Source organism: Dermochelys coriacea, chromosome 3 (assembly GCF_009764565.3).
Source record: "Dermochelys coriacea isolate rDerCor1 chromosome 3, rDerCor1.pri.v4, whole genome shotgun sequence".
NCBI lineage: Eukaryota > Metazoa > Chordata > Testudines > Dermochelyidae > Dermochelys > Dermochelys coriacea.
In genome coordinates, this window is record NC_050070.1 from 197,060,593 (window position 1) to 197,132,681 (window position 72,089).

The window sequence follows — 72,089 nt, forward strand, 5'->3', positions numbered from 1 at the left end:
CTCTATAGCTGCAATAGCCTCCCTCCTCCATTACTCCCAATGATCTCACTCCTCACCTTCAAATCCCTGCTACAAAGTTTTTTTTACATCATTTCACCAGTAACTCACCCTTGTTCTTGATTCATCTCATGTCCCTTTAACTTAGCCTTCCAACACACTGCATGTCAACAACTGCATCACCACTTCACTTTTATACTAGACTGCATGCTTTATGTTTCTGAAATACCCAGCACACCAACATTGCTATTACGATTAAACAAAATAAGGAGCCTGAACAATTTAAATTCACTAACCTTAAAGTTCTTTTATCATCTCCTCTGTCTCCGATCTTTTGTTGTCAGTACCATGTTGCCCCTGGCCCCATGTCCTGGGTCCCCCTCCCCCCCCCCAATATACCATTCTTCTGTTCTACTTAATTTGCATTGTTTTCCCCCGATCCCTGTTATATTCTGGCCTCTAATACATCTTTTCCCTATTTCTTCCCTACCACCAAGTGCCCAGTCTCTTCCTCTCCCCATCCCTCCCTAATCACTTTGGGGACCTTGTGGAAAGAGGGAGGTATGGAAGGAATTTGGAAGACCCAGTCTTTTCACTGCTCTTCCTTTCCTGAGCCCCCCAAGCTGTTCCATCTATAAGTTCCTATCTTTCTTCCCTTCCCACCACTCTGAGGCTGAAATCAGGTGATAACTTAAATCCATTAAATGTTGCACTCCATTCCAGAAAGCAAAATTCCTAGAAATACGAAGGGAAACTTTTCACAGGGGAAAAAAATCCTATCCTTATGGGATATTCTCTCAGAACAAAAGAGGAAGCATGCAATCTCCTTAATGGAGATAGGCACCTTCCCCATTTTCTCTCTAGGTGCTGGCACCTTCCGTGTCTAGAAAACAAACTAGCTAACACCACATACATATGCGCACCCGCATCCTCACCCACAAACATGCTCCATTCTCTACACACACGCCACTCTATGGATAGATCTACACCGCAACGAAAGACTTGTGCAGCTGGCCCCCTTCAGCTCACTGACGCTCATGTGCCTTAGGCTGCAGGGGTATAAAATTGCAGTGTAGACATTCGGGCACATGCTGGAGCCCAGGCACTGAGACCATGCAAGGTGGTGGGTCGCAGAGCCCAGGCTCCGAATGTCTACACTTCCATTTTATAACCCTGTAGTCTGAGCCTGAGTTAGCTGACGCAGGCCAGCCCAGGTTCTTTTATTGCAGTGCAAACATACCCTGTGTCTCTGCACCCCTCTCATTTGCACTTCTGTCCCTCCTCAAGGTTCCCACTCTTCAGTTTCTGCCCCCAGTACTCAAGGTTCCTTAACTGTCCACCCTCCTTCTGCCCAGTTCTCCCCCTCATCTATATTTCCCCAGATCTTTGCCAGTCTCTCCAGTTCTCTCCTCCCCTCTGGCCTACACCAGTTCTCTGCTCACCTCACATTTTGTAACCACCAGTTTTGTCAACCCTTGCCTCGTCCAATTTGGAATTAACCTCCCCCAGGCCTCTGCCCAACCTCAGTTTTCTTTCAGTTCCTTATGGGGATGGCACAAAATCCCCAAGGGCTAGTGGGGCCCATGTGTGCTACTAGCTTGTCCAGAGCAGGAAGGAGAAATGGGGATCCCTGGGAACTCTTTTGGAAGGGAGGCAGGATTTGCAACAAGCAGAGGCAATGCAGCTGTAGCCATACTTTAAGGCATGCTAGGACTCTTGGCCCAGCCAGAGTTCTGCCTATTGACGGAGAGTCTCAAATGTATGTGGGGGCAGAGGTGGGGATGAAAGGCAACACCACTTCCCTCAGGGAGGGGAAGAAGGAGAGTGCTAACGTGTGAAGAAGCCCAGCCAAAGTATTGTGGCTATGACTTTTTTTTTTTTTTTGGGTAATCTTTAAACAAATATAAAATGCTGGGCACAATTGCCACGCTTTAAGTTAATCCGAAGCATCTTTTCAATATCACTTTTTCATTCTGCTCAAAAGCATGGAGGTTAGTATGAACGGGTTTGGTTTCTAAACGCCATGATATTTTTCCTAAGGACATAAAAAAATTATTCCCGCTCCTTACTATTTAGTGTGGTCTTAACTTAGCTGCATTACAATGCCTAGGAAGTTAATACATAATTACCATTCAACATCTGTTTTTCTTCAGTCTCTATTGCATTCTCGGATTAAAACAGGATTATGCTGAATGAACTCCTAACTGATCATAGACTTAAAAAAATTCTTTAATATAGCTTGTTACTGATTATGCAGTGAAGTGTTTGATAATTTTACAGCTTTGTATTATATACAGACTATACAAGAGGCACATGAGAACTACTTAAATCACAATTTTATTTTTCAAATTCAAAAACAACTAACTGTATTTAACGTTACATCAACAGATTTAAAATATCATGCTCTATTTAAATATTTGACTGACAACAACGTATACAAATAAAATGTTACACAAATATATTTAAGAAAATGTTTTGGTCTTCAATCTGAACAATAAATAGACAGGCACTCCTATATATACACACAAAGAAGGGGTCATTACTTAGAACAAATTCTCATATAAACAACATGTGGAAATATGGCAAGATTAGATTTCTGGAGTTTGGGAAACATGTTGTATGACATCATGCAATTTCCAAATCTCACTTTCAAAACTTGAAACGTTTAAGATGTACACTGTTCTAAGTTTATCATCAGTTTATAGAGGAGATCCAAACCAAGCTTTCCTGAGTGATGTGCAATTTCAGACTTCAGTTATTCCTTATCAAATCAAGCTATCTGATGATTGTTTTTAACACCAATACAGAAAACAAGGACTGGCCAGAGCAGCCTTTTATGTAAATAAAATGAGTGACAGAAGAACTTTGATTTGTAAAGCTTAACTGAAATTCAAGACAAAAATCTGCCTATTAGCAAAGTCCAACATAAAACCTATCCTCTCCCTTACATGTCCAGCTCTTAAATTTTATCCTATTTGAAATTATATTGTGATTTTATAAGATATAAAGTATCATTACATAAAAGGTAGAGATTTAGTATCCTTTCAGATACAGGCAGACACATTTTGCACAGGAGATCACATTTAAATGAAAGAATACTGTTCAGGAGTAGCATATAATAGAGGAAGAGTTACAAAATCAAAACACCTTTCAATAATTAGTGTAATTTTTAAAGTTATTTTATTTATTTATTTTTTACTTTGTGTAAAAATTACTTTCCCAATTTCTGAATTTTTAAGTTACAAATGCTATTTCACACAGACAAGTTTTCTCAGGAAAAAAAGTCAGTGTTTACAGCTTCTACCATCACAATTAAAATAAGATGCACTAGCAATGAAAAGTGGGCAATCCATGCTTTCAACATTATAGTGATAGCTAACCATGAATCAATGAAGAATTTTTAGTGATAACTTCTGAAGTCTATTTTAAAATTTGTAGATGAAATATTGAAACATAATAACCGCTAAGACAGTGGAAAGATTAGGACTAAGTCTTCATGCCATACTCTCAAAAATTTGTTATTCTGGTATTATTTTTACTTTTAGAAGTACTGAACAAATGTTTCTAGCTAATGATTTTTAAGAGAAGTAACTTTAAAAACCATTAAGTGAAAACAAAGAGGAGTTTTAATGATTCAGTAAAGAAATTAGACCCAATCTTGGAAAATAAATTGAAGACACTTACGCATGTTACTTTAAACATTTAACAATTTAAGTGTGGATCCTGCAAGTGTGTCCAAATCTTAATCATTTCTTGAGGTTTTCTGCTATGTACTAACATTAAGTTTGTGTAGGAACATATGTTATTCCTGTGTTTCTCTTCAATATCAAATGTTTTGAAGCCTTTGTGTTTTTCCGGAGCAAGCCCAAGTTTCTGAAGGCACATTCCAGTATAAACGTCATCAATAGGATAGAGGAGGACCTGGTCAGATGCATTATTCAGTCTTAATGCCAGATCACCAGAGTACAGAAACCCACCACCTCCTGCATATGGAGGATAAGAACCTTCAAAAACACTTTCTGGAATGTAGTACTTTAATTTTTTTTCTCGATGAGGTCCAGCATCTTTGATCACATCACCTATAAATAAGTCTTTGGCTTTGTCCTTTGATAAATTTTTCAAGTAATCCAGGATCTGGTGGGTATTCACAAAAACATCATCATCCCCCTTAAAAATAAACTGGGCCTCTGGACACGTGCTGCTGACCCATTTAAGAAACAGCACCTCTTTCAGAGTCAAGTTGAAGAAAGTGTCTCTGTAGTTCCAAAGAAGAATATCTTGGTGGTTTTGACTCTCAAATTTCAACATGTCTGAAAGGTCAGGAAAGTTATCTTCTGGAGGAGTCTGTCCCAACAAAAAGACCCTTACAACTGTTACATCCCCTGATGGTATTTCTTTACCCCAAGATTCCCTAATTGCTTGCCTTCTATCAAAATGTGGTATAAGTGACTTGATAGCCAGTAGCAGGAAAGGTTTATGTTTGCACTTTTTTGGTTGATCCACTAATAATGAATAATTTCTACATCTTAAATAAAGCAGGAAGTCTTTAAATCTGTCTGGCAACGTTGCAAAGTCATTAACCTCTGATGTTACTGATGGATCAGGGTCACAGGAATTCAGAACACTAGTATTAGAAATTAAGGTTTCTTCCACAGTCATATTAGAAAGCAAGGTCAAAATGGGGTTGTACAAGAATTCCAGCTTCTGTTGCTGTTTGTTCCAATAGGCCTTGTGAGGAGTGTATTTCCTCCAGAATTTGCTGCTGGGTATTATTACCTGTCCTTTTGTATTCTTCTCTTGACCACCACTTTTGGAGACTTCCACAATCACATAAATAAAAAAGTTTACCATCATCAGAATTCCCAGCAGCCTTAGTCTTCTGCGTCCAACACTCATTTCTCATATCTGAAAAGCAAAATGACAGATTTTATTCAATCTTTTTCAAACAGGTTTCTAATTTCATAGGAATACAAGAGGTTTTTTGACCACTTCTAAACTTCAAAGTGTACAAAAGTCAGCAAGCCAAGAGTTGACATTTACACACTGAAAATGAAAAATGAATTGGTCACCCTCTAATATACAAGCTCTCTCTTGCAGCTATAGGGGTTTTGGTTCCATTAGAAAGGAAAAGTTTGTCAATCAAGAGAACAAGCAACGATGGAAAGTTTTGCTTGAATTTCTAAAGCAGAATAAAGCATTTGACCATACATCTAAATTATTAGCAAGTGATCTCTTTCCAAAAGTTTTACATGAGATAAAATGTTTGACTACATAATAATCAAGGCTTGAAAGCTCATTTGCCCTCAGCAGTTAGTAAGCTTTTCCTTGGTAATAAAGTGAGCCTAAGGCTGGGTTGGGTTGAGAGAATAAGGTTGGGTGGAGTTGGGGTTGTGACATCCTTTCAAATGTGAACCGCTGCAGAACTCAGTTTTTGAGTCTATAGTTTGTCACTGCCCCAGCTTTCCCAAGCAGAAGCCAAGTGAAATTGACAAGCTTGGCAGTTTCAAAGCTGCTATTCAGCTCTATGTAGGCAGCAGTGAACCTTGTTTATAATTCTGAATTTCATTCTCCTGCTGGGGAAGAAAATGAGTTGTACCAGAAGGTAACACTAAAGTAATCTGTAGGAGAGGACTACCAAAAAGAATAAGGGGGGGGGAGGGGCAGGGGTATAGGAAGCCACTTTCTTAGAGTGGCAACCAGAAGGGTAGGGAAAGTACTAAGACCCTCCTCAATACCCTTGCAGGGAGGATTTACTAGTCTTCCCCAGCACTCACACACTCTCCCAGGAAGCTCTTGAGAAGAAGAGAAATTGATCCCTCTTCCTTCTAGCAGCTAGACAACAGGGGGAATGAAAGCTTTGAGTTTATCAGACATGAGAGGCTGAGATGAAAGATGAGAAGAATCCATAAGGCTGGCTGGAAGTCCTGTGCCTTCCCTATGGTGTAAGCTGAGCTTCTCATCAGGGTGTTGTCCCCAAACTCACTAGTACTCCCTCCTTTCCCTCAAACATATCTTTTATACTAGCCTCTGATAAATTGTAAGAGCCCTGTGGATTCTATAAGTGAACCCAAACTAACTTCGAGTTTTTTCTATAGTCCTATCAAAAAAAATTAAACAAAAAAATGAACAATTTACATTATAAACCTTGCAGCAACAGCTTGTCAACTCTCAAGGACTTGTGTAATATACACAAAAACACACACACAAACATACACGCGCACACACATACACACACAACCAACAATACCCACATTATGCAAACTACATGAAAATTCTAAAGATACCAATATAAGAGGGACATTACCCAAAACATAAGACCATATCATACTATACATCACAAATTTTTTGAAAACTAGTGCTTTTCATTTTCTAAAGAGTTAACAAGGACACCCAAGCTAACAGCAGCCAATGTAACGGGAGAGAGACCTGCCACGGCTCTTCCTATCCTCCTCCCCAAAGGGACCACCAGAGTCAGACAAAAGAAGCCATAGAACAGACCTTATCAAGGTTGTCAAGAGGATTTTTTTCTCTTTCTTAAAGACACAGTACCTACTAAATAGTTTTCTTTCCTCCTCTGGCAGGAGTCTTAAAACTATAGTCTAGCATCACATAATATTGTTTCCAAGCATATACTTTCATCTATCATATGATATCTAATTTTCTCCTTCCATTACTATCTTCTTCTTGCTGTGCCTGTTAGTACATCAAATTAAACAAGTAACACAAAATACCAGTTAATAGATTACATCAAGGATTCTTAAACTCCATTGCACCACAACCCCCCTTCTCACAACAAAAATTACTACATGAACCCAGGAAGGGGAACCGAAGCCTGAGCCTGCCTGAACCCCACTACCCCAGGCAGGGGGGGACAAAGCCCCACCAGCCTGGGTGAAAAAGCCAAAGCTGAAGCCCAAGGGCTTCACCCCCGGGAGTGGGGGTGGGAAGCTGTAACCTGAGCCCAGTCCAAGCATGAAACCAAAGCCCCAGGTAGTGGGACTTGTACTTTAGCTTTGGCCTTGGGAAGCAGGATGCGGGCTTCAGCCCTTGGCCCCAGCCAGTCTAATGCCAGCCTAGGAGGCTCCATTAAAATGAGGTCGTGACCCACTTTGGAGTCCCGACCCAAGGTTTGAGAACCACTGGATTACATTGATGCATACAAAATCCAAGAGAGATTAGATATAAACAAAAAACAAAAAAAAACTGTGCTTGACACCACTGAGGACAAATAATTTATCCTCCAATATGGCCTGGGGAGTTGTAGCACAAGTTACCACTAATATAACAACTGTTTGGGACTCAAAGATTGACAATATGGAAACCAAAAGAGAGACATTAGAAATAAATGAGCACTAAAAGGAAGTGCAAGAATGTGTTTCAGAGATGAAAGGGTAACTACATTTTGGATAACTAAATCAGACATAGCTGAAAAACTGGAAGACTAAGAACCAAATTAGATGGAAAAAATCTAAAAGTGGGTGGTAAGCAACTTATATTCTCCTTTGAACAGTGCATTCTTGCTGCACATAAAATGTAAGTGAAAAATAATAGGATTAAATAGGACAAGCACAGAAAGTCAAACCACTCTTGGAAACAAAGGGAAAACTCAGAGCATTTACCAGTCAACAACCAAACCTGCCCACCGTAATAATTTTCAGGGCTTGGCCTGCACAACTTTAATTCGACCCCTTGTGTGCATACATTACGATACACAGTCTTGAATTATATCACTGAATACTACTTTAACGTGGCTTGCATAGTCACTGAAGACCGCTGGGAGAGATAGAAAAGGCATAGTTCCCAGCGCTTGTGCACTGTTTACACTGGCGCTTTACAGTGCACTGTTTACACTGGTGCTTTTTTCACACCCCTGAGCAAGAAAGTTGCAGTGCTGTAAATTGCCAGTATAGACAAGTCCTGTGAGCGGTCAGCACTTCTGAAAATCAGAATCTATGGTCTCAAGCTGGACATCCAGAAAGTGAGGCACACACAACTGGCGACCACATGTAAAAAGTCTGGTTTAAGTGACTTGCCCTGTGCCACACTAGAACTCTATGGCAGAGGCAGGGATAGAATCCAAAACTTCCAGGGTGACATTTCACTCCCTTAACTATGAGACCATCCTTTCACTTCCTGCAATCTTTTCCCTCATTCATTACATACTTTTCAACTTCTTAAAAAAATAAGACAGGGATCCTAAAGCCAGCCTCAGTCACTACCAGAGGTGGATGAAAATTTTCTGATGGAAGTTTTCCACTGGAAACACTGACTAGACAGAACCTAAATGTTCCATAAGAATGTGCCAATTCTGTTGAAAGTTTCAATATGAACCAGGCAGCTCCCCACCCTCCCAGCAGTCCACCCAGCAGACATTCAAGGCTTCCCAGACTGCCCACCTGGTAAGCTCCCCAGTGAGCGGGATGCCAGGCTACTCAGCTTTCCAAGCTGTCTGGCTTCCTATGTTCCCCAGGAAGCAAGGCAACCACGTCCCCAGGTGGCTGGCTCCCCAGATTGCCTGGCTCTTCAGCCAGCTTGCCAGGGAGCTGGGTGGTTAGCTGGTCGAGACATTATTTTAAAAATTCTGTTTTTTCTGAAACAGAATTTTTCAAAAAAGTTTCTGTTCTGTAGAAAATTTCTCATTTCTGACATTTCATTCTAAATCAGACTCAAAACAATTTAATAAATGTGAAGTTTTTCATGGGATGGAAATTCCAGTTCCTGCACAGCTCTATTCATTACACAACTGTGATTCATTTCTAGAGCAGGTCCTTCCTGTGCACTGATTGAGGTAAGGGTCCTGTTGAAAAAAAATAGTACGCCATCATGTTATTAAAGACTTTAACATAATATCTATGAACAAGAGGGGTGAATTAATGTTACACAGGTAACCTTAATTCCCTAACTTTTAAGTGCTTGCATGTTTTCCGTCACAATCAATGTTCTTTTTATGTAATTTTTTGGTATTTAATTTCCTACAATTTTAATAAAGTAAATTGTTTAAACAGATTCCATCACGTAGCATCACATAACCTCACACACACCCATTGTTCATCAGCAGAGTTGGAACCTCTAGAACTGCTGCCACAGACCTAGGCCACTTGAGCTAAGAGAGTAACTGATAGCAAGAATAGATTGGAATCATCTATATAGACCAGCACTAGAGGGAGATGGCACACTGTCAGTGGGTTTCACAGATATTTGCTGACAGCAGATAAATGGTGAAACTCAGGCTCAGAAAGGAAGTGTGCTTTATTAAGTACATGTGAACTACTATTTTTTTTCCCCAGAAGTCTTATTTTGGTCAAAAATGATGGATTTTCACAGGAACAGCAAAAGGTACATCCTTGACTCAATGTCCCTGTTCCAAAGCAGAGTTGGAGCTTCTCAAAAAAAAGGGGCACCAGAATTTTAGCATTGCAAAACACCACATAGAATCATAGAATATCAGGGTTGGAAGGGACCTCAGGAGGTCATCTAGTCCAACCCCCTGCTCAAAGCAGGGCCAATCCCCAATTTTTGCCCAGATCCCTAAATGGCCCCCTTGAGGATTGAACTTACAACCCTCGGTTTAACAGGCCAATGCTCACATATTCCCTTAGCCTCGTACTTGGAAATGGCCAAAATGTTTTGGCTGACAGGTTTTCCAAAAACAGTCAACCTGAGGTAGACACCAAGCATGGATAATTTCAGCCCAATTGGTTAAAGTCTGGCAACATGATAAGCAACTGAAAAAGGGTCTTATAATGGGAAATAGAAAAGGAGTACTTGTGGCACCTTAGACACTAACAAATTTATTTGAGCATAAGCTTTCGTGAGCTACAGCTCACTTCATCGGATGCATTTGGTGCATCTGATGAAGTGAACTGTAGCTCACGAAAGCTTATGCTCAAATAAATTTGTTAGTCTCTAAGGTGCCACAAGTACTCCCTTTCTTTTTGTGAACACAGACTAACACGGCTGCTACTCTGAAACCTGTCATAATGGGAAATGTTGGTCAATCTTAACAGTCAGTATTGCTGGCCCCATCTATATTCACATCAGCAAATTTCATAAGAACTGCCAGACTGGGTCAGATCAATGGTCCCTCTAGCCCAGTACCCTATCTCTGACTGTGGCTAGTACAACAGTATGAGAGAGATCGTACAGGACAGGGCAATTTTGGAGTGATCCACCCGTGTCTTCCACTCCTGGCTTTTAGCAGTCAGAGGCTATGGGATGCACCAAGCCTGGGATTGCATCCCTGACCATCTTGGCTAATAGCCATTGTTGGGTCTATCCTCCATTAACTTACCTAGTTCTTTTTTAAACCCGGCTATTCTTTTGGCCACCACAACATCCCATGGCAGTGAGTTCCACAGATAAAAATTAACCAAGTTTGTTGTATCCAAAGAGACAGAATACACACAAGCCTGTTGGTTCAGCTGGTGGTGCACACCTTACTTTAATATAACACCACGCATCGTGTGAAAAAGAACTTCCTATTGTTTGTATTAAAACTGCTGCCTATTAATTTCAAGTGACCCCTGTTTTTTTGTATTGTTGGAAAGTGTAACTTCCTTATTCACCTTTCCCACACCATTCATGATTTTATAGACCTCTCTCTTTCTCGATCACACACAGCCCTAATTTTTTTGGTCTCCCTTTGTATGCAAGCTGTTCCATATCTTTGATAATCTCTGTGTCCCTCTCTGAATCTATTACAGTTCCATTACATCTTTTTTTGAGATGGGGTGAAGAGAAATAGACAATATTAAAAACGTGGGTACACTATGGATTAATATAGGGGCATTATATCTTCTGTCTTATTTTTTATCCCTTTCTTAATAGTTTCTAACATTTTGTTAAGCCTTTTTGGCTGCTACTATGCATTGAGCTGAAGTTTTCAGATAACTATCAGTGGTGACTCCCGAGATCTTTTTCTTGAGTGGTAACAGATAATTTAGAACCCATCATTATATATGAATAGTTGAGATTATGTTTTCCAAACTGCATTAACTTTGTACTTATCAACATTGAATTTCATCTGCCATTTTGCTATCCAGTCACCCCGTTTTGTGAGGTCCCCCTGTAAATCTTTGCAGCCAGCTTTGAACTTAACTATCTTGAATAATTCTGTATCATGTGCAAACTTGGCCACTTCACTATTCATTCCTTTTCCACATGATTAAATGAATATACTAAACAGCACAGATTCCAGTACAGGTCCTTGGGGGACCCCATTGCTTACCTCTCTTCAGTGTGATAACTGACTATTTATTCCTACACCGTATTTCCTTTGATTTCAATGTACCTTAAACTACTGTTATACTGCTGTTGCTGAAGAGAATGTTCTAAGGACACCAGGCACCATCAGCAATCACTACTGACAAAACAGATTCAGTTATAGTTCATTGTGGGATAAGTATAAGCCATTTTTAAAAGCAGAGTTCCATGCAACAATGCAAGTTGTGTGAAATATTTTGCTGAGTAATGAAGATCTAATAAAGGAAATTAGAATTTTTTTAAATTAAAATTTTATGAATATACGGCTTTTTTTGTTGTTTCTAACTATATAATTTACATATAGTATGATGACTAAGTTAATGGCTTGCAAGACAAATACATCACCAATTTTTGTTAAACTACAGCAATTAACTCTTGAATATATTATATTTCTTCAAAAAAGTGGTTTTAATAAGCAGAAGGAAGAGAGCCATTTGAACACTTGTATTATTCACTGTACAGTATAACTATATACCGAGTCACTCAAACTAAAAAGGCAAGAAGTTTAAAATGGAAGAAGAAAATGTTCTTTTAAAGGGTAAGCCAGTAGAACTCATCGCTGAAGGATTATAATTTTGACAAGTAGCTCAGTAAGTTTCATAAAAAAGATAGCAACTGCAGTTGCACTAGATAGACTTTACAATTTTAAAACTTCATGCTTGAGGACACAAGATGATGTAAGGTTGCCAGCCAACCAGGGGAACTGAATTTACAACTCCAAAACCAGTAACAGTCTGCCACATATGTTTTTCCATGGTGTAAACAGACACAGTTGTGTCTTAAGACCACTCTTGTTTTCCATCTGGTCTCTTGGTGTTGCACTGACTGACCAAAATGCTAGTGGTGTGAATTTTGAGTTCAGGTAGCTTGCCAGCAGCAACAGCTCCAGCAGCATAAAATGTACTAGAAGAGTGATTTTTGCCACTTACACTTTAGTAGTAGCAATCTGAGCAGGTCACGTGGACATACTTTACTGAAGAGGTTTTAACTAGAGTCAGTGAGGAGGAGGAGGAGTTAGTATCATGGAAAACCTTTGCCATTCAGACTAGATGACCATAATAGTCTCTTCTGTCCTTAGAATCTATGTATTATAAGAACTGAAGAAGAAGTAAGGCCAGAGGAAGCCAGTGTGCTTCTGATTCAGTCTTTGGCTACACTGGATACTTTTACATCAGTGTAGCTACACCAATATAGTTGCATCAGCATAGACACATCTACCACTGTTTCAAATTAAGGAAAAATGCACCAGTCCTGTTGCACTGGTATAAAAAGATACCTACACTAAGGATCTACACCAGTGTACCTTTGCCAGTGAAAAGCGTAGCTAGTACCTCAGAAGAAATAAGCATGATCCCTGCTGCCAGCCACAACAAAGAAAGAGAAAAACCAGTAGATTCTACACCTTCAGCAGCAGTCAAGGACTGGTATAGACAAATTTCCATCGTTTTAGCTAAAGTTTAAACTGTTTTGAAAACACACCTTTAGTTAAACAGTGCAAGTCCATGGGTTGATAAGGCCTGTGTCTGTGCCTGGACTCTGGAGTTCCTGTATGACCCAACAGGAACTGTGGCTGAATCATCAATTTCATGCTTCTTTTTTTGGATAATAAGGGAAGTACTACATGCAGAAACAGATACAATCTGCTGGTGAGGGTGCTCAGTAGGGATGAGGCAGGCAGGCAAAAAAGGAGTGGGGGTGGGCGGAAGAGGAGAATACAGAAGAGAAATGGTTAGCATAGTAGTGTAGTGGCAGTACATTTGAGTTTGGTACTGAACTATATTCCTCTCTCTTTGGGCTGGGAGCACTGTGAAGGCGGTGAGTTGAGATAGAGGAACACTGGCTGCACTAACACCTTTCTGTGAGACTAAATGAAAAGCATCTAAACCTAAGCTGATGGGAGGGTAGCTATAACCCATGACCCCAATTCAGAGGCAAAGCTCTGAAAACCTCAAAATAGAAAGAGGAGGAAAATGAGACAATTGTCAGAAACCGGGCCACAGCGTTCCTGATTACCTAAATGCCTGTCTCTATATTTTAAAAAAAAGAACAGGAGTACTTGTGACACTCTAGAGACTAACGAATTTATTAGACCATAAGCTTTTGTGGGCTACAGCCCACATCACAGGATGCATAGAATGGAACATATAGTAAGAAGAGATTATATATATATATATACACACATACACACACACACATATACATACACACACACACACACATACATACAGAGAAGGTGGAAGTTGCCATACAAACTGCAAGAGGTAATTAATTAAGATGAGCTATTATCAGCAAGAGAAAATAAACTTTTGTAGTGATAATCAAGATGACCCATTTAGACAGTTAACAAGAAGGTGTGAGGATACTTAACATAGGGAAACAGATTCAATATGAAATCTAAATTTTAAGAAACTACAGAAACCACAGTACTCTAGGAAGGAATTAAGGTTTTCAGCAAAGTTTTGTTCAAGGTCAGGACGTACTTCAGCAATATTTCAAAATGGTGATAAGCAAACTTGTAGACAAGGGAGGTATAAAAAAAAAAGAAATAGTTTGGAAGAAGAGTTAAGATCTGAATTAGGGAGAGCGACTGTGGAATCTGCAATGAGACAAAAAGGACTTAATTTTTTATAGATTTTTAAGGCCAGAATGGACCATTGCAATCAATAGTTTAATCTCCTGACTAACTTACGCCATAACATTTCACCAAGTAATTACTTCAGCAGTCCAATATGTTGTGGTTTAACCTATAGGACCGCTTGATTTGAAGTGATATAGAATCCTCCTCATTCTTCAGTAAGTTGTTCAATACCTTGAATCATTAAGTTCAGTACACCTTGATTCTGAGGTATATGGTTAACATTTCAGCTGTGTTTACCCCTTAATACACTCCCCTTTTGTGGTAAATTAAACACTTGACTACTCTAGCAAGTCTATCACAATGACTGGTTACCTTGCTAGTAATTTGGTGACTATCCAAACTCTGCAGCCCCTCTACCCTGTGGAAAAAAGCTCAGTGCTCTATGAAACATTCTACATTACACCACTTACCTAGCCAAAAGTTCTCACCTTTGAAATATTTAGTAGGAAGCAGTGATCTAGCCAGGATCTTAGTTTTAAAAAAAGCAAGCCAAAAATCATAAAAAGAGTTTGTGCAATACAAAGTAGTGTCATCCAAAACAGAAGTCAGAAATTAGAAGTCACAGAGGGAACACAATGTAAAAAGGAAATGCCATGGACAGAATTTTAAGGGGGTTGGGGAAGCAAAATTACTTTTTCATCTGTAATTTCCATTTCTCCTAGTAGATTCACCTCTCTGGACGGACAACCTAACTCATAGGTACTCTTGTACAACCTAGCAAAATTAAAGCAGAGTTCCTCTTTTTTCTTGAAAATGGAAGTTCTTCCTGTTGGCAACTAATCTTACCCTCCCCAGACACATATTTACAATGTAAAGGACACACGTAAGTTGAATCCCTTCCCACACAGAATCTGCTCCCAGTATTTCTAACCCTTCTTGTCCTTTATCTTTAGAAATCAGATGAGCAAGACTAAAACCAGTACTGAAGATGAAAAGTGTCCCTTCAATTTTTACTATGCTATTATGTTTTTTGGGTTATTTAGTACCTCATAGCATGGTGCTAGAAAATATATTAAGGATTGTATATTCGTATATTCTTAGCACCTAAACTTTATTACTCAGCCTGACCAGTGCCCATGGAAAACTTAGGGCAAATGGTGAGATGTCTGAGGACTCATTCTTTACTTATCTGGGATGTACATGGTTGAGCAGGAAAAGAGTAATTTATTTTTATATTATTCACTTCCCAATACTCAAGCAAGGTATTCAGTACAAAATGAGTTTAATAAGTCCTATTTCTATTGCATATTCTTTTGAAAGTATTTTACAGTTTTAACCTAGTACAAATATTGATAGACAAAATTTGTTTTTATTCCTCTGGATGTAGTTTATAGGTATTTATGTCCAAGCCACTGACAGAAGAGAGGTTTCAGAGTAGCAGCTGTGTTAGTCTGTATTCGCAAAAAGAAAAAAGGAGTACTTGTGGCACCTTAGAGACAAACAAATTTATCTGAGCATAAGCTTTCGTGAGCTACAGCTCACTTCATCGGATGCTCACGAAAGCTTATGCTCAAATAAATTTGTTTGTCTCTAAGGTGCCACAAGTCCTTCTTTTCTTTTTGACAGAAGAAAATTAGATGAGAAATGTGACTTAAATTGTTTTACATTTAGTTGTAGTGATTGAGCTCAATTAAGCTAAATCAATGTAAGTGTCCATGCAAGGACCTACTGTGATTTAACTAAAATGGATTTAAAAACTGACTTATATTAAATCAGTTCAACTTCTCTATGTGGACAAGACCTTTGTTTTACTAATTTCTCATAGACTAATACACTTCTTTTAGTATTCTCACGTGTTCATTTCTTTCTCACCACACTCATTTTAGCCTTCTCAGATTTGGTTTGGGGCACTCCAATTCTCCTCCAAAGACAGGAAGACATCTGCAGAAACAGCTGTTTTCTCCCACACAAAATAGCTTATGCATTTATCCCTCCGCTGATGAGAATGAAACACTACTCCTTTTGGAACACAATGCTCTTCCATAAATCGGCGAGAAGGGTCACCAAAGGACAATGTAAGGAGTATCTTACTCTGGTACCAGCACTTTTCTGTACGGTTAGTATTTAAATTCTCAGTCCATCCTGTACTAAAATCTTAAAGGGAAATCCTGACCGAGATTATAAAATTGATTTTATCATAACTCATCTTTCCTGACATTTTATAGGCAAAACTCCCCTGGGTACTTCATCTGGAGTGTCACCATGATGTGGCCTGTTTGGAGAATAATATATGGAGAGATGGCAATTCCAGAAGACCCTCTTAAGAAGTAAAAGAGAGGGGAAACCCAGAGATGCACAGAATCCAAAAGAATGATGGGGTCAAAGATCCAGAGTAAAATTAACGAACCAGATGTTTAAAGAAGAAACCATTACTTGGATTTTAGTTATACCTACCAACTTCATCAAGGAAGGGATAACAATGGAGATTTTGCCCCATTCCCCTCCAAAAAATAATTAAGCTAAACGTCCATATTTAAGTTATTCCATTACCTGATTACACTCAGCATACCTTCTGTAACATTAACAGAAGAAGGGTTTTATTGCCCAGCTCTAGTATCACTGACCTTGAAGTCTGCTGGCAGTTGCTAGAAAAAACAACAAAAAGAATCCAGTTTGACCTGAACCAAAAATAAAGATTTTTTGGTAATCAAAATCAACAAAAGTTAAATTTTGGATCAAACTAAACATTTTGTTTCTGGGCATTTTTAACCTTTCTTCATAAAAACAAAGGAGATGCCGGGCTAGATTCACAAAACTGGAAGAGAAGGTGCCTCCCTCATACCAAATAGCCCAGTCATTAGGGCACTCACCTGGGATATGGGAAGCCCAGGTTAAATTCCCTTCTCTGGAGGAGGGACTGAATGCAGGTCTCCCCCTCAAAGATGAGCGTCTTAACCATCAAACTATATAGGCTATTCTGGGGTAGGCCTCTCTCTCAAGCTCTCCCATTAAACCCATTCCACTTTGTGTAAAATACCTACATAGTCTCTGCACCAGAGAGTGAGAGAACGTTGAAATACAACGTACAGTGGAAGATTTATATTAACACCTAAATAACATTAATTCCTAATTATCACTTTGGATAAAAGAATACTTTGAGATTCAACACATTCCCTCAAATAAAGCATCAGAAATTAATATAAGCATCCCTGAGCCATCCCAGAAGTTCTCCAGCAAAGGTATGGAGAAAGATACTTGACATCTGTGAGATTTCCAAAGTAAACAAACAGAAATAAAAACTTTTCTTTAAACAAAAACATGGAGGATTTGATTTAAATCACTAGTCAGGAATGCATCCGATGAAGTGAGCTGTAGCTCACAAAAGCTTATGCTCAAATAAATCTGTTAGTCTCTAAGGTGCCACAAGTACTCCTTTTCTATTTAATCATGGATCTCTACATAAAAGTGCATTCTTGTTGGTTGTTATAACCTTAATATATACCCTTCACAACTCAGAGATAGATGTAGGTTTCCTTTTTAGAAGGTATCCAGTATACATTTTTAAGTGATTTATTCTGAAAATTTTTCAGATTCATTTTGGTTATTTCATTTACCAAAGGTAATTGAAGCAGATATTTTTGAAGTCATTGGGAGGTGAACTACCTCGAATTAAACAGGTTAATCATTAATATTTGGAGGATTTTCTTGCCAGGCTGTATTAGGAGAAGATCATCACCAGACAGACATTTAAATTGTTTTATTTAACTAAAACAACAATGTTATGTAATCCGGATTTTTTTCTTCAACAGCAAACATATAATATTTTAAACAAAACAAGCGTACGATTTAGTTACATATTCAAGTTTTTTTAAAATCAGGTTTGCTTTTGTTAAAATTGTTTTTAACTAACATTGTTAAATGAAATATTTAAAAAAAAACAAAAAATTAAATCAACTATGTCAGCCAGGTCAACATGAGAAACTTAAAATATTGGCGTCTGCAGCTAACTCAGTCGTCTTCACCTTCATTTTCTTGTTTGTTCATAATCTGGAAAAGAAAAACAAATTTTCTGGCTTTTTCAGGTCCCAAACGATTTCTCAATTTGGAATGAATTAGTCCAAAGGAAGAAAATATTCTTTCTACACCAGCAGAAGAAGCTACTGCTGTTAAAAGAGAGATCATCATTTCAACAGTCTCTGAATCCAAGCACTTAAGTGACTTCCACCAGTTCACTGGTGTGACTTTTTTAAAACATCAGCAGCACACATATACTTCTTGAATGGTTCTTATTCCCAAACTGGGTCTCTTTTACAACCTGCTGTCATTGTAGGTTTTCCCTTCTAGTGAGAGAATGGTATGGCTACACTCAGAAAGACCTCAAGACTTCTGGAATATGCTGCTCAAACAGTTTCACTTTTGTTTCTATTGCCTGTCCCTCCCTTCTCACATTTATCTCCAGACTTCTTCTCCTTGTCCAGATCTATCCCACCCCCAACAACTTTCTTTTCATTGGGCTTTCTGAAACCTTGCACTTTTAGAGAGAGGTAAGGGATTGACTCTGTGTACACAAATTTGCAGAGGGACAATAGGGTTGAGGTCTTATTTCTCACTTCTGTATATTATTTATTTATTTGTTTAAAAACATTTTTGCTGTTAACAAGCATGTTATCTCTGGCAACGCAAATCCACAGTTTGAGAACTGCAAAACTAAGCATCTCTGATGGTATCTTCTAGACTGAGCACTGAGTCCCATTGGGTAGATAGAAAGATTAACCTAAATAATCTATACAGAAGCCCCTGGTACCCCATGAAATTGGGTCCCTAATCCATGAACTATTGGAAATCATTTACAAAGCTTTACATGAATATATTGTCTCATACTACAGAATTAGAATTTATAATCCCTATTCCATGATGAGATCTTTGAGATATAATGTATCTTAATTAAAACTATCTTTAGATAGGTTTTTTCCTCAAAAAGCATTTTATCAAAAAAATCCGATTTATGATTTTTTTAAAAAAATTATTGATTTTTATCCACCCTGAACAAAAACTAAATCACTTTCAGACATTCATGCACTACAACAAAAAGGGAAAATCTCAATTTTTAAAAAATGCTTTGCAGGTCACACAGCCAAGAATGCACCAATCTCCTGAGTCTCAGGCCAGTGCCTTAACCATTAGACTAGCCTTCATCTCCAATTCCACCCCCCTATAATCAAATATTTCTCAAATTCCCATCTTCCTGCAGCACTAAAAAAGTAACTTAGCAATGCTTACCAATTCAACTAAGGGAGTCTTATCTTCTCTTGTGTGGAGGATTGGAGTAGATCCACAAGCTTATTGGTTTGTTCCTGGACTTCTTCCATGGATATTATGAGAGCTTTCACCACCCTCTTAAGAAGCTTCTAGAAGCCATTGAAATCACCCAAAGAGCACCTGAAGAGATGACTGCCTCATCTGAGACAGATAAGGACGTGGCCTGTGGAGATGGGAGTTCAGCCCTGGGTGCTGTCTTCTCAGGTTCTTCCTCTTGGTGTTGAAGAGGAGAGGTCTTGAACAGAGGTTGTGGTGGCACAGGGTCAGCTCTGGATACTGTAGCTGAAGTAGACAGTCTCTTGTATTGCTCAGTTCTGCTCTGGAAGTTATCACAGACCCCAATGGCCACGCTGGAACTGGTTGATATGGTCCCAGTGCCTAGAGTGTAAAAAATCAATGCCCTTGTTCTGATGATAGAATGTCCCAATACCTAGCTCTACAGGAAGGTCTCAGTTCCAAAAATGATGATGTTGTGGCCACTTTTGAGGAGAGCATGTTTGAGGCTCTATCATCATCAGAGACTTTCAATGAAGCATAGTCCGGTTCCACTGAAGGAGCCAGGTCCTTCAAAGTAGAGGATAGGGCTATTGACATCAATAGTGCCAAGGAAGTTTGATGTCTTGGTGCTGACACAGCTGCCAATGTCGGTAAGAGAGGCGATTCTGACTCCAGAAGAATTAAGAGGTCCTTCAGTGCTATAAACCTCTGGGATGCACAAGTGTCTCAGTTCTGATTACTCCCTCAGCACCAGTTCAAGCTTCCATGCAGAGGCTGATGGTACAGCACACAGTGCAGAAGGCAGTACCAGAGCAGGTCGTGGAAGTGCTTTTGTTGATGCTACCGTATGAGCTGCTATAGGTGCTGAGTTCCTTGCTGATGATGGAGGCTTTGGCAGCCTCAGCCCTGCCGGAGGTGCTTCAGTGCCCAGATGAAGCTGAGCTTCAATGGTAACTGCTCAGAGTCATGAAGTCTCAGACTGAATGGTGTCAAGGGCAGGCCCTGCTCAAGCTCTTAGTAGGAAATATGCTTCCCTGGCTTACCACTTCCTTAGACTTTACTGACATATTGGTGAGTCTCAGTTCCCAGGCTCTTGGGTTCTGAGGGGCCACACAAGGGCGGGGAAGAGGGAGGAGTGAGAAGTGTGTTTCAAAGATCCCAGGTCAGATGCCGGCCTCAAAGATCTATTCATTAAGATCTGCAGGCAGGATTCCCTATCCTCTCTCATACGTGAGTTAAAGAACTTGCAAACTGAACATCTTCCAGTGACACACAATTCTCTGAGGCCGCCAAGACACGTGTCCATCAGTCAGGGGCACAGTTCTGTGATATACACAGCAATACTTGAAATTAGGGGACCTGGAAGAAGCCTCTCTGGATCTAAAAAATTTAAAATAGAAATAAGAATGCTTAAAAACACCCCAAAACACTAAAATAAAAACTTGCCAATGGGCAAACTAACTACTAAAAACTAGAGTAACTACACAGGTAGAATAGCTGTTGGCAGTCACATGGACAGCGAGCATTCAAGTCTCAAAGCCAAGAGGAGAGGAACCGAATAATGGCTAGTGCACTCCGCCATTTTATGCCCTCAACGTGAAGCATGAAGATTCTCAAAGTGCATGTCCAGATGTCCAAAGCACTCCAAACTTGAGAGCATGAGTCACCTGAACACTAGTAATGGAATGTACATACGGACAAGCACTCGAAGGAGAATATTTTCTTAATTTCAATTTATTCAACTAGATCAGTTCAGTGACTAGCTCATTCAAAGTCGAGAAATGACTGGCTGTTTAGAAAACAGGAAAAGCTTGTTTTCCTTTTCCAATCTATGAATAAAAAAAGTAGGTGTGAGTGGATGACCTCTACTAAAATCTTGAAGGACATGGTGACCAGAAAGAATCAGTTTAATTCACAGGTAGTACTTTCTTTCTATAGTAAGTCGTATAAAACATGTTTTGTTTTTTTAATTAACTAATAAAAACCACTTTACAATGCTGTATTTGTGATTTAACGGTATTCAAATTTCTACCCACATGGAGCGTGATACAAATCAAAGTTGCACCAGCTTAAACTGTTTAGATCAACTTGGTTAAAACAGTGCAAAAAAATGGTGGGGACACTCTTACTTTAGTTAAAACCAGGCTTATTTTGGTTTAAAATAAATCAATTTTGTTGTCAGAAATAAAGAGGTTGGCACTGGTTTAAAAAACAATTTAAGTTGTTGCAACTTTGTGTAGGCATAGCCTCAGTCTCCTACACATTCAGTCTAATACCATGTATACTCTGCATTCACTTTAAAATATTTAAAGAAAAAAATTATGAAATATTTAAGGAAGTCATGAAGTCTACAAACTATCAGACTATGAATAGTTATGATTAGTTGGAAATGTATAAAGCTCACTATTTACAGCCTTTTAAAAGGTGCATTTTCAGACACATGGTGAAGTATGCCATTAACCATAAAAAAAAAAAAATGCATTACGCACACAGATTTCTTGCAACAACCTTAACTTTGGCCATCAGTCAAGAAGAAATTCCGCTGCCAGACTGAAGTAGAAACATATTACTTGTCTAAAAAAGATACACTACCAAGTTCTTTAGTTCCAAGCTCTAACCTACTTTAATCAGATATTAAAACAATGTTAAAGGCAGCCCACATCTAAATAATTCTCTCCTCACCCATCCCACAACTAAAGCTATCACTTTATTAGTGACATTTTAAAAGAAACTTTGTTTTGATCATGCACTTCCCTTTGATGGTCTGCAGTTGCAGTTAAACACTATTCTCAAAGTAGTGCTGATACTGAATTCTGGTGCATAAGTAGATAAAAACAGCAATATTAGTGTCAACTCCAACTTCAAAACAAAGAAAAACCCTATTTACCAAATAAAACTCAGTGAGGGGGGAAATGGTCAAGCTCTTAATGGTATTATATAAAACAGCTGGAGGAAAGTAGGAAAGAATGCAGACTTTAAAAATGCACTTTAGAATAATTTCCAATATAAAAGCTAACAAAGAAATTAATCCATGTTCAAACAAAACCTACTTCATTGCCAGTTATATATTTTTAAATATAGAGCAAGCAAATTTTCTACTCCTCAGCATGCTGTTTATATACTTTACATCCAAAATTGGAAACACATAGAATGCAGCCTGTACTGCATTACATTAGATTCATAAGCAAAATGTAAAAAATAATCCCTTTTTCCCCTGCTTTCAATTTAAAATAAAATTATAATCTGTTTGATTAGTTTACAAGTATTTAATTTAATCAAGATCTAAAAGAACCAATTGTTTTTCCTCAGTTTCTATATTCTTGGAAATAATCTAAGGCACAAGTCTACTAAGGCATTCTAAGCAGGTGTTTGTAAAATTTAAAATAAAACTATTGTATCATATCACAGTACTTTCCCTCCTCCACAATCCACCACTCTCAATATCAAGGCCACCATCTTCATGGCAAAGATCAGGACAAGAATCTGCTTGGAGCCATTCAAAGCCAATCTAAGCTACAATTACAATCAAGTGTGAGGTCCCCATTTCCACGTAATTCTGATATGCACTGTAAACAGGACTTTATCTTTGTTACATAGCCAGGCTAAAAGCCTTGGATGTTTCCAACAGAATTAAGATCCATTCTTCACTACAAATTGGAACCATGTTGTAAGCAGGTCAGGGGATAACTGTGTTGTAACTGGATCCTCTGAACACTGTAATTGCAGTGTAGAAAGGCGCTTAACTGGCTGAAGGCATCATTGAGCAATCCAGAATATTTTCAGATTCCTTTGAGATTACTTCTACTCCTGAGCACGCCTTGCTGACCTGAGGAGCAAGATGCTGGGGATCAAGTATTTCACATGTACGTCCCATACAAATGTTCAGAGCAATACCACCAAGACAATGCTTGAAAAATTAACTTGATACATGCAAGCCAGAAGTTGCCATGAAATCTGGGGAGGCCCCCCCCCACCAACATGGTTTAGGGCAGGGGTGGCCAACCTGTGGCTCCAGAGCCACATGTGGCTCTGCAGAAGTTAATATGTGGCTTCTTGTATAGGCACCAACTCTGGGACTGGAGCTACAGGAGCCAACTTTCCAATGTGCCGCGGGAGGAGGGGGGTGTGTGTGTGTTCACTGCTCAACCCCTGACTCTGCCACAGGCCCTGCCCCTGCTCCATCCCTTCCCGCCCCCTCCCCTGAGCCTGCCGTGCCCTCACTCCTCCCCCACAGAGCCTCCCGCATGCCACAAAACAGCTGATTGGGAGGTGCGGGAGAGGAGAGGGAGGCGCTGATCAGCGGGGCTGGGAGGCTCTGGGAGCAGAGGGGGGTGCTGCTGACGTATTACTGTCGCTCTTTGGTAATGTATATTGGTAAATTCTGGCTTCTTCTCAGGCTCAGGTTGGCCACCCTGGTTTAGGGGCAACACCATGATAAGAAATCCAGGCTCTCTGCCCTCCTCCACCCATAATGCTGTTGGAAAGGAAGGGTGCTAGGATTCCTATCTGGGTGCTACCCCGATCTAAAGCATCCTGGTATCAGCCTTTTACCAGTAGGTTTCTGATCTCTATTAAGTGTCCATCCACTGACTACTGAAAGGAAGAAGGAGCTTTCCACCTCCCATACTTCTACCCCTAATTTTGGAAAAGTTAGTTAACTGCTACTATCCTTCCCCTCAACATCCATTTCTTTGGATCCTCACTTGTGAATAACTCCAGCTGCTTATCTTCTCCTGTCCTCTGGCCCTCCCAGCAGCAGCAAAGTGAAGTTAACATGAATACCAGATTTCTGCTGAGTACAGGATTCTGAATAGCAATAGTAAATCTGTAGAGTTTTGTCAGTTTCACTTTGCTGCTTAGGAAATTTATGAGCAGCAGCAGATACGCTAAAGCTATCTGCAGATTTAGAAAGGCAACGATGCATCAATTCATATTCATAAGATTATCCTTACAACCATAAAGGGTTAGATATGTTTTCCTTCATTGTTTAAATTTTGCAGAAACTGATGGTTAGCCTCTCTGGAGGTGGTGTGCAACTCAGAGAAAGTTTTCTTCCTGACATTAGTATTTCAAAACCACGGGCTGGCTATGTCAAAGCCTTCAGCTGCAGAAAAAGTGAATATGCCATATTAAAGAATCTCAATTTAAAAATCAGAAATATATATTAGCAAAAATCAGTGACCGATAACTGAGAACATACCAAGTGTATTCAAGGTTTGGTCTAATACATGTGTTTTTCATAGTAAGTAACTTATGACATATCTTCTTATTCCTCAAATAGATTGCTTAAATGTCTACTTTGAAAGGTTTTGAGTATTCTTATTTATAAATACAGTATATGCTGCAGCTAGAATTATAGACTTTTTGACTATGATAGTGGGGGGAAGAAGTTAGAGAATAATTAATGTAAGACTAAGGCCTGATCTACACACAGATCTTGTACCAGTATAATTATATGTATGTTAGGAGTGGACATAGTTTTCAAATATAAAAGATCCTTATAGAAACATCATTTATTCTCAGTCACATAAAGGAATAAGCTGTATTGGTATCAATCACTTTTATGCTAATATAAAACTTTCTACACTGAGAGGGGTTGTACTAATTTAACAATACCTGTACAATTAAGTGGTATAACTTGTGTGGTCTGACAAAGCCCAAGGATAAGTTATTTTGCTAAAATGAAGGAATCACCAATAAAAGTCATGGGTTTTGCTATTTTGAGCAAGTTTTCAGTTAAGCTTGAGTGAAACACCAACAATTCACCATACGAAACCTTAACAGATAAAACATTTTTTTTCTGAACAGCAATTCAACAAGTTCTGACTATTAAAGTTACAAAAAGACTAAACAAAATATATACATATTTTTCAAAACAAATATTTTTGCTGACCAATCTGATGAAATGATTTCATCAATTTTCCCTTTGCGTTAAATAAACCAAACACCACACCAATCACACTCTGGGATCTTTTCTCTCTCTTAATTGCTTCTCATGAGGATTCTATTCAATCGTTCTTTTGCACAATTCACCACAATACATTTTAGTGATCCAGTCCTTTCACTGCATTATACATGTCCTGGAAAATTGTGAAGGTTTATGTGCCTCTTTTAAGCCCAAGGTCCCTGATTCACCAACTGATATCAGTGGAAAAGCTCCCATGACTTGATAGATGCAGGATCAGGCCCAAAATCCCTATAGAATATTTCTATGGGTAGAGGAACCAAAATTTGCTACCTCACATCAGTTTAGATGTGTATACTCCAATTTGCAGTCAATGACTTGAAATTTTTGTGTTAAAATGAGAAAAAATAGTTCTTAATATGTTCTCAAATGTCACTATTCTCCACTCCAGTTTACTGCCACTACTTTTCTCGTACGCAAATAGAAATTGCATCATGCAATCACTGAGCGACAGCAGAAAGAGATAAAATATAACACATATCCCCCATAAGGTGACAATATGACATAAATGTATATTGACAGGCAGACTAAGTTATAGTGGATTTTAATTGTATTCTTTCCCAGAAAAATACACACTGTTTACTAATTTTGTAGTCAACATTCATTTAAATGTAGAGCTAGAAAATATTTTACTTTGTACAAAATATCCAATAGTTATCCAATGATTCCTTGTGTACAAAGCACAAGGACCCTAACATTTTGTTAAATTAATTAGAAAAGTTTTATGCAAGGGTTCTTTCAAAGAGGTATTAAAGATTGAAACAAAAATTAAAACTGAGTCTGTTTGTATTTTTTTTTTAAAAAAAAAGATCTTACGGATTTTTCAAAGGTATTTTGCTTTTTTTCCTTTCCAAAGTCAGTAGTCCAGCACTTAAGTAACTGAACAAAACACATATACATGAGAGAAAAACAAAAAAAGTCAGCTTTACATTTTTAGGATATAAGTAACAGCCAGCCAAAAATATAAACATAAAAATGCAGATACTGACTGCATATTTTAAAAGGCTCAAACTACCAGACAACAGTTAAATTTGTTTCTTATGTTGTTTCCACTATGAAAAAAAATATTCTGATGGGATTAAATGAAAACTGTTATACCACCATTCTGCACAGTTGATTAAAGAAAGAAAGAAAGCCAGCAATCATTCTTGTTAGGTCCATCCTCAAGAAAAATTCAATTTTCAAGCAGATTTTTGACAGTACGTCTTTTGTTTCTCTCAAGTTACATAAAGAAAAAATAACCCCTGGCCTTAAATATTTTGACTAAAAAGGATAAAGGAATAGCAGTCAATGGTAGCAAAAGCTTAGCATAAACACAAGACAGGGTTGAAATATGCAAAATACAGGTCTAGAATATCAAGTTCAGTCACCACGGATTGCCTTTTACAATGTTATTAACAGTCATGTGCCATCAAAACATGGAATGCGGCAGTCTTTGGGATATGAGTCACAAAGCTGAAGTAAAAGCTCCTCCTGTTGTCAAAAGCAGCAAAGATTTCTCAATACACTCTGGACAAACACAGATATCAAAAATTAAATCTAGCTACAGAGAAAACAGGGTGACAGTTCAAAATTGAATCCTGAAGAATAATACAAATTTAAGAAGGATTTTAGATTTTAAGAAAAAAAGTAGTAGAAAATCTTAAATGAAATTGAGACTAAAAAAAGTGGAGTTATAGTGTGCAGCTATACTTTAGGGGATAATGCTCTCTTATTTTTTTAATCTGTAATCCAAACCTAACCTGAGAAACTACACAGCATGACGGCAGAGAACTCCGTAGTCTGCATAAAAAAAACCACTTACATAATTTTTACTCAAAAGACACCACAACATTGCTATGGTATTGAGAACACTGGCCTTACAGGCTTCTTCCCCTAAGATCTCACACCATTTTAGCTACATAAGTGGAAGTCCTAGGGTAGGTTGCCTATTTTCTCCACTGTGTCATCTAACCCTGTTCAGAACTAGACTCAGTGGTAAAGTCAGTGACAAATAGTCTAAACTAGTCCTACCACAAGTAGAACTGCACCAGCAGGTTGTAAATTATAGGTGATTTTAAGAATAATCTCCATGAAAACAAGCTCTGTAGTCAGATCCTCTAAGTTAAATCCCTCCTAAACGCACTTCTTCCAAGCCTCTGATAAACAGACAAAAAACCTTAAGACTCCAATCCCAAAAATTCTTATGATCAATGGGGCCTACTCAACATGGGAAAATTAAGTAGGTGTATAAGTATTTGTGGGATTAGAACATAAAAATATGTTCGCTTAGTGCTTGTCTTATCCTTATCCCTTTAGTTGTAACCTTCCCATAACAAAGACTATCATTATATTTGAGTCCTATCCAACACCGAGAATACCATCAGTCCTTAAAAAAAAGCCAAACGGATATACAGTGAGTTTGCCACCAATAGTGGAGAGAACACATTTCAGGTACTATTACTTCTCTTGTAAGTAAAAAATGATCAAATCTTTTTGTGACAGCAAGTCCCTTTACTTTCTCAAAGGCAAGTAAGGACACAAGAGAAACTAACTGGACAGAGTACTTGACTAGGTGCCATTCACTTGACCCAACCTATTCCCTGCTCTACCACTGATCTGCTGTGAACCTTCAGCAAGTCACTTCACCTCTCTATACCTCAGATTCCCCTTTCTGAAATGGGGATAACAGTATTTACACTCCTTTGTAGAGAGCTTTGAGATCTATGGATGAAAGGCACTATACAAAAGTATTAACTAAATTCAATGCTTCATAAACCCACTCATCTCCATTTTGAAATTTTATCACAGGAGATAAAAACAGGCAGGTAGTAATAACATAACACATTTAAAGAGAATCAAGTACAAAAGCAGGATTTGCCTTACCTACCAAAAGCCTCCCAGTAGCCATAGTCTCAAGCTTATTCACAATTAAACAATGTTAAAACATAGGAGAATTAAGGAGGAAGCATCCATATTACCAATGATATCTGGATTAAAGGGACACTACCATTTTTAAGGTTTCAGAGTAGCAGCCGTGTTAGTCTGTATTTGCAAAAAGAAAAGGAGGACTTGTGGCACCTCAGAGACTAACAAATTTATTTGAGCATAAGCTTTCGTGAGCTACAGCATCGGATGAAGTGAGCTGTAGCTCACGAAAGCTTATGCTCAAATAAATTTGTTAGTTAGTCTCTGAGGTGCCACAAGTCCTCCTTTTCTTTTTGCCATTTTTAAAAAAAGTCAGACTTCATCTAATTTAAACAATTACTACAAGCATCACTTCTAGTTTACTAGACCTTAAGGAGTTCAAAAGAAATTTCTGCATTTTTTTTTTACTTATTATTTACTGTGTACATTTGACAGCATTTTGGGCCTGATCCAGAACAATGTGAATCCTTTCACTGACATCAAAGGGCTTTGGATCAAATCACAATCAGTTTAATTGTTTTCCCTCTACATAGTCAGTTTCCCATTTGTTTGTTGGGGGTCTCTCTCAACCGAGAAGGAAAAAAAAATCTGAAAACAGGAAAACTTGATTGTGAAACCACAAGAATTATCAGGGAGAGAAGGGAAAATGTAGTTCCTGAAACTACTTTTAGGTTAGCTTTTAAAAAATGACTGGAATGCAAGTTGACAGTGTCCCTTAAAAAAAAATTTTTATATATATATATTTTACACACACACACACACACACACACACACTTTGTGAAAAACTGATCTAGGAGTTTTTCTCAGAGGAGTTTTAAATTCATTCCTTCACTGCAATATTAGAATTGCTAGAGAGCATTATAATACCTGCAGCCTTTTTAAAATGCAGATTTTTAGTTTTCCTGAATGTAATCACTTTCAGTTTGTCAAAATCAGGTAGTGACTTTAACATTAAGTTTAAAAGCAGTGTATGAACTCCAGTCCTCAATCCATATCACTCAGCCAAACATCAGAGTTAATTATTAAGCTCTAGCAGTGTGGAATATTTTCTGGAGGTCAAGCTAGAGGGTTTCGTGAGTAACTTTCATCATACATTTTTCCTGGATGACTAAGGAATTGTGTGCCACACTGCCACATGCAGAGCAACTAACCTGATGTCTCCTGACAGAGTACAGTATGTCTCAAGAAGGACAAAGTAGTGGGATTTCATTAAGGAACATATACATTTGGGACCAATTCCGCCAAAAGTAGCATTTTTCTCTTCCTTTCAATATACACAGAAGCATACTTTATATCCCTAAAGCCTTCAACTCACCAGAGATCTGTTTTAAGGACCTAGTTTGGGTAACAAAAATAGAGGAGAGCGAACATCCTGCAACTGGTGACTTCTATGGCAGCGAGAAACTCCCCAACGCCACAACCGGCGAAATCCAGCGTGGGAGGGGGTCCCCCCCCCGCCGCAGCCCAGTTTGTATCCGGCCGCGTAGGTCCTTGCACGGCCCCATCCTGGTGCCTGCGCTTTCCCCAGAAGCGCTCGGTCTGCCCGAGAATCCCCCCGCCCCAACATGCAAAGCACGAAAACTTAGATTGGCTGGTGCAGATGTCACCCCTGTCGGCAGATTTCAGGTAACTTTCCACAGCGAGAGGGTTACAGCATCCGCCCTAGGCGAGGCTATGGTTTCACTTCCACTCTCCCCCCCCCCCCCCCCGGCCCGCCAGCCCCAGACCCCACCTTGCCAGCTGCGTGTCAGCCCCTCCCCCCTCCCCGCTCGTTTGGGCCTGAACCTGTCCGTGGGCAGCTCGGGGGCGGCGAACCGTTGCGGACCCAGGGGCCCGTCCACCCCCGTTTCCCTTGCTCCTGGACGCGCCGGAGTCGGGACCTGCGGTGGAAGCAGCCTCGTACGCACCTTGCCAGACAACAGCTGGGCTCCACGTCGGCTGTCCCTGCGGCGCGGCCCGGCCCCAGCATGCTTCTCACTACGGCCTCAGCAGCCGGGCTCCATCCTGCCGCCGCGCTCAGCCTCTGCGGCAGGGCGGGGGCTCTGGCGGGCCAGCGATGCTCCCCCGCGCCGCGTGCGGGCCGGATCTCCCCGCCGCGGGAGCGGAGCGGTCTCTTCAGGGGAGCGGGGGGCGCTGGTCCCAGTCGCGGCGAGGAGAAGGGACGGAGGGCTGGGCGGAGGCGCCTCCGCCCCTCGCAGGAGACTCCCGGCTGGCTGGGCTACCTCGACCCGGCGGCGGCCGCTTCTCCTCACCGGCCGGGTCGAGCTGCCCGAGAGCGGATCTCAAAGAGCGCGGGGGGTCGGCGGCGCCAGCCTCGCCGACGACGGCAGCAGCCGCCGCCGCCGCCGGGCCATGCTGGCGGGAAAAGTGCCCACTTGTTGGCCTCGCGCTCCGCTGACAGTCGGCCCGCGTGCCCCCTCCTCGCGCTGCGCTGCCCGGCGCGCGGCCCCTTCCTCCAGCCTGCCACTGAGACAGGCGGCGCGAGAGCGAACGACTGGGGAGGTCGGGCTCCGGACCCGGCACTCTGGCCGCGCGCTGGGTGAGAGGGGAGAAAGGCGCCGGCGCCGCGGCTCTCTAAGCCCCGCCTTCCAAGCCTGCCTTCCTAGCCAATGAAAAGATTCCATCAATGGGGAGGGGGGTTGCGGAGGCTCCTGAAGTCGGGGGGGGGGAGGGAGAGGAGGAGGGGCGGAATGAAGGGAACTTCGGGCAGGGGGAGGAAAGTTCGCTCCGTGCCCGGCATCCGCGATCGTCTTTGTGTTTGACGTATTTTACGGACAAAGAAAAAGCCGGGTGGTAGGGTGCGCAGAGAAGCCGAAGGGAGGAGGGAGGCCTGGACTTCGCCCGTGCCCTGCCTGGGTTGTTCATTCACGCCACAGCCAGGGGCCCTGTTTCCTTCTGCTCCCTACGGCTGCGGGCACACGGCTACGTGTCCTGCTCCTGGGGCCTGAGCAAAGGGGCTGGGGTGTTGGGGCAAAGCCCTGCATCACTGGGGAACCTGCCCGCGCCTCAGCACGCGGGCGTGCATCTCCCCCCCGTGGAGCCTCGGCCGCCTATGCGCTCCCCCAGCTCCTCCGGTACCTGTCTCCCTACAGCATCGCTGTAGGACCCAGGGTTGTGACTCTTGCAATTTGATTGCAAGGCTTGTGCTCGTCGTTGCTTTTCTTAAAGCCTCGGCTGCTGGGATGAAGCGACTCTCACCTCTTCCCCCCCCCCCCGCCGCCGCCCCCAAGTTGCTAGCCCTCGCCCTCGCCGAGAAAAGCTTGAACACACCCCCCGCGTGCCCCTTAAAGGCTGGGGAACCAGCTGAAAATAACCCAACATGCGTTATTTACCAATAATCTCCGGGGGTTTAACTGAGTCTCCTGGTTTTGGGGGGTCTGACTCCTGATTTTTGATCACCTGGGCTTGGCAATACAGAGGAGCCGCCCAATGGCTGATGTCACAGCACGATGGCATTGCCCCACGCAGGACCTTCTGGCTCTGACCCTGTGCCACAGCCCCATAATACCTCCACGTGTGGGGCCCAGCATCATAGCAGTACCCTGCCCATCCTCACACTCCTGTCATCAGGCTGGAATTGGAAAAGGCACAGAAAAGGGTAAGAAAAATGATTCGGGGGTATGGAACAACTTCCAAATTGGGAGAGATTAGTAAAACTGGGATTTGTCATCTTGGAAAGGAGACCCCTAAAGGGGGATAGGATATAATAGAGGTCTATAAAATCATGACTGGTGTGTAGAAAGTAAATAAGGAAGTATTATTTACTCCACAGCACAGGCATTTCATAGATTCATAGATACTAAGGTCAGAAGGTTTCAGAGTAGCAGCCGTGTTAGTCTGTATTCGCAAAAAGAAAAGGAGGACTTGTGGCACCTTAGAGACTAACAAATTTATTAGAGCATAAGCTTTCGTGAGATACAGCTCACTTCATCGGATGCATTTGGTGGAAAATACAGAGGGGAGATTTATACACACACACACACACACACACACACACACAGAGAACATGAAACAATGGGTTTATCATACACACTGTAAGAAGAGCGATCACTTAAGATAAGCCATCACCAGCAGCGGGGGGGGGGGGGGGGGGGGGGGGGGGAGGAGGAAAACCTTTCATGGTGACAAGCAAGGTAGGCTAATTCCAGCAGTTAACAAGAATATCTGAGGAACAGTGGGGGCTGGGGTGGGGTGGGGGGGAGAAATAACATGGGGAAATAGTTTTACTTTGTGTAATGACTCAAAGTGAGCTGTAGCTCACGAAAGCTTATGCTCTAATAAATTTGTTAGTCTCTAAGGTGCCACAAGTCCTCCTTTTCTTTAAGGTCAGAAGGGACCCTTCTGATCATCTAGTCCGACCTCCTGCACAGCGCAGGCCACAGAATCTCACCCACCCACTCCTATGAAAAACCTCACCTATGTCTGAGCTATTGAAGTCCTTAAATCATGGTTTAAAGATTTCATGGAGCAGAGAAGCCTCCCTCAAGTCAACCATGCCCCATGCTACAGCGGAAGGCGAAAAACCTCCAGGGCCTCTCCAATCTGCCCTGGAGGAAAATTCCTTCCCGACCCCAAATATGGCAATCAGCTAAACCCTGAGCATATGGGCAAGATTCACCAGCCAGATACTACAGAAAATTCTTTCCTGGGGGTGGGGGGGCTGTATCTGCCCAGCGTCCCTGACTCTGCAATACACCCCATGGGATCCCCCACACCACACGAGCCCCTCCTCAGACCAGACTCAGGGCCCTGACTGTACTTACCTGTTGAACTTCTCAGACCTGCCTCCAGAATCTCATGGCCTTCCCTGTGGTAGCTACAGGAATACAATAGTGGGAGCAGGAAAGACAGAGAGATGGATACTGTTCAGGCAGACAGAAGTGAAGATAATTCTTGATCTCTTGCCATCCCTCATTTCTCAGAATCCCATGAAGTAGGTGAAAATTTATTAGTTTTTTGGACATAAAATAAAGTTCTTTAAGAACATAAGAATCTCCATACTGGGTCAGACCAAAGATCCATCCAGCCCAGTATCCTATCTACCGACAGTGGACAATACCAGGTGCCCCAGAGGGAGTGAACCGAACAGGTAATGATCAGCGATCTCTCTCCTGCCATCCATCTCCACCATCTGACAAACAGAGGATAGGGCCACCATTCTTTACCCATCCTAATAGCTATTAATGGACTTTCATATCCATTTCTTCTGTTATGCAGCCAACAGCCACCCTATGGACAGATAACTGATACGGAGTGATCTGAATTGCTTGGTAAACTGGGCACAAGCAAATAATATGGTTTAATATAGCTAAATGTAAATATATACTGTATTCTGGGAGGCTGTGACTGAAAAAGATGTAGCAGTCCTGGTGGAAAATCAGCTGAACATGAGTTCCCAGTTAACGCTTTGACCAAAAGGGTTAATGCGATCACTGGAGGCATAAACAGGGAAAGGTCAAGAAGGGGTAAAGAGGGGTAAATTTTACCATTGTATTTGGTATTGGTGCAACTTCTGCTGGAATACTGCATCCAGTTCTGGTGTCCACAATTCAGGAAGGATATTGATAAATGGAGAGGGTTCAGAAAAGAGCCATTAGAATGACAAAAGGATTAGAAAATATGCCTTATAGTGATAGACTCCAGGAGCTCAATCTATTTAGTCTAACAGAGAGAATGTTAAGGGGTGACTTGATCACAGTCTATAAGTATCTACATGGAGAACATATATTTGATAATGGGTTCTTCAGTCTAGAAGACAAAGGTATACATGATCCAATGGCTGGAAGTTGAAGCTACACAAATTCAGACTAGAAATAAGGCATATATTTTTATCAGTGAGGGCAATTAACAACTGAAAAAATTTACCAAGGGATGTGGTAGATTCTCCATCTTTGGCAATTTTTAAATCAAGATTTTTTATTTTTTTTTTAAAAGATCAGCTCACTCTAGTTCAAAAGGAATTATTTTGAGGAAACTCTATGGCCTGTGTTTTGTAGAGAAGGTATAAAAATTTCAGCCTGAACAGTTAAAGTTTTAAACAACTGAAAAAAAGGGTTTCATAATGGGAAACATCAGGCACCCTTAATAATAGATGGCACTGCCAGCACTGCCTATAAATAACACATACACAGACAACTTTTTTGTTGTTAATATTCATGACAGACTGTGTCTTGTTTACTTACATTCTTGTTGCTTTTCTTATAATTAATATTGTAAATAATTGTCAGAAACTTAGTCTCATGGATCAGTCGGTAACTGGTTAAAAGATAGGGGGGAAAAAAGTAGGAATAAATGGTCAGTTTTGAGAATGGAGAGAGGTAAATAGTGGTGTCCCCAAGGGTCTGTACTGGGACCAGTTCTGTTCAACATATTCATAAATGACCTGGAAAAGGGGGTAAACAGTGAGGTGGCAAAATTTGCAGATGATACAAAACTACTCAAGATAGTTAAGTTCAAAGCAAACTGAAGAGATACAAAGGGATTTCACAAACCTGGAGACATCTGGGCACCAAAATGGCAGATGAACTTCAATGTTGACAAATGCACACTGGAAAAATAATCCCAACTATACATATAAAATGATCAGGTCTAAATTGGCTGCTACCACTCAAGAAAGAGATCTTGGAGTCATTGTGGATAGTTCTCTGAAAACATCCACTCAATGTGCAGCAGCAGTCAAAAAAGCTAACAGTGTTGGGAATCATTAGGAAAAGGATATGTACCGTATTGCCTCTATATAAATTCATGGTATGCCCAAATCTTCAATACTGCGTGCAGATGTGGTTGCCCCATCTCAAAAAAGATATATTTGAATTGGGAAAGATACAGAAAAGGGTAACAAAAATGATTCGGGGGTATGGAACAGCTTCCAAATTAGGAGAGATTAGTAAAACTGGGATTTTTCATCTTGGAAAGGAGACCCCTAAGGGGGGATATGATATAATAGAGGTCTATAAAATCATGACTGGTGTATAGAAAGTAAATAAGGGAGTATTATTTACTCCTGCTCATAGCACAAGAACTAGGGGTCACCCAATGAAATTAATGGGTCATAGGTTTAAAACAAACAAAAGGAAGTATCTCTTCAGACTAGCTGTGGAACTCCTTGCCAGAGGATGTTGTGAAGGCCAAGACTATAACAAGGTTCAAAAAAGAACTAGATAAGTTCATGGAGGATAGGTCCATCAATGGCTACTAGCCAGGATGGGCAGGGATGATGTCCTGAGCCTCTGTTTGCCAGAAGCTGGGAATCACTTTTTAATTACCTATTCTGTTCATTCCCTCTGAAGCACCTGGCATTGGCCATTGTCAGAAGACAGGATACTGGGCTAGATGGACCTTTGGTCTGACCCAGAGTGACCATTCTTATGTTTTTATGTTGTCATGCTGAAATGCTACAGCACTGTAAATTTTGCAATATTTTGGATGGAAAATATTATTGTCTATATTATATGAAACTTAAATATAACAATAACAATCAAATATTCACACTTTACAATATTCACCCAATAACAATCAAATATTCACCTTTTTTTTTTTTTTAAAGGGAGTAATCCCTGTTGTCATCTTGGGCTGCATCTCCCTAAAGACAAAGACTGCTTCGATTGTTTCCCTGAGTACGTATCTCCTCATTAACGTTTCTATTAGCTCCCGTCATCTCACTCCTTATTGAATATATTCCAGTTATTTCCATGACTCTAACTTCTGTATTGAAAGTGAGGGGATTTCTGTCATCTCCATAGGCCACTCCTCCATATAAGGATGCGGGAGGCTGCAATTGGCTCCATTTCATGCAAATTAGGTATGGTCCTCAGGCTCCCATGTTCTGATCGTGCACCACTGAAATCCATGGGACTTTTGCTACTGATTTCAATGGGACTAGGAGTGGGGCCACCTTGACACCTTCAATTGGGCAATATTTGAGAGTTCCAGATTTTGGAGACTTGCCATCATAAACCAATGAAAATCCTGTGTGACTCACTAGTGTATTAAGAGAGACAAGGTGGGTGAGGTAAAATCCATGGGCGGTGGGGGAAGCTAGCTCCCTGTCCCGCCCGCCTATTCTGCCCACAGCCTCACCCACCATCTGCCCCTGCTTGGCTCCAGGCCCTGCCACCGCTCGGCCCCCCCGCCTCTGTGTCCCTCCTCTTCTCCCCCCCCACCCGCGAGGCCCCCATCAACCTGCCACATCCCTCCTCTCTACCCCCTCCTGTGACCGCACCGCTCATCATGTCCCTTCTCACCCCCTCCCGCAAAACTCCCGTCTGCTGCGTCCCTTCTCTCCTCTATCCCACCCGCTGATACCACCCCGCTCGCTGCATCCCTCCTCACCCCCTCTCCTGAGACCCTGCCGCTCACTACATCCCTCCTCTCCTCCACCCCCACTCCTGTGAGACCCCTCTGCTCACCGCATCCCTCCTCGCCCCTCGCCCCCAGAAGACCTCTGGCCACTCGCTGCATCCCTCCTCACCCCTGCCGCTCACCGCATCCCTCCTAATCTCTCCCCCGGCAAAACTCCCCTGCCTGCTGCATCCCTTCTCTTTCTCTCCCCCACCTGCAATACCCCACTACTTGCCGCATCCCTCCTCACCCATCAGACCCCCCCCCCAGCTCACTGCATCCCTCCTCTCCTCCCTCTTCCACCTGAGGTCCCCCCCACCTGCCATGTCCTTTCTCACGCCACACCCTGTGAGACCCCTCTGCCTGATGCATCTCTCTTCTCCTCCACCCCTTCGCCCCTGAAGTCCCCCCGCCCAACACTTGCTGCATTCCTCCTCTCCTCCACTCCCCTTCCCGCAAGTTCCCCCCGACCTGCTGCTTGCCACATCCTTTGTCACCTTCCATCCCTGTGAGATTCCTCCACCCAAGCGGGGGGTGGAGGGGTATGAGGAGGGATGCAGCGAGCGGTGGGGACCTCTGGAGAGGGTGGGTGGAGTGGAAGAGGAAAGGAGGGACTCACCAGGCAGCAGCTGCAGTGGGGCCTTTGTGGAAAGGGCAGAGTAGGGAGTAGAACGCAGGTCAGGCCACCATGGCCTATTATACCCGGTGCCCATGTTAAAATCTTTTACTGGACCAATTTCTGTTGGTGAAGAGACAAGCTTTTGAGCTTCTCAGAGCTCTTCTTCAGGTCTGAGAAAGGTACTCAGAGTGTCACAGCTAAATACAAGGTGGAACAGATTGTTAAGCACAAGAATAAGCAAATCACTGGTGGACTGTAACTTTTCTCTTATTTCCCATGCTGATGAGACTACAAACACTGATCAGTGGGCCTATATAAAAAAGTAAGAAATCTTTCAGATTGAAGCTGCTGACCGTAATAAAATACAAAAATGTCCATGAGTAGCAAAGGCTGGTAAGGCCTCACTGCTCATTCTTATGCTCTCACAGGCATGACGTGACAAGACCAATTTCAGCATATATACGTACGCATATATATTATTTTTTTCATATTGGTCAGCTGCAGATACATGTAGTGCTTTGAAGGAGCGTCAATGTGGCAGCTGGTTTGCTTACATAGGGAGGGAAGGGAATGCAGAGTTTGCGGAGGAGGGGGTGTATCTTATTTTATTTTAATGTTGCATTCTTGATCCAGCCTACAGCAGATGCCCAGTTTTTTTTTTTAATGCAAGCATCTTTCTCAGAGTCACTAGGCACAATCATTTTTAAAATGCATTCACATTTTCCAAGAAACATGCACGCTCCAGTGGTCTACAAAAATAGCAAGTACACCCTCTATTGTGTGGCATGTTTGGTTACCAGAAGCTCCTTAAATCAAGGCACTAAGAAAAGAATCAGTACTGAAGTACATGACTATAAGTATGATTAATTAAGAACCCAGTGCAAGAAGATCCGTAATGCACTTACAACTCCCCAAATCCTGTTCCAGTAGGTATTGCACTCCATCTTAAAACTTGCAATGGATTCTCTGGGATCATTCTCTTTGGTTGCTCCAAAATTCTGGTCAGGAATCTAGAGGGAGCGTCCTCAGGATATTACATATTGCAGCCCCATTGAAACATTTCTGTATGTTTTTTAGTCTTTGTGCACATTTGAGTAAAGTTTTCCTGATTTCTACTTCTTAATGATAGTTCCAAATGGGAGTAAAAGATTAGGCTATGCAGAGGTGTACCTCTGGCCAAATGAGTGTCATTGACCTTTAAATTCAAAAGGGAAGCTCCAGACCGAGCTGAAATCAAGTGTGAGTGTTTGCTGTACTGCATGTTTCATTTTTATCGTTTTGAGTTGTTAGAAAAATTGGGAAGGAAAAAAACAGACCTAAATAAAACTGTGCCTACCCAACACTGGTTCCCAATAGTCTCTATAATGCAATGAAAACCTTATACTAACTGTGATTCCTCTATAAGTGCTCCTGAATCCAGCTAGCCTGGAAATATCATAGAATCATAGAATATCAGGGACCTCAGGAGGTCATCTAGTCCAACCCCCTGCTCAAAGCAGGACCAATCCCCAAGTAAGGCACTGATCTTGAACTTGTCTCTCACCCCACTCCTTATACAGCCTAACAACTAGATCAACCCTTAACTCTGCTCTTTAGCGATAACAAAAGCACCCCAGATATTACTTTGTTTTTTTCTGTATCAGACTTTCAGATAACATCTTTTCCCTCAAGAGAAAAAATCAGTAGAATTAATCATTGTAATGTTGAGGGATGACATCTTTTGGTCACAGAGGAGAAATAAATCTTTTCTAAAGAATCCATGTGACTAACAGAAATAAACTTGGTACTGAGCCAGGAAGTGCAGGCAGGGTTTACTTCTATCTCCAGCATCCACTAGTGCCTCAGTTTCCTTCCTCAGTCTGGTACAATTACACACAAATGAGTAGAGTTTCAGAACAATGTCTCCCCTTCTGGGATCTGGTTTAATAAAGTTTCATTAACACACAATATATCTCAACATTTTACAGGAAACCCTCCTCCCAACTAAATTCCTCGTGCTTGATTCCAAACAAACATCTGTTCGAAGCTCTCCAAATAATTTCTTAGACCTCCATAGCCTCTCACTAGGGTCAGGCAAATTTCTCCTATAAGTCTTGTCTAGACTACCATTTAAAGGATGATGTTAGTATATTAACTAACATATGCTAACAAATGCATGTTAAAAGTCTAATGTAGACAAAACACATGCCTTTAACACATGCTTAACTAGGCATTTTAAAGCTTAGGGCGAGCAAATGTTAAAGGTAGCTAGACTAGACTTTTAAAAACACGTTATGCTATCATCACATCTTTAATCCTACTTTAGACAAGGCCTACGTGAAGTGGTCACAAGTCCTTCCCCTCATTTGTAAAGGTTCACCGCAGTCTTTACTCTGCCCAAGACCCATGTCTGAAGATACTTAACAACTGCTGTTTTTTTCCAGGAGGTCTTCCAGTGGCACACCACCCAAGTCACCAGACCCCATTCCAGGAGTGGGGTAGGCCTTTTATAGCCTCCTTCTCCTTTCCCAGCAGGCCTTGTAGTCTACAGTCTCACACACTAGGAGGAAACATAGCACAGATAAACGCTGGACCTCAATCCCTCTTAAATGTCCAGTCATCCCATGACATGACCATATAAATTTATTAATGAAAACCTATTGCCAAAAGCATCCATCAACTCTGATTGGAGTCTTTTTTTGCTTTAAATAAGCCAAGCAAAATTATTCCTGTCAGCAGGACTAGAAGAAACATATTTCTGAGTTTAATTCTCATGGTTGCCCACAGTGCTGGGCAACATTATAAAAACCTAAATGGATAGAAATATTTAAAATAAACCCAGTCTTGCCAACTCTCACAATTCCATTGCAAATCTTACAATATTTGATGTTTTACTTAAAGCCCCAGCTTCTGAAAGACAAGAGAATATGTGAAAATCTCACTTTTCATTTTATTAAAACAAAGTAAGTTTCTAGCCCTCAGAATTGTAGAGAAAAGCTTGAAAAGGTGATTTAAAGTGCACCAGAGTCCAAAACCCAGAAGGCAAATAAAAAGAACCCAGCTTTTTTTTTTATTTCACAATTTTTAATGCTATCTCATAATGTTGGGGAGCTCGACTCATCCCTGAACATTTTGGGGTGGCAATACCCTAAACCATTAATTTTACCTGAACTTTTGAGTATCAAGTGACATGTGATTCCGGACCCACCTGGGTTTGCAGAATCCTGTGCAAAGGAAGATATAAGGGGCCCCATCCTGCCAGAATTCAAACAACCTTCTTTGGGGGAGAAGGGTGGTCTCGTTATGGGGCATGGTGAAAAGCACATGTTGACAACAGAGCCCTCCAAAACTTAGTGCTAAACTAGAAATAGTCTCCACTTTGTATTAGCAGGAAGGAGTCAGAATTTTCACTTTCCAGGTTTGTAGAGTCTGTGTGGGTGTGTCTACACAGCTATTAAACAGCCACAGCTGGCCCAGGTCAGCTGACTCGGGCTGGGAACTATAAAATTGCATAGATATTCGGGCTCAGGCTGAAACCTGAGCTCAGGGACCCCGCAAGGGGGGAGGGTCCCAGAGCCTGGGCTCCAGCCCAAGCCCAGCTATCTACACAGAAGTTTTACAGCCCAATCCTTGTGAACCCAAGTCAGCTGACCCTGGCCAGCCGTGGGTGTTTAACTGCTGTGTAGACGTACCCTCTGTGGCCATGGGTGGGCTCAAGTCTCTAAAGGAGTCTGCATAGCACTTTGGTTACTACTCTTGCCTATGACACATATATAATGATTTTTTCTTTTTCTCTGACGCTGAGATACAACAAAATAAATTTTTTAATTATATTAGTCAAAAATATCATCTTTAATCACCACCATCATAATGCAAATTAGCACGTTCAATTTATAGCCCCTGTAATTGCACTGCAAAGACTTAGTATACTATTAACAGGGTGGTTATAGTATAGCTAACTTCTCAGGGTATCAATGCCACAATATACAGCAATCTCCATGTCAGAATTTTTCTCCCAACCCATAAATTATTTTGTAAGCACAATTGCCTAAAGAACTGGCTTTTAAAGGGATTAAAAATCTGATCTTTGTTAAAGGTGAAGATTGGCTGTCTGAGAAAAGCAGAACTAGTATTAGAAGTTTGGATTGACTATATTATAGGGAATGATGGGTTACCGCATGGGTCCACTGGCCCATGCCCAGGGGCCATGGCCAATTTGGGAGCCCCCGAGGATCGCTGGAACTCTGGCCCTGCCTCCTGCTCTTCCTCTTCCCCCGGAGGCCCCGCCCCCTGGCCTGGCTGGAAGCCAGAGCTTATTCCCTCCATCCCCAGCACAGAAATGGTCAAACCACTCAACCGAGCCCCACTCTCCTCCCCGCCCTGCGCGGAGCCGCTCACCCGAGCCCTGCTCTCCCCCCACCTCCCCACTGCGCAAAGCCCCTCTCTCCCCTCTTCCCCCACACAGGGCTGGCCCAAGCACTGTTGCTCGCTCCCCCCCTTGCCCCCCGAGCCCCTTTTTGGCAAAACTGATGATCACTTGGCAAGAGCAAATGGGACAAGTGCCCAGTTTTGCCAAAAAAAGTCAGGATGTCCAGGGCAGAGCTTAAAAATGGGACTTTCCCAGCCAAAATGGGACATATGGTCACCCTACTCCGAAGTAAGAGCTGTCCAGGGAGCCCAAGAAGCTGTGGGGAGCACCAAGCCCTTCACCTGCCCTGGGTGGGGAGTCAGGGGGCCTGAGAGCAGCCTCTGGCACATGTCCCTGCCCCCCATGGCATGCCATCCAGGCTGGTGGAAGGTCCAGGGCTCCCCACAGCAGCCCGGGTTCCCTGCACAGCTCTTACCAGAGCCTGGCTTCCAGCCAGACCTGGGGGAAGGGGAGGAACAGGGGGTAAGGCCCTGTGGTGGGGGGTGGAGTGGGGGGATCTCAAATGTTCTTTGTGCTCAGTAAATCTTAATCTGCCTCCGAGTATAGATTTTAGTTCCTGTTGCTGGAAGTGGCCAGTCTGATGACTAATAGTCCCATGATCATTATGAACATAAGCCCTTATGAGAAATATATTTCTGATTTTAATATAATTTGAATGGCCCACATTACAGGCCCCTCGCTGTCTATTTTAGGAGTTTCTATACCCCTCATCACTGTACTATCTCACGCAGATTACTCAGCTCTAATAGTCTCTCTTTCAGAATTTTAGCTAGGCTTTTATACCACATTCATCACCATGGTATCTAAGCACCTTAAGACATGGGGTTACATTGTAGCATTTAGGCAAGGCCTGCCACAAGAGACAATATGGGACTGCCCATAGCTCCCCAGTTGCACTGGAGAGACAGCACTTCCAACCCCACACCCTTTTAAAAGAATACAACATACTATCCCATGCACATAGAGGCTCTGTCTACTTCCCACCCCTTTCTGGGCTGTTGACAGCCTCTGTACTTCCCAAATGCAGGGCTGACAATTCTGGTTGCTCTTCATAATGGCTATGCAAGAGTTCCAGTCATTCGTGCAGCATCCATGTTTTTGGATGGTGAGATGGAAAAATGATGCTAAAGAGTAAATTTTTGTGATGGAACAGAAGGATTTCTGGGAATTTGACCTTAAACTCCCAAAAGTCACCGAGAGGAGTGATGGCATCCCGCAATACATAGCAGCAGTCCCACAATACACTGCAAAAATTTCCCACAAGGCAATGCTCCCTATGGTAGCGCAGAGGAAGCGGGGATGCCTACTACAGTGCCATTTGTCTTCTGTCAGTGCAAGCTGATGTTGTGAGGACACACAGCAACAGCAAAGACAGCCATATGTGAACGCATTGTGACAAAAGGAGCTATGGCAGCAGCTGTATGCCAGCAAAACTTTTGCCAGTAAAAATGTCTAGTCGCTTTCTAGTTTCTAGGTCTTAGTTCACTTGTAGCTGCTATTACATGATGTATTACAAACTTTCAGCCCAAATATCTTACACTGGCACACATGTATACAACTACAGTATTTTAGTCATCACTGTATATTACTATCCCATAATGGGAAAATATCTGGACATGTGGAAGCATAGTATGTCATGGACAGAAGCATGGATGCTTCAGCACATTGCAAGAAAAATGAAGTTGGTTTCAACAACCTTAATTTCATGAATATAAAGAATAATTCTCTGTCCATTAAAATATACACACTTCTAAAATACCATTGGAAGCAAGGACAATTTCAATAAAGCACAGAAATACAGTACACAATATATTATGTGATATGGCATTGAGCTGAAAATCTGTGTAGAAACACAAAGTTGCAGAAATCTTGCTGGAAAAACTAACTGAAAATCATAAATAACTTCAAATAAAACAGTCATTAGGCACATCAAAAGACTAGAACAAAGTAATTGGAATTTATAAACTTACATAATTAATTTTTCTTTGTAGGGAGAACAAACATTCCAATGTCCCAGCTCTGTCAGGGCCTTTGACAATTAGACTCCTTTTTATAAATATATTATGTAAGTTTATAAATTTCAATTAGTGCTTGTCCTAGTCTCTTGCAGCCTAAGGATGTTTTCATTTTGGGTTATTATTCAGGCAGTGGATGGAACCATTTTCCTTGATGCATCTATAAGGTGATTTTGATTAAATCCTTTTAACAAAATTAAAAAAAATTGGATTACAGTTTGACTACTAAGATTCAGGAAAAGAAACATGAATTTGCTTTTACATTGCAGAGTTCAATATAATATATCTATATGATAGATTGATAGATTCTATACGTAACAGAGTTACCCTATCCAAGGGTGGGCATTCTGAATGTATGAATAACTGTACTACTATGAGTTCAAGATTATGCTATATATTGTTTATATTAATTTCCCCCTACTTTTGCAGTAAGGTCTCAGATTTGACCTACAGCCTTGATATTACAAAGTACTTGATCCTGAATCTGCAAAACGTAAGCATGTACTTAATGAGTTGGCTCATATCCTTAGCTGGTGTAAATTAGCATAGCTCCATTAACTGAAGTAGACTACTCAGATGCATAGGGTTAAGCATATGCAGGATCAGGCAACAAACATGCAAATATGCAGTGATTTGGTAGATTTACCAGCATTTTATTAATTCATGAGGCTAAATCTCATTGGCAGAATTTGTCAATTTCTAAAATTGGATTGATTTATTTACCATGAGCATATCCATTCCTTAGAGGTTTTGTTCCACTAAAGTACCCTGAAGAAAACCTATGATTTACTTATTCTGATTATGCCAGAGTTCTTAACTTAAGCTCTAAGCACATAAAATCAGTCTTCAGTCAAATTCATTATTCAGTTACCCATGATATAATGTTAATATTAAAACATTGTGTTCAGTATATTATTTTATTTGCCTATGCCCTGTTTTTTCCTGTGAAAGTTTACTTCATGATTATTTCATATAGAAATTATATTTTTCTGATATTCTTTTATTTATATTACTTATGGTAAAAACAAAAGTCTAATTTTTTTACAAGTCGTTTAATAGCTTGATAGTTTAATGTCCAAAACTGGTATGGTTAGCAAACAGAAGCACAAATGTCAGGGAGAGGTTTGAACCCTGGTACAACGGGGCTACATTCTTCCTGCTTTAACTGAAAGGCAAATTTACAATCTTCTACCTCAACTGTAAATTTTCACCCTGTAAACCATATTCCAAGATACTGATCTTGCACCAAGTCAGAGGGATTTTTGGCTTTGATTCCAACGGTAGCAGGAGAGGGGCCCAGGAGGGACCAAAATGTGGTTCCCATCCCAAGCTGCCTGCAGCTTTCCATACCTCTTAATACCCCTCTAACTCAATACTGCCTCAGAAGAAATGTTCCTGCCACTGGTTCTCAGGACCCATGAGTGAGAGGAGGTGATAAGAAATAAGGGGTATAAAATGAATGAAGAGGAAAAGTGAGTCAGTCAAGAGGGAAGAGAGATAAGAAATAAGTAAATGAAGGGATGGGACAAAGTCAGAGGGGAAGAGAATGAGAGTGAGGGTCAGTGTGTGTGCAGGTTTTTAATTTGTATTTGGTCAGCTATTCATTCCATACAAAGGACAAAATCAGAGGGACCATGCAGGACCTCTGTATGCATGTGTTTCATTTGTGTATGTGCATGGATACACACACACACACACACACACACACACACACACACACACACACTTACTAATCAATCTGTGGAATTCAAACAATAGGAAATTATCAAGGCAAATAGTTTGACAAAATTCAAAGCAGTTTCATGAAAATGAATACATTTGCACCCACAGCGGCTATAATAGATCGAAAAGGGAAGTCAATTAAGCTTTATGCTTTAGAGTGTAGACTGATGGTCTGCAAGGGCTGAGAAGGAATTTTCCAACCTTTGTTACAACCCTGCAAAAATCAGTCAGGTGCTCTATCAGCTGCCTTCCTTTGCAGCATCAGGTATTGGCCACAGCTGGAGGCAGGATGCCAAACTTGTTGGACCAATAGTCTGCTCTGGTATAGTAAATCCTACAGCATGTTCCTAAGCAAAGAAGGAGTCAGCACCTTGAGGCAGTACAATATGTCAGAGAGGCAGCCTGGGACAACTGCAGCTCAGAACTGCAATTTGTAATGACTGTCCGACTCACAAGCCAAAATGTTGGTGGTGTTTTGCTTTTCTGAAGCTACAAAGGAATCTCAAAGGCTTAGTAAAATATCACTTTCTCCAGTGAGAAGGCTGCACTCTTAAGCACTTGCCAGGCCTTTTGGAAGCTTCTAAACATAACTAAAAGCTAGTTCTGCACATTTCAATTGCTCATTTTTGTTGTTTACAGAAATGTCTGTTCTCAGTCCAAGAATTTCCAGAGTGCTGCCATTTTGAATCTCTGTATAATTCTGCACAAATGACTAATTTTCCTTGGTGTCCCATAACAAAAAACAAACAAACAAAGAGTATTTTGAGAATTCTAGGGCAATGGTCACATCCAACAGATTTCTGACATTGGATATTTTAAAAATCTAAGTTATTTTTGAGAGTTGGAGGCTTTTGCTGGTGCACCAACAAACCTGAATTTGATCCAGTACATTTTTTTCCCTAAAAGTGAACAATTGTCTCACCTTCTAAGATAGCCAGTGAAAGATTCTATTGCCTAACATTTTCCTAGGATGTAACTTTTAGAGCCTTGCTGTAACATGCTGGTAGAGTGATATGATGCCACTGAATGGAGGTGAACAGAATAGCACTTCAATAGGAGCCTTGACAGTGAAGGAAATATAGCTTTACCAGGCCTCATAATGTACAGGCATGTTTTTTGTTTAAAAAGGAATTCTTGTCCTATGTCTACTTGTGAAAGAGTTACTTTTCAAGTGGATTTTATTCAGTCCTCTTGCCAGCACTGCTGGGTTTTATATTTGCGTGTAAATAGGACCCTTTCTGAAAAAACATTAGTTGCAGTATCTTTCTCCTGGTGAGGGCAGGTGGGGAAGTCTCTTTGGGTCAAGGAAAGCCTAGTCAGGGTCAGTGTAGGAAACATATTGTCCAGGTCCACCCAGTTCAGGGAGTAGTTAGGTAGCCTAAGGGTATCTAATCAATGAAAACCCAAACTAGGCCCACTTACATCTTGTGAAGTCCAGCCTGAGTCGGACAGCAGGGTTGAGTGCTCTTACTATAAACTAAGGGTTCAGCCAGGTATCAAAATCACACGTGAAAAGGTATCTCCCTTTCTCTTGCACTCTTCGGCTGTCTCTTTCTACCTCCAGTCCCTTGGTTGCTGTACACTATGACCCCATTTTGTCATCCTTAATGCTTCAGAAATTAGGAGCAAACTTCATCCCTGACGTACGTGCTGGAACTTGGGGTGCTACTTCAAGCATTCGTTGATGGCTTGAAGTAGTAATAACAACCCAAATATATGGTTTCCGCCATCAGCACCATACGTACTGACTTCCCCTCTTTCCCGTGGGGGCTCGACCCCCCATCTGCCCCTGGCCATCAGGCCCTGCCCCTTCCCCTAACTCTGCCCCCTCCCTGCCAATATTCCAACTCATTCCCAAATCCCCTCCCTGCCCCAGCCCTGCTTCCTCCCCTGAGTGCGCCATGTTCCCACTTCTCCCCCCACCTCCTGAAGCATGCTAATGCTGCCAAACAGCTGTTTGGCGGCGGCTGTGCAGGAAAGGCTGGGAGGTAGGTGGAGGAGCCGAGACGTGGTGCGCTCAGGGGAAGGGCAGGAGGAGGAGGTGGGGCGGGACAGGGGGTTTGGGGAGCTTGGCTGCCTGTGGTTGCCCAGCACCCACTAATTTTTCCCCTTGGGTGCTCCAGCCCCAGAGCACCCACGGAGTCAGCACCTATGGTCAGCACCCCTACTATAAAAAATTGTTCCAGCCCCAATGAGCCCTAGTGTAACCCTGAGTGAACGACTACACTGACGGCCTTGACTTTAATGGAGTTACCACAGCGATTAAGTTAGCCTATGAGACTCTGACCTTCACTCTGATGCTACTAGACAAAGCAGAGTTGAACAAGTTGTATTAGCAAGCTAGTCTAGGAAACGATTTTGCAGTATTTGCTCTGATTACATTGGTTTGAGGGAAAAATCATTGTGTGAAGAGCCAACTAATATATTTTGTTTACATACCTAACTAACTGACAAATCCTAATTAACTTCAGGAATGAAAGGATCTTTCCCAGTTTGAAGTCTATATCAACCTTAGAGCTGAATGAGCTTTTATTCCTGGTAAAACTGAATTTCTTTAGCTTAAATTATTTGTCTTATTTTTAAACTATACTTTTATTGAGGAATCACTGGCTAAAATGAGTGGGCCAAGTTCTCTTCCCTCTTACACCAGGGTAAAATTGGAATAACTCCTAAACTTGCTATGGAGTTATTTCACTGATTTTTTTTTAATTCCTTGAGACAAATGAAAGACAATATTATCTAATCCCCAAATCTATGTCTACAAAAATTAAAAAACAAACCGAGGCCAAGATTTTCAAAATATAAGCCTTAAATTAGGCTCCTAAATCCATAAATTGGGTCCCTTATTTAGAAATGCTGAGCAATCAAATACTTCCAGTGAAATCACTCGTTACTAATGTTTAAAAATCAGGTCCCTTATTTAGGTGCCTAAATTTGGATCTAGTAACCCAAATTTAGGCTTCTGGTTTTTAAAATCTTGTCTTTCTGCCCCAATAATGCAATCTCACCCAGACAGACAGATTGCCTGTGTAAAGCCCCATTCACTTCAGTGGAACTCCACGCAGGCATAATTGTCTACCCATGAAAATGAGATTGTAGAATCGGGCCTAAATCAAATACAGATTTAGCATGGTAAAGTTACTCCAGGTTTACATTGCTGTGACTGAGGAGATTGACTCAATGACCAGTAAGTATATAATTTGCAAAAGATTGTTTTAGCATAGGTTTGTTAAATATTTCACATGCACATATTTAAATATGCACATATTTCCAACAACACTTTCATTGCAGTTGGATCGTCAGTTCTTTGGGGCAAGGGCTATCTTTTTTGTTCTGTTCATAGAGCATCTAGCACAATGGGCTGTGATTCATAATTGGGGCCCCGAGGCACTAACATAATACATATAAATAAATAATAATAGATATCCAAGCAACTGGTGTTCAACAGTTAGCTCTTTGGGGCAGGCATGATCTTTGTATTAAGTGTTTTACAGTGTCCAGTACAATTGGTCCCATATCTTTTATTGGGAGCCCTGAGGCACAATGACAACACAAATAATAATATAGTGTTGTATAAGTTTCCCTTCTTGAAAATTCCCTGGAAAATGTGGAGGGATAAGGGGGAGTGATGTGATGAAAATTTCCTGATAGTCACAAAGCTGTACAAACAATAATAAAGTGCACTTTGACCATCAAAATCGTATCCTATATTTGTAGTAGATTATTTGGTTTTATTACATTTTGTTTTTAAAATAGACTTAGTGATTTGGTCTATATTCTCTTTAGTTTGTCTCAAAGATTTTAAAACCCTCCACTCCTCATCACACCTTTGATTTCCTGCCCAGAGTCTTGTTTATCTTGTCTCAGATTATAAACTCTTCAGAGTGGAGGACATATCTAAATCTGTGTTTGTAGAGCAGACTGTACATTTCTGGCATGATATCAGTTATTAATTATAAATAACTAGAGATAAACCTAGGTCACACAGTTCAGATTCAGCAATGAACATCCCCAAAAGTTATTTTGAGTTGAGTTTTTGGTTCAGCTCTATCCTTAATAAAGACCAAGAAATGTTCTAGTAATGAAACTAGCTCACCTGTTAAAAAAGCTAACTTGATCTATTCAAGAAAGTGTGTAGTTATTATTAATTAAATAATGAGACACTGGGCCAAATTCTTCAGACCACTGACTACAATGGACTTGTGCCAGGGTGGAATTTGAACCATATACTCTATGTGAAGCTGTTTTCCTATAGTAGTACAGAGATACAAATTCAATATTAAATTACAGGTTCTCTATGATGTAAACTACAGTTCTGCTTTTGTTCCTGAACAGGTAACATGCAAAGCAGATTGGTTAATAATTTATTTCCTGGTTGCCAGGAAACATGGATTTATTCCATATCTCACCTCTTCCCTTTTTCAGGAGCATGAGGCTTTCTCAACATCTGTCCCTCCTTAGTGATTTTCATGGTGCAGTAGGCAACTTAAGATCTGACGCTACAGAGTGTTGAGCACCCACAACTTCCATGGAAGTCAATAGGTGGCATGGGTGTGAACCGCCCATTCGGAGAGGCTAGCCCCTGGCCCCATCCCTTCTGCCTGAGGGCAGGCTCCTCCCCCGCTGGAGCCCAGAGTTTCCGCACTGCGGCCTCAGGCCCCCCCCGCCCCAGCCCCGGGCCTCCCAAGTGTCTGCAGCCCCAGAGTGCTGGGTAGGTCCCAGTGCCCCCTGCCCTGAAGCGATGGGCGGGTGGCATGGCCCCAGTGCCCCCAGCTTCGGAGCGCCAGGCGGGCGGTGCAGCCCCAGCGTGCCCAATCCCGGAGCACCAGGCAGGCGACACGGCCCCAGCACCCCCGGCCCTAAAGCGCCAGGCGGCACAATCACCAGCCCCAGCTGCCCCAAGTCCCGGCAGCAGGCTGGCTTGCCCTAGCCCCAGCGGAAGAGTGGAAACTGGAAGCAATCAGGAGGGAACCTGGGGGCAGAGTGTGAGAGAAGCCACACCTGGCTATTTGGGGAGGCTCAGCCTCCCCTGGCCTGTGATACCTGCCGCCCATGTTGGATGCTCTCACTCACCACATTACCCTTTTAACCCCCCTAGTCCTTGATTCAAATGATGTCTTAGGTCACAATCAGAATGAGTCTGGTGGTCTCTTTCAAGCTGTTTGTCAAGATATGTCCCTACTGCAAAGAGACTGACTAGCAGTCTCTGCAAAAAAGGGGTCTAAAATGGAGAGTTGTGGCATGGCAGGACAGAGACACATTGGCAGATTTGTGTGTGGAAAATTTAGCATACCTACCCAGTGCTCCAGTCCCACGCCCTCCCTCTGAAAAGATAGGTGAATGGGTGGCTTAAAGGTAGCTTTCAGTATCCTTTCCATCCCTGGAAGCAGAGCCAAGAAATTGGCCATATGTGTCAGGATTGGATGAGCTGAATCTTTGGGAGACAACTGCATCTTCCTCACTCCTGAAATAAATGAAAAAAAAAATCTGGAGAGAGTCTAAGAACAGGTTTACACTTAAAAAGCTGCAGCTGCATCACTGTAGCACTTTAGTGAAGACACTACTACACCAGCGAAAGACTTTCTCCCATTGGCGCGGTTAATCCACGTCCATGAGAGGCGGGAGAGCTTCTTCCATCGACATAGTTCTGTCTACACTAGGGGCTAGGTTGGTGGAACTACATCTCTGAGGGGTGTGGATTTTTCACACCTCTGAGAGATGGAGTTATTCTGTTGTAAGTTTGTAGTGTAGAACAGGCATAAGCCTCATATATAACATAAAAAGAGGTTTTCAAAAAGATGTTTCAAAGGAACTGAACTCACCCATCACATTTGGGTAGATCAGCATTTGCCATGAAACTCTGGTCAATGTTCCTGGAATGCAACTGGTAGGGAGTGGCTGTGGATTTTGCAGGTGTTCACATTTAGAGAAGTTTGCAGAAGATTATAGGCATAGGTGTACGAGACATTTTTATCCAATAAATTTCCTTAAGGAGACATTTATTGCTCATTTTCAAAGTAACTGATTTGTCTTTCAGTTTGCACAATACAGTCTGGATAATTTTAGCAGGATAACTGCCACTATCAACACCAGATTTGGATAATCTCATATTAATACAACATGTGGCCAGGGTTGCCAAAAGGCCAGACCGATCAAAAATATGGGAGAGAAATTACATAACATGCTAACCAAAAGATTAACAATTTATCTGGGGCCGCAGAGCTCTACTCATATATAATGCTTTGCTCAGACATTTTGCTTTGACCAATGTGATCATCACAAAACTTTCCGTCCTTCCCTTCTGTCCATTCACACTTCCAGCCTCTTCAGAAAACATTGTTCTTTCAAGAGTCCAAAATACTTTCAACATTCACCTTCCAGATCCCAAATTTTAATTGTAATCTCTGATATTCTCCATTACTTAATCTAGACCCTACATACACAAAGACTTTATAGATGCAGGAACTGGTGCTTTAGTATGGTAGGTAGAGGAGTGAGTTAAAAAGCATTGTATTAGCCAATTGGGTTTTAAGAATTCAGGAAAATTATTTGCACCAAATTGTACACAATGTTTTCTATTGCTTTGTATAGCAGACTTAAAACAGAGCTCTCCAACGGCAAAGACACCTAGACCTTTCACGTTGCCATTGGAAAAATGACAGACTTATTGCCCATATATAATATTCAGTAAAGCCACCCTTATTAGCCAATACTCTGTCCTAGAAGACTGCCCCAAAAGCAGAACCAGCCAGAAGCTGTGGCTTGCCTGCAACCACAAGTGGTGCTCCCCAAGCCACACACAAGGCTGCAGAGGCAGCAGGCACTGGCTCAGAGCTTCTATTGACCACAGTACTGCTATCCCCAACCATTAGGGGCTGCTACAAACACAGTAGCTGTTTCTTCCTCCTGGTCCCCTCTAGCCCTACACTAGCTCTGTCTCATATACAGATGTCAAAGCTCAATGTCCAAGTTGTGTCGCCAGAAGATGGCCTCTGTATCAAGAAAGGCTAGGCATTGTAGGATGCTCTCCTGATGTTGGAGTGGGGTCTGCCACCACAAGAGTTATTGTCTGCAATGCTGCCCAAAGTCACAGAGTGGGGAAGAAAACCAGGCCAAGCTGGTGCACAATTGTGTTAACTCTGGTTGAGCCAGAAAGTAGCCTGTTGAGCCAGGTCCAGGATCTACAATCAAGGGGACAAGGAGGCAAGTGTGCAGTGATGGACTCCTGAATTTAATTAATGCATTAGACTCTCTTTCACACTGATGCTTCCACTCTGTAAGGATATCACTTGCGGATCCCTGATGACACAGATCGTCTGCGCATGGCAAAGGGCCAATAGCACTCGTGTCCAGGAGTGCATGCTGTAGCAAAGGGATGTCAAAAGATATGCCATAATGTCACACCCCAGTCTTCAGGAGTGGGATTCCTCCCTTGAAGACGAGCAGACTTTCAAGTTGGCACTGCAGGTTGGTCCCTGTCTGAGAATGGGGCATCAGTCAACCGGAGATGTAGCAGATTGGTTCCAAGCAGACTGAACAGTAATAGCATCGGTCCTTTAGTCATTTATACATCTGTATTGGCACGGGAGTTTGCCCCAGCTGAATACTGCTCTGCAGTCTGGGGGCACAGCCACTGCATTCAGCTTGTCGACACGGCGCTGAATTTGGCCCCTCGTATTATTTGTGGTTGTTTGAACTATATACCAACCTTGCATCGGTACGCACCAGGGCACATAGCTCCGCCAGACCTTTGACGAGGTGCTGTTACTGTTAAGTCTGCTTGGAGAGCTGCAGCAGAAAAAACCCATTCAGGCTAGCCATGCAGGGCAGCGGAGATGGCATTCGCTTGCTTGCACGGGGACATTGAGCAAGAACATGCACCAAGCAAAGGAAGTGAGAGAGGTGGAGGAGTGGGCATGGGGGCAGATGGGAAGGGAAGCAAGGACTGAAGGAGCAGCAGGATTTGGGGAAGTAGCGGGAGAGAGGCTGGAGTGGCAGCAAGAACTGTATTAAGGAGTAGGTGGCTCAGTGTGTGTACAGAAGTCCAGAGCTGATCATGGCTACATGCCAAATAGTTGATATGCAGTTAAGAGGGCGAGGGGCTTGTCTGTGTATAACAATAATAATTCCTAGTTCCTCATTGGGAGGAGCACTTTACAAAGAAGGTAATAGTCATCAGTTCCATTATACAGAGGGAGAAACTGAGGCACAGAGAGGTGAAGTGACTTGCCCAAGGTCCTCCAGCAGGGCACGAGCAGAGCTAGGAACCTAGGTCTCCTCCGTCCCAGTCCGATGCTCTATCCACTAGCTGTACTGCCTCCCTGTGTGGGTGGTGGTGATGTGTAAAGTGGAGGTGGCAGAGGATGTGGTGCAGAGGAGTGGGAGCAATGGGGATTCAGTCGTCTTTGCTAGGGAAGTGGTTCCCCACCTAAGCAGTTCTCACATTTCTTCAGAAAACTGGCAGAAGTATCTTTGCCCCAAGGTAATCTCAACCCAGTTGAATACAGTTCTGGTTCATTGTTCGAACACCTGCATTAAAGATCACCAGCAAAGGGAAAACAGAGGGGTTGTGCTCTTTTTTGTTTTTTATGATGTAAATAGAAAAAACCTGGAAGAATTTTTCTTTGTTTAGCAGATTTTTTACACTTAGCAATCTGAGGCATCGCAAGTCTTGTATTCCGTTCTCTCAACTGCTTGTCAGGAGCTTGAGTAACATCAGTGCTAATAAAAACAAGTAAAAAGCAAACAAACCCCAGTTGTAAATACTTCACCTTTTCACTCTCCGGGCTTGTCTACACTACCGCTTAAGTCGATGTAACTTGCGTCATGCAGGGGTGTGAAAAAACCACCCTGCCGAGCGACATAAGTTACATCCACTTAAAGCGCTGTCTACACTGTGCTGTCGGCAGGAGACGCTCTCCCACCGATGTAGCTTCCGCCTCTTGTTGAAATGGAGTAATTACGTTGACAGGAGAGCACTTTCCCACTCCTGCAGGACACGCGGCAGCGGCACCGATGTAGCGCGGTAGTGAAGACAAGCCCTCTGTTGCTCAGGTTTCATTCTGTTGGTGCTTCTGATGCCATTAGCCCACTAGTTCTGCAGTTGCCCATAGAGTCTAACCTGTTGTCCCAGGAACACAAGACCTGAATTTCTCATGTAAAAAGCAAGCAGAACAATCAAAAGCTGTAGCAAAGGGATGTCTCCGATGAAGTGAGCTGTAGCTCACGAAAGCTTATGCTCAAATAAATTTGTTAGTCTCTAAGGTGCCACAAGTCCTCCTTTTCTTTTTGAAAAGCTTTTTTGTTTCGCTGAGAGGGGGAAAACACCCTCTTTGGTCTTTATATATCAAAAAGAGGAAGGAAAGGAGAAAAGAAAGGTACAAACACAGTTTTCTATCCACTTGCAGTTCATCTTTAAAACAACCAATTTTTGCAGGTGCCTTGAGTTTTCTTGAAATAGCTTTCACTGTGATTTGTCTCTCTTGAAATTCCTTGGGGAGTTCTCTTCATTTTTAATGGATTTCATTCCTACAGGCTACCTATCAAATTAAGAAACTGTAACAAATGTCAGATTTAAAGGAACTCGTGCAGTCTGCTTTAGATAATCAAATTAATTCTTAAGGGGAAACCATTGCTTCTCAGGTCAGATCTACACACAGGTTTCGTATTGGTATAACTATTTTGATTAGGGGTGTGATTTTTTTTAACCAAAACAGACCAGTATGACTCTTTATATCACTGTAAAGGTACCTTAAGCTAAAGGTTCTCTTCTCAGAGGGGAAATGAGCATCTTTTTAACCAATATAACTGCATCCACATTTTGAGGGGGAGGTTGTATGGCTTTAACTACACTAATATACAAGCCCTCATTTCCTTCCTGTTTCAACATGTGAAAGGGAGAAAGTTTATAGTGCAGGCAATATTAAAGCTTTACCAGTGTGACCCATGGGAGGCCTGAATAGGAAATATTGACTGTGCTGCACTAGGTCAAATCTTCCGTGGGTTAGGATGTAGAAAAAATGTGACCAAAAAGGATTTCTGATCTGCAGGGGTAAAGTTAGCTGCCTTCATCAATCCACTGAAATTCCTAGCCCCTTAAGGATGGGTGATAACAAGAACAAAAAAGGGGGTCTAGAGTTCCCTAGGGCCCATCATCTGATCAAAAGTCTAGTGACGAGCTAGGAATGAGATTAGCTCTCAAATTATAAAATTCCTTCATCATTGGACCTTGTGATCACTCTCAACAATGAAAGGATTCAAATGTACCGAGCTAGTTTCTTTCATGGCACCCTGGTTTCAATCCAGATACTTTTTACAGGCTTGGTCTCTCCCTCAGTGAGACACTCCCAGTTAGCACTGAAGCTGCGAGTCCTTCATTATACAACGGGGGCTATGAGGGATTATATGCTTTGTTTTGCAAAAGACAATGGGTTGAAAAATGTTGAGGAGAGGCCAGTTCTAAATGGTGGGGCTCAGACATGTGCTGGATGATGCGGGGACTGCCAGTTTAATTTCATCTGCGGGAAATATGGGAATAGTTTCCTCAAGGTTGCAGGAAATGGAGACCTGAGTTACAAATCTTGAAAATACGGACCCAGCACGTCCCTTCATGTGCTAAAAGCTGCAGGAGTTGAGCTGTATGAGACAAAATCTCAGTGAGCATCTCCTTGCAAATATCTCCCCATATCATGTCAGGGGCCCCTCCACCAGTGGAAAAGGCTGCCATGAAGAGGGTCTGTAGGAGACTACAGCCACTGTACCTCCACACTGGCAGCAGCCACCTGGCTCCCAGACATTGCTATTAGAGTGTCCCCCTGGCATGGCAGACTCTGTGGAAAAGCTGATACAGCATGGAGCTGTCATACTTTCACTGAGGATTCGGTGGGGTTCACATTCCTGCTCAGCTCAGACCCCAGGCCACTAACTGCTACAGAGGATAAAGATTTTAAAGAAGACAGTGGACATGTTGGAGAACAGAATAAAGGTTCAGACATGTTTCCAGGGAGATCCCTGCTGTAGTCAGCATTATGGTTTTCGAGCTACCCGGATGACAAGGGAGACCACACAGGGAGAAATGTGGTGACTTGTTGCCTCCCTCTCCCCTTCTGCTGATGGAAGCAGGTAGAAAGGTTATGACTATTGCTTCTCTTTCCAGGCACTGCTGAAGGAAAAGATCAGGCTGCCTTCTGAAAGCAGGGCCCTAAGGCTAAGCAGCTGCTTGCATTGCATGTGCTTAAGGCTGGCTCTGGTTCCCAAGAGCATAAAGAATGGAAGTCTTGATCCTTTTTATTCTTCACTTCTAGTGCCAGAACAATCCTAATTACTGTGCAGATATTTTTGCAAGGAATAATGTGTTCAGAACAGCTGAACTTCCAGGCAATCTTATGTTTCAAGTCTCACATTGGGGTTTAACCACTTTATATTACTGAACTGAAAAATACAGAGCATTTGTAGTGTGTTCATTTGACATCTTGAAAGTGCTTTACAAACCTTAACTAATTAATCCTCAACATCCGTGCGAGATAGGTAAATGAGAATATCTCCATTGGACAAATGGGGGAACAGACAGAGAGGTTAAGTGACTGGCCTAAAGTCATATAGTCACTGGCAGATCTGGGATTAGAAGGTAGGAGCTCCTCACCTCTCGTCCCACACTCCTGTCTCTCTAGACTGCAGTGCCTCCCTCAAGGAGAAAACACTATGCTGAAGCCAAGAGGATTTGTTGAACAATGAGTGTCCAGCAGTTGTTCAAATATCTAGTGAAACTTTGTGTGGAATGTGGAAGACACACATTATAGGTCACCTTCCAGTGGCCAGAAAATTCTGAAGTCCTGGCCTTATTTAAGTCAATAAGAGTTTTGCCAAGCTCATCATCAGAAGCAAGTTCAACAAGAGACCTGGGCAAACCAACTCAAAGCAGCAGCAGACACTGCCAGAACAATAGATGCAAAATCTGTAGCCATATTTTCACTGCTCTGATGATCAATACCACCCATAGCACTGTGACATTATTGACATAATCTGGGACCATATAGATCATTGTTGCAAACAAGGTCCTATAGTGGCACCAAATCTGGTATTTAGGGAGTCAAATAAGGTGTCTAAGACAAAGTTACGGTTCGCTGATGATGATTATGCTGTTTATATGGGTGTATGATTTTTGTAGTTAAAGTTATGAATATTGGCTCTATACTGTCTATTTCAAATTTATGCTATGCTTCTGGGTAACACCCCAGACAAGTTGGTGTCAACACTGCCTAGCCTGCTTGATGGCCCATTAAGGACCATCAGCTATACAACTGACCCATTGAGAGAGGGCAGATATGCCTTTTGACTCAGCAAAATAGGCAGGGACTTTCCCATGTGACTCCAAACTTCATTTTGCTGTAATTTTCCACAGTCAGAACAAATTCGGGCTCTTACCCCTGGAAAAGACTATAAAAGGCTAATGCCTCATCTCCATCTTGTCTTCAATCCTGCTTCATACCTCTGGAGGGACTTTGCTACACTGAAGCTTTGAACCAAGGACTGAATGACCCATCCCAGTTGTGGATGGACTCCAGAGACTTGATTTGAACCTGCAGTTTATTCCATCACTGTTACAAGACTGAACCAAGAACTTTGCTATTACTGTATGTCATTGATTCCACGTAACCAATCCTAGCTCTCATCTATATCTTTTTCCTTTTATGAATAAACTTTTAGATTTTAGATTCTAAGGATTGGCAAGAGCGTGATTTGTGGGTAAGAGCTGATTTGTATATTGACCTGGGTCTGGGGCTTGGTCCTTTGGGATCGAGAGAACCTTTTTTCTTTTACTGGGGTATTGGTTTTCATGACCATTTGTCCCCATAATGAGTGGCACTGGTGATACAGGGAAACTAGAGTGTCTAAGGGAATTAATTGCTTGTGTGACTTGTGGTTAGCCAGTGGGGTAAAACCGAAGTCTTCTCTGTGTGGCTGGTTTGGTTTGCCTTGGTCTGCAAAGGAACCCCAGCCTTGGGCTGTAACTCTAAGCAATTTGTCCTGAATTAATACTCTCAGAAGTGTCCCACCAGAACCAGCATCGTTAAAAGCACACCTTTCAAGATGCATGCGTCTTACACATGCCTATCACAACATATGGTGTACCTCATCCAATGCATCAATAGCCCAACAACAACTATGTGGGTGAAACCAGACAATTACTATGCTCTTGAATGAACTCACACAGAAAAAGGATAAAAGACAAAAATATCATCATATCACCAGAGGGCAAATACTTTTCACAAAATAATCACTTGACATCGGACCTCTCAGTCCTGAAAGGCTACCTGCACCACACCTTCAAAACCAAGCCTGCGAGCTTAAATTCATAACTCTGCTGGACACCAAAAGTCATGGACTCATGGGAACTGCAGGAGGCGGCCTGGGGCAGAGCGTGGGTGGGGCCATATCCGGCTGTTTGGGGAGGCACAGCCTCTCCCTGCCTACGATACCCGCTGTCCATGTCCCCAAACTATATTAGCTATAAAAAGAAAAGGAGGACTTGTGGCACCTTAGAGACTAACAAATTTATAAGAGTGTCACAAGTACAAATCTCTAAGGTGCCACAAGTCCTCCTTTTCCTTTTACGGCTACAGACTAACATGGCTGCTACTCTGAAACCTATATTAGCTATGTTGACGGAAGCACCCTTCCATTGAGATAGCTGTGTCTACACTAGGGGTTATGTTGGCAAAGAAATGCTGGGCAGGGCTGTCATTTTTAACAGCCTGACTGATGTCACTATGCCTATATAACTTTAAAAGTGTAGAGACCAAGCCTCTATGAGTGCCTTTTTGCAGTTTAGCTTAATCCACATTCACTTCTATTCCACACTATTTCTCCATGTAGAAAGGCCCTTCATATGACGTTCCAGGAGGGTGGGATCAGAAGGATCTAGCAGAGGATGCAGTGCACTCAGGAATTTTTCAGAAAACTTGTTACAGTGGGAGAGGTTTTTCTTAATTCCTTGCTAATTTTGTATATATGCCTCAGTTTTAAGATTTTAATGCATCTTGAATAATTTGTGGTTTGGGGGATTAATACCGAAAACTCCGTATTTTTTTTTAAATGGGAAATGTAACTTTTGCAGGCATGCTAGAAACATAGCATTTTATACAGATGGCCTTTCTCTGCTTTGGGATTCAGATATTAGGGGACCAGAGGTTTATAATAACTACATAGCAAACTAGAACATATTAGAGTACACATTTTATCCTGTGTCTCCTGAGCCAGAGTTAAATAATAAACAATAATACTTTGCATGTAGAGACAGCACCTTCTATTTGCAGAGCGCTCTGCAAAAATTACAAAATAAAGTCTCACAATAGCCCCACTGAGGTAGGCAAACATCATCTCCATTTTACATATGCAAAAAGAAAAGGAGTACTTGTGGCACCTTAGAGACTAACAAATTTATTAGAGCATAAGCTTTCGTGAGCTACAGCTCACTTCATCGGATGCCATCCGATGAAGTGAGCTGTAGCTCACGAAAGCTTATGCTCTAATAAATTTGTTAGTCTCTAAGGTGCCACAAGTACTCCTTTTCTTTTTGCGAATACAGACTAACACGGCTGCTACTCTGAAACCTGTCATTTTACATATGGGAAAACCATCACCTAAGATCACAGAAAGCCTGGCGAGATCATCCTTCTTCTACATGCCATATCACAGGGACCCACCACCAGTGGATATAACAACATATGATTTGACCTCACCAGTAACCAGGTGGCTCAGGCTCAGTGACAAACTGGAAAGGATGATAGGTTCCTTTTCGTAAATTTGGTGAGTTGAGTCCAGTATGGCCCTGGTGGGATTGTTCAGGAATCTGCGTCAGGGAGTAGATACCCTTCAAAGGTTATCTATTACATAGACACACAACATGTGCAGATAAAGTTCAGGCGAAATGCTGCAAATAATGACAGCCCTGGAAACAACTGACCCGCATCCCGCTCCTCCACAAAGCTGGAATAGCAGGTTTAGCAGCAGACCAAGCTGCTCCATTAACATGCTAAAAGCCTAATCTGAAGGGAGCACCCTAGGGGTAAGAGAGTTCATCCTCAAGCATTCATGTCTGGCCAATCACTGGTCTCTCTGATAAAGGTGCCAGTTGTGATGGTGATGCCAGTAAGGGGCAGAGCACTAATTAGCCACTGGAGCCAATCCTAGTGATCAAATACTGAATCCATGCACAAAGGAGCTGGATTGCTCTCTAAATGTAAACTATTTATCACCGTTTGCTCCAGCTCAGCAGAACCAGCTCACTGTCCCCAACTCTGATAGTATGAGGTTTAGTCACTGCACTGTCTCTGACCTCTTTAGAACACTAAGGCAAATAACTGGCTGGGGGAGTAGAGTTGGAAGAACTGTAATAGGTACTGGTATTGTATAAAGAAAAGGAGTACTTGTGGCACCTTAGAGACTAACAAATTTATCAACTTCATGAAAAAACTTGTACAGATACAGACAGATATCATCTTCCTCTCCAAATGCAAACAGATGGACATCATACCAAAAGGACTGAAGGTAAAAAATCCTTTAAAATTTGTTAGTCTCTAAGGTGCCACAAGTACTCCTTTTCTTTTTGCGAATACAGACTAACACGGCTGCTACTCTGAAACCTGGTATTGTATAATAATCTTACACATGACAAAAGACCGGCTTTACCATATAAAACGAGGTGAAACTAGTGAGGATTACCAGCTCCCACTGCGCACCTCTATAACAAAGCAAGTAGTAGAAGAAAAACACCTACAGAAATGTCTGATCCAGACAATATATCAAACTAATGCCAAACCACAGAACTGAACACATCCAAAAAACCCTACTAAGCCTATTATAGGTCAAATCTATATCCCCCCCCCGCCCCCGCACCTGTAGTTTGACATCACTTAACTACATCCTGATAAATAGTACACACTCATCACTTCTAGGATTTTCCATGGAGATAGCTAGCTCACGTTAATTATCTTGCTGTAAAAACACATCTCTTTTGGCTGTGAAGACATAGCCTTAGATCCTTTTCAAAATGTCATCTGTTATCACTTGTACTTGTATTACAGTAGTGTGCAGAGGACCCAGCCAAGATCACGACACCATTGTGCTGGACCCTAATATAAGTCTACCTTCTGTGCTATCCCCAAACACTGGGTTCCTGCTAGAAAAAGACCAGAGTAAATGCCCTTTGTATCTACACTGACTAGAAACAGAGTATAGATTGCAGCCACCTTGGGGGTGGTCTTTCTGTTCTGTATTCATACAGTGCCTAGCATAAGGATGTTCTGGTCCATGACTGATGCTCCTTCGTGGTACTACTGCGATACAAATAATAAACAACAACCCAACAGATAGAAGTCAATTGTGATGGGGTAGTCAGTCCTTAAGGGCAATACTGCCTAGTGGTCAGCCCACCCCATCACATGGCATGGTTCCTTAAGGATTTGAAAGGTCCAATAGTCTTATATATAAGGATCAAGGGGGGATATGGATAGAGAGGAAGTGGTCCTGGTCTCCTGGGAATGAGTGGTGCTTGGGAGGAAATCCTGTCACTGTGTCTTTAAGGACGTGGGGCCAAGAGCCTTGTGAAGACACAGCGCATGACTCCTCTCTCCCACAACCAACTGGGGATGAACTGGAACAAGGGGCGCAGCAGCATAAAGGCTGCCTTCTCTCTCATAGCAGGGCAGACCCCAGGAGATACCAGCAGGGGAAGGTGGCCTGCTGAGGCCCCTGAAGGCTGATGGCTAATTGAGGAAAACAGTCATCTGAAAGAGGAGCTGGAAAACCCAGTGCTCAGTGCCCGAGAGAACATAGGGTTCCTGCTTAGGAAGGACCTGAGGAGCTGATTAATAGAAACCAGGTAAAGAGGGAAGGGTGGTTTAAGGAGAGAGTGAGGGACTTACACTACAGCTCACATCCAAAGAAGAATGCTGGGGACTCCTGCTTAAGGAAGGACTGAAAGGAGAAACCCAGAGAAGACACTATGAAGGGTTTCAGAAAGAGAGACAGTTGCCCAGGCGGGTATGGGGGGGGGTGAGAAACTGGACACCCGGCAGAGAAGGGATCAGGCACATGAAAGCAGGGGGGTATCCTCAAGGAAAGAGCCAGAGACGGCTAGTTGGACTGAGCCCGAGACAATAAATGCATCCAGGTGTATCTCAGTAAGTTGCTACTTGAACTTATGACTTTTGTTAATAAATGAGACCCTTCGAAGGGGGTGCTCTTTGAAGATAAAAGTTTGTCTGGATTTGTTTATAACCCAGGTGAAGGGAAACCGAGGTAGGGGCTCAACTGTGGCGCCAGACCTGACCAAAGGGAGGCATGCTGCGGTGACCTCCGTGCCATGATGTCAATCAAGAACAAACTCATGAATTTTTCAGAAAAAAATCCCAATGCGATTAAAATTCTTATTTTACAGTTATGGAAAAAACCCATGCTCTAAATCATACAGAGCTAGGCCTCACAACAGACACGCTGGGGAAGTTCAGACAAAAAAGTTACAAGAAAAATCTCTGTGGTTCCTTTGTTATTAAAACAAACAAAACAACAGACAAATATACCGCTCCCTAATAACACTACTGCTTACACTATCTGATCATGTAATTCAGCCTCATCACACCCTATTATTATGGAATGAAGTACTCTGTGCTCTCAAGAACTTTCCCAACAATGGCTGCAGAGCCCAACTAAGCCAATTCTTTCACAGGCCATATGAAAAAAGACACTATTATCACCATCTCAAGCAAGTCAACATACAGAAAGCACTGGCTGACGAATAGCAAAAAAGGGATTAAAAACACACTTCACTCCTATGCAGCATCTCTCCCAGCCATGCCAGGACCCATACTACAATCAATCAATCACATGCCAAAACAAATAATGCTGTGGACATTAACTCACAAATATGCTTGTCTATAGTTTTATAAGAAATATATTTAGAGTTAAATCACAAAATGACATGCTGGGAATAACAGATCAGAATCCACAATGAGCTAGACCAGTGGTTCTCAAACTTTTGTACTGGTGACCCCCTTCACATAGCAAGCCTCAGAGTGCGACCCCTCTAATAAATTAAAAACACTTTTTAATATATTTAACACCATTATAAATGCTGGAGGCAAAGCAGGGTTTGGGGTGGAGACTGACAGCTTGCAACCCCCCATGTAATAACCTCGTGACCCCCGAGGGGTCCCAACCCCCAGTTTGAGAACCCCCGAGCTAGACTGATGTACAGAAGCTCCCTTGCCACAATGAATATGCAAGACACAATCAGGCTATTATGAAATACAGAATCCACTATTAGAAACCGAAACACAGAGATGTGAGAGACATGTGAAATCCAGAAATGAATGGTTTTGTAATCAACTAAACAAAAAGTGTCTTCTATGCCACTGCCAGAAATACAGTTCTCAAGAAACTCACTTCCTCAAACCATCAAAAGTAAACAGAGATCCTCCCATTAAAAACTGAGAAAGAAGAAACTGAGCAGCATTCTGGGAGAAATAAAAGTAAAGGTAGAAATTTTCTTGCAGAATGTGGCAATGTGCCTCAATTTGGAATGAAAAATGCCACCCACATAGTCAAAGAAACCCACTGCTGTTGTGAGCCTCTCTTAGTCAAATCCTTGTTTGTTCTATCCCTGTAACATTGGTAACTTTTATATATTTTGTCAATAATTTTTATTTAACTCAAGAACATACATTAATTGTAACACAATGGGACAGATTCATCCCTGGTGTAAGATCAGTGACCTTGGTGAAGTTACACCGGGGATGAACATTGTTTTGCTCTCCTCTTGTATCTCATGCTCACACCCTCTTTAGTTTGCACATGCAATCCAACATACTTTGGAACTGATTAAACTAATCTGGCTGGAACTCATTGCCACATGCTGGCTCTCCTCTCTGAGGTGCTCAGCTTTTCCTCTGTCTTCCAAAATCCTCTAGTTGCTGTAAATGGAACCCTGTGCTCACGCTCAGATCTTGTTGCATAATATTGTCACGGTGTGAAAACAACATGCATTTCCTCAGCTAGGGAGAGGAGGACAGAGGTAAAAAAACAAGTGCAGTCCAGAATCTGTCCTCAAAGCCCGAGTTCATTCTCTTTCTGGAGCAAAGACAATACTTGCCACTAAAAGACTGGACAGGATTCTAAAGACTGTGAGAAGGATGAATTGGTTATGAAACACATCAGCACAAATGGCTCGGCCTCAGAAAGACAAGGTGGGTGAGGTAATACACCACATACTGCCTCAGAAGATACTTCACAGATCATCAAAAGCTTCAGGGATCTTGGAAGGGAGCTGAAGGAGAGGACATTTCATGTGATCTCAGAGATTCTTCCAGTCCCACAAGTGAAAACGGATAGACAGCCGAAGATACTGGCGGTAACCCTTTGGTTAAGTCAGTGGTGTAAGTGAAGGGGTCTGGCTTTGTTGAATACTGGGTCACCTTCTGAGGGAAGAGGAGAATGTACACCTTGGACCACCTCCATCTGAGTAGGAGGGGAACAAATCTTCTGGGTGGCAGACTTGCTAGCAGGAGGTTAGGATCTAAACTAGAATCTGAAGGTTAAATTGCTAAGATGGTAAACCCAGTACACATTCTCAGACAAAAAGCCCAGATTCAAAGTAGCATGTATGTAAAGAAAAAAAAATGTATGTAAACAATGAATTCTTCAATGGTTTAGACACCAAAGCTAGAAGCCTGGAATTTGAAATACTCATTTACCAACAGAAATTTGACAGTTGGTATTACTGAAACCGGCTGGATTGATTCACATGAGTGGAATGTTGAAATCCCTGGGAGAGCTAGATTGGGCATAAGAAGGGCATGTGTGTCACTCAACATCAAACATATTGTTACCAGCTTGAGAGTTACTGACAATTCAGAAGGACAGGGCCTGGATGCTTATTGTAAGGTGATGAGTCACTCCTGTGCTAGGCTCCAGCCAATCCACAAGCCAGGAATTGGTCTGGTGACTCTCAGGGAAAGTATATAAGCCTCACAGGGGGAACAGCAGCTCAGTCTGCTCAAGGTCACTCTAGGGCTTGGAACTCTCTCCTGCCTGACAGGGGCAACAGGCTCCCCAGGCAGTTAGGAAATGTAAACAATTGATAAGGGAAACTAAAAGTATTAGTGAAAAGGCAAATGTGATCCTGGGATGTATAAGCAGGGAGGAACATTAGTAGGAGCAGGGAGTTGGTATTACTTCTGCATGTGGCATTAGTGAGACCATTACTAGAGTTTTGTATCCAGTTCTGGTGTCTACACTTCAACAAGGATGTTGACAAAGGTGGAAAGAGTTCAGAAATGAGCTACAACAGTGGTTTTCAAACTTTTTTTCTGGCAACTCAGTTGAAGAAAATTGTTGATGCTCGCAACCCAACGGAGCTGGGGATGAGGGGTTTGGGCTGTGAGAGGGGGCTCTGGGCTGGGACGGGGGGTTGGGTGCTGGAGGGGATCAGGGCTCTGGTCTGGGGGTGCAGGCTCTGGGGTGGGGCTGGGTAAGACGGGTGTGGGGTCTAGGAAGGGGCTCTGGGTTGGGGGGGGCTAAGGGCTGGGGTAGGGGATTGGGGCATAGGGTTGGGGCATGGGTGCTAAGGCAGGCTTCCTGTCTGTCCTGGCACCATGGACCATGCTGTGCCCTGGAAGAGGCCAGAAGTAGATCTGGCTCCTAGGTGAAGGTGCACAAGCAGCTCTACGTGGCTCTCGCCCGCAGGCACCATCCCCCTCAGCTCCCATTGGCCAGAACCGGCCAATGGGAGAGCGGAGCCAGTGCTTAGGGTGGGGGCATTGTGCAGAGCCCCGTGGCTTCCCATGCCTCAAAGCCGGATCTGCTGCTGGCCGCTTCCGGAGCACAGTGCTGTGTCAGAACAGGTAGGGGCTAGCTAGTCTGTTTTAGCCTGGCAGCGCAACTGACGGGACATTTCACGCCCTGTCGGCGGTGCTGACCAGAGCTGCCACAACCAAGTACTGGGTTGTGACCCGCAGTTTGAAAACCACTGAGCTACAACAGTGATTCAAGGTCTGGAAAACATTCCTTAAAATGAGAGACTAAATAAGCTCTATCTATTTATCTGAGAGAAGATGAAGTGACTTGATTGCAGTCTGCATGTACCTCCATGGGGAAGAGATATCGGATAGCAGGTGCTTCTTTCAACTTGCGGAGAAAAGGAAGCATAAAGAGAACCAACGGCTGGAAACTGAAGCTAGACAAATTCATACTAGAAATACAGCACAAGTTTTTAAACTGTCTATTTATTTTGGAAGTTTTAAGAGGTTTACAAATCCTTGCCATGTACATATCAGAACAAATACAATATTCATTCCAACAGTGATCTTTTGTTTACAAAAACATCGTATACTAATTGGATCTCTGGTGCAGGTACTAGCAGCATCTTATATTACAGAGCAAGTCGGAGCTGCTTTTAGTGATTTTATGAAATTGAATGAAATTTCAGATTACTCACATTTAACAAACTAGGCACATCTATCAAATGTTAGTATTCAAAAAGCTAGCCAAGTGTGCTGCTTTGTTTGTTTGCAGGTGAATGTACTTGTCTGCATACTGAATAAATTGTAACCAAATTTCTATGTATCTACTTGTCCTCTGTCTATTTTGCTGGTTATGTAATTGGTGTGTTGATTTTTCCACATCAACCTCCCATATTTTTGTGAACCATTCCTCTAGAGTTGGACTTTTTATCTTTTTCCAATGAGAGGCTATCAATAGCCTAGCAGGTACTAGCAGACGTGAGATAAATTCTTCATTTCTCTTTGTGTGACCATTTCTGCCAGAAAGCTGCAGGTGAATTACTAAAACATCATTTGGTAATAAATATCCAACAATTGTGATATTTGGTTACTAATTGCATCCAAGTGCTCCTTAATGACTGGACATGGCTGCCATATATGCATAAAATCTCCCCTCTCGCCAGAATTTCTCCAACACTGATTCCCATTCAATCTACATGTATATACTTAACCTGACTGTGTGAGGTGGCATTAAAACAGTATCATAAAGGAATTTTCATCTATTGTGCTACAGACAGAGGTTGCTGATCCTCTCTTCCAATCCAAACTCCATTCTTCTGGGGGGTAATTTCTCTATCCAGATCCTCTTTCCAGGGTGTCATATATGGCCTTGTTCTGTTTGTTTTTGTTAGGAAAGCTTGTCTGCAAACATTAGTTATAAATTAGTAAGATAGATAGATAGATTAGATAGATATTGTATTGTTTCCTAATTGACAAGATGCCATCTATATAAGGCCTGGTTTACACTACATGGTTAAGTCAACACAAGGCAGCTTACCTCAATGTAGCAGTGTGTGTTTACACTTAAATTTCGCTCCTGCCAATGTAACTGCCCATTATGCTCACTTAATAACACCACCTCCTCGAGTGGTGTAGAGTCCAGGTCAACGGAGTTAGGTCGACACAGTGTCAGTGTAAACACTGTAAACAGTCACTATTGACTGTTAGCAGCCTCCAGGAGCTGTCCCACAATGCCCCACACTGACCATTCTGGTCACGATTGTGAACTTTGCGGGCCAGTGGCCAGGGAACTGCGCTTCCCCGTTAAAGTGCTGCGAATTTTTGAAATTCCATTTTCCAGTTGAGGTGCATGGAGATCTCACCTAGCATTTCTATAGCATGCCTAGCAACTGCCCAGCTGACCATGGCAGCTACATGCCGAAGACACGCTCCTGCCTGGAGTACACAGGAAGTTTTGGATCTCCTCAGTCTTTGGGGCACAGTTCTGATCCAGCCATAAAAAGTTTGACATGCTCGAGGCATGGAGGAGAAGGGTTATAAGAGGGACCAGCGGCAGTGCCATGTGAAAGCCAAGGAGCTACAGCAGGCACATCAGAAGACAAGGAAGGCCAAAAATTGCTCTGGTGTGGCGTCACAGACCTGCCACTTTTACAAAGAGCTGCATGCCATCTTTGGATGAGACCTCTACGATCACTACCAAGAGCCCTGTGGATACTTTGGAGGAGCCCTAGTTGGAGGCCCTCGCCATAAACAGTGAGGAGGAGGTGTTGGACGAGGAAGAGGAGAAGGAGTATGGGGGACAAGCGTCCGGAGTACCCAGTAGCCCCACGTTGGGCATCTGATCTTCATCAAAGATTTAGATAATGGCATAGAGAGTACACTTAAAAAGTTGCGGATGATACCAAGCTGGGAGCGGTTGCAAGTGCTATGGAGGATAGGTTTAAAATTCAAAATGATCTGGACAAACTGGAGAAATGGTCTGAAGTAAATCGGATGAAATTCAATAAGGACAAATGGAAAGTACTCCACTTAGGAAGGACCAATCAGTTGCATACATACAAAATGGGAAATGACTGCCTAGGAAGGAGTAGTGCGGAAAGGGATCTGGGGGTCATAGTGGATCACAAACTAAATATGAGTCAACAGTGTAACGCTGTTTCAAAAAAAGCAAACATCATTGTGGGATGTATTAGCAGGAGTGTTGTAAGCAAGACACGAGAAGTAATTCTTCCACTCTGCTCCACACTGATTAGGCCTCAACCGGAGTAGTGTGTCCAATTCTGGGTGCCACATTTCAGGAAAGATGTGGACAAATTGGAGAAAGTCCAGAGAAGAGCAACCAAAATGATTAAAGGTCTAGAAAACATGACCTATGAGGGAAAATTGAAAAAATTGGGTCTCTTTAGTCTGGAGAAGAGAAGACTGAGAGGGGACATGATAACAGTTTTCAAGTACATAAAAGGTTGTTACAAGGAGGAGGGAGAAAAATTGTTCTTCTTAATCTCAGAGGATAGGACAAAGCAATGAATGGGCTTAAATTGCAGCAAGGGCGGTTTAGGTTGGACATTAGGAAAAACTTCCTAACTGTCAGAGTGGTTAAGCACTGGCATAAATTGTCTAGGGAGGTTGTGGAATCTCCATCATTGGGGATTTTTAAGAGCAGGTTGGACAAACACCTGTCGGGGATGGTCTAGAGACAATACTTAGTCCTGCCTTGAGTGCAGGGGACTGGACTAGACGAGCTCTCAAGGTCCCTTCCAGTTCTATGATTATGTTTTTGACTCCAGCACTGTCCAGCCAGTCCTTACAGTCCAGCACGGGTGTGCCTGATGCAGGGGAAGGAACCTCTGGTAAGTATGCAGGTTGCTTTGAAATTACGGGGATGGAACTCCCGAAGTAGCAGGACAAATCTGTTGATTTGCTTTTTTTTTTAACTGATGCTAGAAGGGATAGTGAAACAACCTATAGAGGTGGAGTTGCCATCTGCTTCTCATCCCACTCTAGAGTTAGGCAGAGGGGGGCCTCATGGAACACTGTTTATGTGCACCAGGATGTCCCGTGAATCCTCCATAGAGATCTTGAGGAAGCTTTTGTGCACGTAGATTGCAATTCTCTGCCAAAAGTTTCTGGGGAGGGCTGTCTCCATCCGTCTCAAAACCTCTTTGTAGACAGTGCTATGTTAGTAGGGGAGCTTTTCCCACCAACATAGCTACCGCCTCTCGGGAAGGTGGAGTTACCAAGTCTACGGGAGAGCTCGCCCCTGTTGGCTTAGAGCGTCTTGCTTCGAAGCGCTACAGCGACACCGATGCATGTTTGTAATGTAGACCTAATACCTCCTTAAATACTCGGTAAAATTCAGCGGGAAAGCTCTCCACTCCTGTGCTTTTGCCACTTTTCATACTTGCTATTGCTGCTAACATTTCTTCTTCAGTACTTATCTAAAGTTTCTTTGTCAGTTCTGTTTATTGCTGGCAAGCTGCTACTTTGGGTATTTTTGAATAACTTTAAAGCTTGGAGTATCTGAAGTACAGATGTTTTTATAATAAGCAGCAAAAGTAGCACATCTTTCATTAGGGTGTGTAACTATCTTTGGTTAATTGTTTTTAATTGGTGGAATATTACATTGCTCTTGAATCCCTTTAAACTTTTGAGCCACAAGTTTTTTCATAAAACATCTGCTCTAACTATCTCAGGGCTTTTTCAGTGGCATCTGTCATCAACATATTCAGTTTTCCCCTACTATTAGTTAATTGTTGATATTCTTATTTTGAACCTGTGGTTTGATCAGTGTGCTGTATCTTTTTTATCTCCTGTTCTAGTTTTATTTTTCCTGCGCTTTTTCTTTTTTCAGCGGAGAGGCTCTGCTTATCAACTGATCCCTGAATGCTACTTTACCTGCCTCCCAGAGAAGACCTTCTTTCATATTGGCCACATCATTTATCTGAAAGTACTGAACGCGGTCCTCTGTAATTGCTGCAACTGATCATTGTCCTGGAGAAGCAAGCAGTTCATTTTCCATAAGTAAACTTTGGGACCCATCCCAACTATCAATTATTACTTCCACTGGTGCATGATCTAACCCTGTAATGGTACCAATTTTTGCAGATCTTATTGGCTTCATTAAGGATTTAGAGAGTAACTTTAAATGTATTCTAGTATATAACTGATAAGGGTGTGAATAAAAGTGTAATCCCCTTCCCTTAGGTAAAATTCTTTCCAACAGTCCGAGAGATTCAATTGCTGGCACATAAAAGTCAATATTACACCTGCTTCCCTATCCACCTTGTTGGTTTTAGCTGATCTGCCCCAGTAAGAAATCTGTCTCTCCTCCAAATATAATTTCCCCTTCTTCAAAGTATTGTAGTGTTTTAAAGAAATCCTTAAAAAAGTTCTTTGCTGTTAATCAGCAGCATACGCTGTGCCCACGGTTAGTAATACCCGAGCAATTGTGTCCTTCAGTAAGATGAACTGTCCCCCTTATTCTTCAATTGATTTTTAATCTGCAAAATTACGTTTACTAAATATTATGCCCACTCATTTCTTTTCTTTGGCTGATGCAAAAAAAATGTCTGCTGAGACCACTTACCTTTATGCCCATAATTTGCTCTTCCTGAAAGTGAATTTCTTGAAATAAATTATTCTGTGTGTGGCTGGTTTTTTTTTTTAAGTTCTGCCAGGCTTTTTTCCTTTAAATTACATTATTTAGCCCATGGATATTCAAATATATTTAAGAGGAAGAGCCACTGAGAATAACTACTTATCTTATTAAAAAACTTGAAATTATTGTGATATTTTTAGCTGTTTGATCCCTTGTGTGGCCAGTGTCTCTCCATACTAATCATGTTGCATTCACAGTTGTGTGCCTGAACATGGCTTGGTTTCTGTTTGTAAACTTCCCTGTTTCTTGCATTAATTCCGCATGTCTCTCCAGTCCTCAAATCCCTCCCCTCTCTTACAGTCCTCTTACTTTAAATCCCCAAATTAAAATACTAACATAGCATATAAATCATTCCCCAAACAACTGTGCTTTGCTGAAATTTAAACTGCCCCCAGCAAATACCGTTTATCTTGGCATAATTTATGTGGTCAGGGATGTGAAGAAACCATCCGTCTGAGTGACATATGTTACACTGACATAAGTGCTGGGTGGTCAGTGCTATGTCCTGCCAGCATAGCTACCGTCGCTCTAGGAGGTGGTTTTATTATGCTGATGGGAGAGCTCTCTCCCCGTTGGCATAGAGTGTCTTCAAGTGCCACAGCTCTATTTTTAAATTGAGTTTGTAATCAATTATTGGCCCGTTTTGCTCTAAACACAGTTTGTGCCCACACACAATATGGATGATAGTTAACTGCCTTAGCAACTAACTATATGCTATTTTCACTGGGGACCTAGGTTGGTTCAAGTTTGCCTTCCTGTAACCAAGACATAACCACTTGTTTTGCTGTGTAGATGGGACTCTCTAACATTGAGTGAATAGCCTGTTTGGCTGGTTCTCCTTCTTTCCAGTTCCGTGTCTGGTAGAAAATCTCAGAATCTCCATCTGGTTGCTGGTAACTCTGGTTTTGGCTACACTGGGAAAATTAGAGCCTTGTCTGCGCAAGGACAAAAGGTGTATTTGTAACACATTAGCTAACGTGTTAACTAACATATGTTAAAACCCT

General features: G+C 42.1%; 1 protein-coding gene across 3 annotated transcripts; it reads right to left on the bottom strand.

Annotated features, from left to right (window-relative positions):
* Positions 1-2,313: 2,313 nt before the first annotated feature.
* On the bottom strand, positions 2,314-30,752 carry B3GNT2 (UDP-GlcNAc:betaGal beta-1,3-N-acetylglucosaminyltransferase 2). 3 transcript variants are annotated; one of them, XM_038397571.2, is made up of 3 exons: positions 29,933-30,576; positions 19,118-20,533; positions 2,314-4,902 (listed from the first exon to the last, which is right to left on the bottom strand). In XM_038397571.2, exon 3 carries the CDS (start codon positions 4,891-4,893, stop codon positions 3,700-3,702), a length of 1,194 nt encoding a protein of 397 aa, XP_038253499.1. In that variant the 5' UTR covers positions 4,894-4,902; positions 19,118-20,533; positions 29,933-30,576; the 3' UTR covers positions 2,314-3,699. The 3 variants fall into 3 exon arrangements, with proteins under 3 accessions (XP_038253499.1, XP_038253498.1, XP_038253501.1); XM_038397570.2 differs by lacking the exon at positions 19,118-20,533 and having other exon boundaries at positions 29,933-30,752; XM_038397573.2 differs by lacking the exons at positions 19,118-20,533; positions 29,933-30,576 and adding an exon at positions 29,341-29,769.
* Between the last annotated feature and the right edge of the window lie 41,337 nt (positions 30,753-72,089).

What these genes read in the sequence shown, in the direction of transcription:
- B3GNT2 (XM_038397570.2), bottom strand. Translation starts at nt 4,893, where the DNA reads ATGAGTGTTGGACGCAGAAGACTAAGGCTGCTGGGAATTCTGATGATG.